At 39.8% G+C, this 72,089-nt stretch overlaps 2 protein-coding genes and 1 pseudogene across 5 annotated transcripts; 1 reads left to right on the top strand and 2 right to left on the bottom strand.

Moving 5' to 3' along the window:
• Positions 1–16,359: 16,359 nt before the first annotated feature.
• LOC122449475 lies at positions 16,360–17,222 on the bottom strand (annotated as a pseudogene).
• Positions 17,223–17,685: 463 nt separating this feature from the next.
• On the bottom strand, positions 17,686–17,977 carry LOC122450246 (60S ribosomal protein L37a-like). Its single transcript, XM_043482477.1, has one exon. It carries the CDS (start codon positions 17,975–17,977, stop codon positions 17,699–17,701), a length of 279 nt encoding a protein of 92 aa, XP_043338412.1. The 3' UTR covers positions 17,686–17,698.
• A 19,965-nt stretch (positions 17,978–37,942) lies between these two features.
• DDX6 (DEAD-box helicase 6) lies at positions 37,943–68,837 on the top strand. 4 transcript variants are annotated; one of them, XM_043481191.1, is made up of 15 exons: positions 37,943–38,121; positions 38,330–38,616; positions 41,574–42,043; positions 44,611–44,674; positions 45,571–45,675; positions 53,280–53,409; positions 54,450–54,596; positions 55,717–55,811; positions 57,177–57,299; positions 57,716–57,844; positions 59,149–59,265; positions 60,500–60,563; positions 62,815–62,916; positions 63,350–63,553; positions 64,524–68,837. In XM_043481191.1, the coding sequence occupies exons 3-14, from the start codon at positions 41,844–41,846 to the stop codon at positions 63,523–63,525; spliced, it is 1,452 nt and encodes a 483-aa protein (XP_043337126.1). In that variant the 5' UTR covers positions 37,943–38,121; positions 38,330–38,616; positions 41,574–41,843; the 3' UTR covers positions 63,526–63,553; positions 64,524–68,837. The 4 variants fall into 4 exon arrangements, with proteins under 4 accessions (XP_043337126.1, XP_043337128.1, XP_043337129.1 ...); XM_043481193.1 differs by lacking the exon at positions 38,330–38,616; XM_043481194.1 differs by lacking the exons at positions 37,943–38,121; positions 38,330–38,616 and adding an exon at positions 38,722–38,844.
• The last annotated feature ends 3,252 nt before the right edge of the window (positions 68,838–72,089 follow it).

Below are 72,089 nucleotides of genomic sequence, written 5' to 3'. Positions count from 1 at the left end.
CAGCCTTCAGGGTTGCCAAGGAGCTGGCATCACCCAGATCCAGAGGGCAGACCAGTGGCTGAGGTGGCCAGCCACGTCAGTCATCTGCAACCCAGAGTGTTTATGTTCCCTGCAGTCCAGCGACGTAAGAATCTGTCAACAGTCCTCATATTTATTCTGCTTTCTTGAGCCTTCAAGAAGTGAAGAGCTGTCATGAACACAAAGCAAAGAAAGCTCTGATGGGGAAAAGGTTCAGGCTGCCTTCTTGAATTACCTTTCCTGCCTTTTTCTGCTAAGTCGTTTTCTTCCCTTCCTCCTGTGTGTCTCCCCTGATTGAAAGCCTTCCTTAACTGTGGCTAAGACCTGCTCACTCAGGTTCCTGTTCATCTCTCCTCTGACCATCAAAAATGAGTTTTCATTCAAGGTAAAGTTACCTCCTAACCAGGGAAGCTGAAAGAGTGTTTAGAGAAAATAAATGGATTTTACTGTTAGCTTAAGTTAACACATATGTCTTCAGTACATAGTAAGCTGGGAAAGACTGAAGGCAAAAGGAGAAGGGTGGGGGGGCAGAGGATGAGATGGTGGGGGGTAGAGGATGAGATGATTGGATTCAATGGACATGAATTTGAGCAAACTCCAGGACATAGTGGAGGACAGAGGAGCCTGGTGTGCTGGAGTCCATGGAGTTGCAAAAAGTATGACATGACTTAGCAACTGAAAAACAACATATAGTAAGCACCAAATGTATTTAATTTAATTGATAATATCATAGGACTTCCCAGGTGGTGCTAGTGGTTAAGAGACTCAGGTTCAATCCCTGGGTCAGGAAGATCCCCTGGAGGAGGGCATAGCAATCCACTCCAGTGTTCTTGCCTGGAAAATCCATGGGCAGAGGAGCCTATAGTCCACAGGGTCCACAGGCAGGCTACAGTCCACAGGCGAGCTACAGTCCATAGGGTCACAAAGAGTCAGACATGACGGAGGTGACTTAGCACACACATGTACTTGAGAGCAAAGGCAATTTTATTTTCATATTATCTATGCACACATCATTATTGAAATCCCGGGACCTTTATTTAGACTGACCTAAGTCTAACTCTAGGCTTTATCACTTAGCCCAGTTGTGTCCTGGGCTTCCGGGTAGCTCAGATGGTAAAGAATCTGCCTACAATGCAGGAGACCTGGGTGTGATCCCTGCATCAGGAAGATTCCCCGGAGAAGGAGATGGCAACCTACTCCAGTATTCTTGCTTGGAGAATTCCACGGACAGAGGATGTGATGTTGGACAATTCATTTCACTTCTCTGAACCGCTTATCACATGAAATGAAGATCCTAATATGATGCCTCATAAGGCTTTTCAGAGGATTATACACAAGAGCCTCTCGTTCACACTTGTGAACAGTTAAGCAACAACTGCATTACTCTGTGTACATGTTATTTCATACCTTCTCTCTGTACACCTATGCTTTGTGACCATGATCTCTATGAGGGTGGTGCCAGGCTCTACCACCTGAGTTGGTGGTTGTCCAGTTGATTGATCCTACATGCATCATGCCAAGAAAGCTGAGATACAGTCTCATGGTACTCAGGGTACCTTCCCAGGTGGCGCTAATGGTAAAAAATCTGTCTGCAATGCAGGAGATGCCAGAGACACAGGTTTGATCCATGGGTCAGGAAGATCCCCTGGAGGAGGAAATGGCAACCCACTCCAGTATTCTTGCCTGGGAAATCCTATGGACAGAGGAGCCTGATGAGCTATAGTCCATGGAGTTGCAAAGAGTTGGACACAACTGAGCACATACACAGTAGAAAGGCCTGGATCATTGATCTTGAGACACAGGATTAATATCTGCATGATGAACCAAGCATGCTACGTCAGGCCATGATACATAGTTATGAAGTTTTAGGAAACTCAGTTGTTTAATTATTTGGTTATTCACCCACAAATTTTTTGAACATCTGTAATGTTGGAAAGCATACAAGTTCTCTTTCCACCTAAGCTTAGAGTTTCATTATTTAACCTAAAGAAATAATGGGGCAATTTAACTAATATTCATTGACAAGCATTTCAACTATGTAAGGGAATATTGTGGTTTATTAAAATAAACCAGAACCTTCGAAGCTTAGCTCTTGAGAGAAAATATCTAGATTGAATAACTGGCTGACCAGGGTCTTGACTCTGTCCCAGGTGACCCCTCCTTCAAGTTTCCTTTGTCTTTTTTCTTTTTTAATTGAACTATAGTTGATTTACAATGTTGTGTTGATTTCTGTGCTATCAGTAGGACTTTGTTGTCTATCAGGTTTCCTGTGTCTTTGCTGTTTCCTCTTTTAACCCTCTGGCCCAAGCATAGATTATAAATCTTTTGCGTATTGATGAAATCAGCCAGAGTACTCAACAAAATACTCTATTAAAAAAAAGTATGGGGGGCTTCCTGATGGCTCAGTGGTTAAGAATCCACCTGCCAATGCAGGAGACACAGGTTTAATCCCTGGTCCGGGAAGAACCCCCGTGCTGTGGAGCAACTGAGTCCATGCACCACAACTATCAAGCCTGTGCTCTAGAGCTGGGGATTTGCAGCGACTGCAGCCTGCTCACCCTAGAGCCCATGCTCCACAACAAGAGAAGCTACCGCAGTGAGAAGCTACTCATTCAAACTAGAGTAGCTCCTGCTTGCCACAACAACAGAAAGCCGGCACGCAGCAATGAAGACCCAGTGTTGCCAAAAAATAAATAAATGGATTGAAAAAAAAAAAAGAACAAAAGGGCATTCTTGAAAGCAATATGAAGCATTGTTATGACTTCAGACAGTTGGTGGTATTTACTAAAGCCGATCACAATCATATACATGCAAAGACTCGGCAGGTTCATTCTAGGAATGTACCCAATGTGCATTTTTTGTGTATATTTGTTTACTAAAACCATGTACTAGGACGATGATAGCAGTATTATGTGTAATAGCCAAATATTGGAAACATCCTAAATGTCCATGTGAAGTAGAATAGATAATCAGGGTATCTTTACACAATGGGATACTATACAGCACAACAAACAGGCTACAACTCCAGGTAAAAAAATGTGTGAATCTCACCAATACAATATTGAGGGTGAAACCAGACACAAAAGAGGATCTGCTGTGTGGTTCTGTTTATCTAAATTTCCCAAACAGAGAAATCTGGGGTGTTTGCAATCAAGTCATTGTCACTGGAACTAGTCACTACAAGGGGCCCAGGGACTTCTGGAGGGTTAGTAATGTTCTCTTTCACTGATTTAGGTTCTGGTTACAGGGGTGGAAATTCATTGAGGTGAATTCATTCATTCACTTATTACTTCTGCACTTTTCTATATATGCAGTATATCTCAATAAAATGATCTTTAGAAAATAGTATAGAAGAGTCAGATTTCCTGATCATTTTCTAGCTAACTCATGAGCTTGGTCTGAATGATCTGTAACCCGCTCAGACTGGGCAAATACCCAAGCACTTTGCATATGTTCCTGTTTCCTCTGTCCCCTGAACACTCACTGGGAGCAGGTGTGCTCTTATTTCCCACCACGCAAGAGCTGATGTCTAGACAGTTGTGTCACCTTGGTGGCTTAGCTTACTACCCCCCTGGGTCTTCTAGTCAGTTTCTGTTTCCCAAATGAGGGATTTTCCCGACCCCAGAAAATTGGTAGGACTACGATGAATGATTCAACAAACGTGTGTGTGTGTTCAGTCGCTCGGCTGTGTCCGACTCTTTGTGACCCTTTGGACTGTAGCCCACCAGGCTTCTCTTCCATGGGATTTCTCAGGCAAGAATACTGGAGTGGTTGCCATTTCCTTCTCCAGGGGATTGTCCCCACCCAGAACCGAACCTGCATCTCCTGTGTCTCCCTCATTGCAGATGGATTCTTTACCCAGGATTCTTTATCAGGGAAGCCTGATTCAGTGAATAGGCTATCTATTGGGTGAGATCCCAGCCCCTGTATCTAAGCATGACTATGCCCCTAATATGGGCTTCCCTAGTGGCTCAGTTGGTAAAGAATCTGCCTGCAATACAGGAGACCCGGGTTCGATCCCTGGGTTGGGAAGATCCCCTGGAGAAGGAAATGGCAACCCACTCCAGTACTCTTGCCTGAAGAATTCTATGGACAGAGGAGCAGGGTAGGGATCGAAAAGAGTCAGAAATAACTTTGTGACTAAACTTTCACTTTTTCATGCCCCTACTATAGACGCAATAATAGAGTAATCCTGTAATAAAATAATTACTGCATTCATGCCATAATTTCTCCCCTTTCTTAGGAAAGAAGCTTTATGAGGGCAGGAATTTTGTTTTATTCACTGCTTTATTTTATTATACTCATGGCTGCTATAGCCCTAGCACACAGAACAGCCCCTGGCACATAATAGGCACTCAATTAAACTGTTTTGGGATTTCCCTGGTGATCCAGTGCCTAAGACTCCCAGTACTGGGGGCCTGGGTTCAATCCTTCCTCAGGGAACTAGATCCCACATGCTGCAACTAAGAGTTTACTTGCTACAACTAAAAAGATCCTGCATGCCACAACTAAGACCTGGTACAGCCAGATAAAATATTTTTTAAGTGTTTTGAATGAAATAATTATTTTCAAAGAAAAGAAACATACCCAGAGGATGAGTGTATGTTCTAGAATTAGACTGCTTAGGTTCAAATCCTAGTTCCACCACTTGCCAGCTATGAGATATTGGACAAATTATTTATTCTATTCATGCTTCATTTTTCTCATCTGTCAAATGGAGGAAGTACTAGTATATCTTCCTCTTAGAGTTACTATGAAGTTTAAAGAACACTTGTAAATATCATGTCTAGAAACAGCTTGGTGACCACTCTGCCAAAAGTGGGCTTGTCCTATCTCTTAAAAATGCAAGAAAATTGAAGTATTCTGATCATCTGTGTGGCATACAATAGAATAAGTAATAAAAAGAAATTTAATAAAAACAAAATAAATGAAGAAAACACTTAAAAATGTTAAAATTCAAGATCCAAACAAGATTTTTTTTTTGTAGGTATAGACAAGTTTAACCTAAAATTTATATGGAGTCCTAGAGCTAAAGATGAAGTTGCTCAGTTGTGTCTGACTCTGCGACTCCATGAACTGTAGCCCGCCAGGCTCCTCTGTCCATGGAATTCCCCAGGCAAGAATACTGGAGTGGGCTGCCATTTCCTTCTCCAGGGAATCTTCCTGACCCAGGGATTGAACCCAGGTCTCCCGCGTTGCAAGCAGATTCTTCATCATCTGAGCCACGGAGGAAGTCAGAGTTAAAGCTAAGAGACTGAAAAAATGCAGACCACCAGGACACTACTTATTCCTCCTGCTCTGATCCGCTCTTGTACCACGTCTAATTAATCCTGTGTCTGACTTCTTCCTGAGGAGGCCAGAGGTCCCATTTGAACAGCCTTCCTACAGCAGTGTCCCAATCCAGGTGGCCAAGCGGAAGTTGGCTAGACGAGACATTGACAGAGTGGCCAAGTTTACTGGTGGTGTGGCTGCCATAATTGGTGCGGCTGGTTCAGGGGCCGGCTTTGGAACAGTGTTTGGCAGCTTGATCATTGGCTATGCCAGAAACCTGTTTCAGAAGCAGCAGTCTTTTGTTATGCCATTCTGGGCTTTGCCCTGACTGAGGTAATGGGGTTTTTCTGTTTGAAAAACCCTCCTCATCCTCTTTGACACGTGAGGCTCCATGGAGATTACCTACCCACCCCTGCTTCTACAACTCCATGCCCGGTGCTGGAGAGAACTAAACTTTAACATTAAATACAATGTTTCTCTAAAACAAATAAATAAATAAAATAAAATTTTTATGAGGAGGCCAAGAAGCTAGAACAGTTCAAACAATTTTGAAAGAGTAAAGTGGGAGGAATCACCATCTTACGTTAAGGCTTATAGACACATAGATAAATGGAACAGACCAGAAGACCCAGGAATAGACCCACAAAACTATGTGCAACTGAATTTTCACAAAGGGACAAAACAATTCAATAGAGAAAGAATACCCTTTTCAATAAGTGGTGCTGGAGAAATTGAGTATCTATAAGCAAAAGAAAGACAAAGAAGAACCTTGACCTAAATCTCATCTCTAATACAAAAGTTAATTCAAAATTGATCATGAATTTAAATGTAAATATGATATCTGGAAAAGAAAAAACCCTAATTAGAAAAGATACATGGGGAAATAAAAATAAAAAAAGAAAAGATACACGGGGACTTCCCTGATGGCCTAACAGCTAAGACTCTGCACTCTCAGTGCAGGGGAGGTGGGATGGATCCCTTGCCAGGGAACTAGATCTCATATACCACAACTAAAAGTTCACATGCTGCAATTAGAGCCAGCGCAGCCAAAAAAGAAAAAAGATAACAAGTACCCCAATGTTCATAGCAGCACAGTTTACAGTAGCCAAGACATACAAGTAACCTAAGTGTCCATCAACAAACAAGTGGATAAAGAAGATGTGAAATATACATGTATGTGCTACTCAGCCATAAAAAAGAATGAAATAATGCCATTTGCAACAGCATGGATGGACCTAGAGATTACGAGGCTAAGTCAGACAAAGACAAGTATATGATATCACTTATGTATGGAATAGAAATGAACTTATTCACAAACAGAAACAGATTCAAAGACTTAGCAAGTGAACTTATATTTACCAAAGGGGAAAGTGGAGGGGAGGAGGGAAAAATTAGGAGTTTGGGATTAACAGATATATATTACCATATCTGGTCTTCCTAGGTGGCTCAGTGGAAAAGAATCTGCCTGTCAATGCAGGAGATGCAGGTTTGACTCCTGAGGCAGGAAGATCCCCTGGAGAAGGAAATGGCAACCTACTCCAATATTCTTGCCTGGGAAATTCCATGGACAGAGGCGCCTAATGGGCTGCATAGGGTCACAAAGAGTCAGACCCGATTCACTGACTGAGCAGAGCACTCCAATGCATAAAATGGACACCAACAAGGACCTACTGTACAGCACAGGGAGTTAGAGGTTATGCTTGTAATAACTTACAATGGAAAATGATTTGAAAAGGAATCCATCTACAGCCATAGGACCCAGCAATACCACTGTTGGGCATACACATTGAGGAAACCAGAATTGAAAGAGGCACATGTGCCCCAATGTTCATTGCAGCACTGTTTACAATAGCTAGGACATGGAAGCCACCTAGATATCCATCAGCAGGCAAATGGATAAGGAAGTTGTGGTACATATACACCATGGAATATTACTCAGCTATAAAAAAAGAACACATTTGAGTCAGTTCTAATGAGGTGGATGAAACTGGAGCCTATTACACAGAGTGAAGTAAGTCAGAAAGAGAAACACTAATACAGTATATTAACATATATATATGGAATTTAGAAAGATGGTGACGACGACCCTATACACACGGCAGCGAAAGAGACACAGATGTAAAGAACAGACTTTTGGACTATGTGGGAGAAGGCGAGGGTGGGATGATTATAGAGAAGAGTATTGAAACATGTATATTACCAAATGTAAAGTAGACAACCAGTGCCAAGTTCGATGCATGAAGCAGGGCACTCAAAGCTGGTGCTCTGGGACAACCCAGAGGGATGATGTGGGGAGGGAGGTGGGAGGGGGTTCAGGAATGGGGACACAATATGCACCTGTGGCTGATTCATGTCGATGTATGGCAAAAACCACCACAATATTGCAAAGTAATTATCCTCCAATTAAAATTTTAAAAATCAATTTTAAAAGTTAAATTAAAAAAAGAAATCTATCTACCCATCTGAATCATTTTGCTGTATACCTGAAACGCACACAGCATCGCAAACCAACTGTATCTCATTAAAAAATTAAAAAACATAAAATATGGAAAAAGTTAATCACTATACGATTCCATTGATAATGACATTCTCGAAATGACAAAACTGTAGAGAACGAGAGATGATTGATGGTTGTTGGGGCAGGGATGGTGTGTGTGTGTTGCTCATAAGCATGAAGTAATAGCGCATCTGTTGTGGTGATAGAACAGTTCTTTATCTTGACTGCGGTGGTGGTTCCATGAATCTACGTGGTTTAAAAATTGCATATAACTACAAACATGTGAAAGAATGCATACTAAAAAATGGCAAAAGCTGAATAAGATCCAGAGTCTAGTTAAAAATACTGTTCCATGTCAATTTCCTGGTTTTCATATTGTGCTACAGTTCTATGAGATATTACCATAGGGGAAGCTGAATGAAGAGCAAAATAGTACTCTATATTCTACTGCTTCAGCTTTCTGTGAGTCTATAATTATTTCAAAATAAAAAGTGTAAAACTTCTCACAGCACATGATACAATAGTAAGTGCTCAGTGAACATTAACCATTATTCTCTTCTTAATTATTGCCATTATTATTATAAAAGGAGAATTATTCGTTCACACTCTTTGGCACAGATTAGGAGATCAATAAATATTTGTTGATTAAATGAATGAATGATAGGTATGGAGGAAAGATGGAAGAATGATATTAATAGATTTTATTTATTTTTTTTAATAGATTTTAAAATTGTGGGCTTCCCTTGTGGTCCAGGGAACCTGCCTGGACCTGCCTGCCAATCCAGGGGACATAGGTTCGATCCCTTCTCTAGGAAGATCTCACATATTTCAGGGCAACTAGATCCGTGGGCCACAACTACTAAAACCGCATGCCCTAGAGCTTGTGCTCCACAAAAGAGAAACCACTGCAATGAGAAGCCCACGCACTGCAACGAAGAGTAGCCCCACCTTGCCACAATTAAAGAAAGCTCACATGCAGCAACAAAGACCCAGTTCAACCAAAAATAAATAAATAAGGATTTATTTAAAAAAAAAAAAGATTGGAAGCAGCCTTCAGGGAACTTCCATGCTAAAGGAAGAAATAGACATGAAAATAACTAAACATTTATTTTTAGTGGTGGTTTAGTTGCTAAGTCATGTCTGACTCTTGTGACCCCATGGACTGCAGCCTGTCAGGCTCCTCTGTCCAAGGGATTCTCCAGGCAAGGATACTGAAGTGGGTTGCCATTTCCTTCTCCAGGGAATCTTCCCAACCCAGGAATCAAACCCGGGTCTCCTGCATTGCAAGAGGATTTTTACTGACTGAGCTACAAGGGAAGCTCCTTCATGGAGGTAGTGGCTTTGAACTGAGACTTGGAAAATAAGTTGATGGAGAAAAGGATGAAGAATATAATCAGAGATGAGAATATCAAGGAGTTTGAGGAGGGTTTCGAATGCATTTAAAGAGTTTGGTCCTATATTCTGCAGGCGAAGGAAGGCCATTAAACAGTATACGTTAGGTAATTTCAGTGTCAGCGTGAAGGACGGATGAGCATGGAAAGAGTGTGGGGAAGTCTCTCAGTCGTGTCCAACTCTTTGCAACCTCATGGACAGTAGCCTGCACCAAGCTCCTCTGTCCATGGGATTTTCTAGGCAAGAATACTGGAGTGGGCTGCCGTTTCCTTCTCCAGGGAATCTTCCCGACCCAGGGATTGATCCCAGGTCTCCTGCATTGTAGACAGACGCTTTACCGTCTGAGCCACCAGGGAAGTCCCTGGAAAGAGTGTCGGCCCCCTGTAAATATATAGTCCCTTAATAGGAGATCGGGCTTCCCAGGTGGCACAGCGGTAAAAAATCCATCTCCTGCCAATGCAGGAGATGCAGGTTCAATCCCTGGGTCAGGAAGATCCCCTGGAGAAGGAAATGGCAACCCACTCCAGCATTCTTGCCTGGAAAATTCCATGGACAGAGGAGCCTGTTGGGCTATACATTCCAGGGGGTTTCAAAGAGTTGGACATGACTGAGCTACTGAGCAGAGCACTAGGAGATTACAGTTTAACTGAGTTGACAAGACATATTTATGTTAACATTCAGCAGTCACATGTCCCTGGCCAACTTTTCTGTGGTCTGGACAGACTTTTTAGAGGACTTTTCCTGACCTGTTACAAGAAGGAAGTTAAAAATATGAAGAAGAGTGTTCCAGTCATCTCCGTTTTGAATAATATCTATTTTCTAAAATTCCAGGATTGAATGGAAATGAAATCAGTATACAGGCCCATTTCTTCAGAGGTAGTTCTTAATTTCCCCCAAACAAGTAGGTATCTTGCAGGAAAAAAATTAAATATGAAATCTAAAAACAAGTGATTTCTATAAAGCTAACACAAAGAAACTCTGCAATCAATTAAAGATGTTGTGATTTGGGGATTTGCACTTCTCTTTATTTCTCCACCTGGCCTATTTCCTGTTTCTAAGGTACTTTGGTTGCCATGGAAACATAAACAAACATAACTATTTTCCCCTAGTTGGACCGCTGAATTCCACCCTGAGCTCTATCCCTCTGCTTTCTCCCTCATGGCCATTTCCCATAGCTCTGCAATTAACCATCACCTTTTTCTGCCAACCCACCTATCCCTCTTCTCTTTACCCCCTTAAATTTCTCTCCTAATCTCCCTCTTCTGGTGTGATAGCACTCTTGAGTGTGTGGATAACTATTTGCCTCCCAAGTTATACATTCTTTGTGGAAACTAACCTCTCACCAATGAGATTGCCTCCTACAAAGACTTGCATTTTTTTTTTTTGTGGCACTAAATAGATTAGAATTATGAATACTTTGGATATTTTTTCTTTTTTTTATTTTTATTTTTTTAATTTTTTTATATATTTTTTTTATTTTTTTATATATATATATTTTTAAAAATTTTTTTTATTAGTTGGAGGCTAAATACTTTGGATATTGACACTTTGCTTTCTATTAAAGCTGTGTAAGTAAATAGTAATCCATTTTTATAAGAAGATGAACAGCACAGAGCTTCAAGAAATTAGTGATATGTATACAAATTGGTGGGCTTCCCAGTGGTAAAGAATCTGCCTGCCAATGCAGGAGATGCTGGTTTGATCCAGGGATCTGGATCTTCTGGTTGGGAAGATCCACTGGAGTAGGAAATGGCAACCCACTCCGTTATTTTTGCCTGGAAACTCCCATAGGCGGAGGAGCCTGGTGGGCTACAGTTCACGGGGTTGCAAAGAGTGGGACACGACTGAGCTACTGAGCGTGGCACAGCACATACAAGTTGGTACAAAATAGTGATCCAAAACAATGAGTGACCTAGGTGAAATTAAGAATTAGAGGAAGTGGGGGTGGGTGAGAGGGATGCATTGGCGGATTGGGATTGACATATATACACTACTATGTATAAAACAGGTAACTAATGAGCACAGACTATACAGCACAGGGAACTCTACTCATTGCTCTGTGTTGACCTAAATGGGAAAGAAATCCAAGGAAGAGGGGATATATGTATACATGTGGCTGATTCACTTTGCTATACAGCAGAAACCAACACAACATTGTAAAGCAACTCTACTCCAATTTTAAAGAAAAAGAATTAGAGGAAATGGATTGAGGGGAGAGATGAAAATCTGGAAAGTTCATAAATGAACTATGTATTAACCATTCTGTCTCCTTCCTTCTCCTCATTCTCCTTCTCCTTCTTCCTAATAAAGTCATAACTTGGGACAAGCTGTGATCACAGACATTACATGATGCATACTGACATTCCTAATGGGTTGAGATATAGATCAGCTGGGGAGGAGATCCGACTGAACAGAAGCTCCTAGAATGTCCTGTAGCAACAGGTGAATCTAATGTCAGAGCTGTGTGTGATACGGGAGAAAGGGTGAAATATGTCGTCTTCTGTGATAATCACTGTCGAAATGAAAATCCAAGAAAAACCTTCTTGGGCTTTGCGCTGTCAGGGGCAGGTCCCACCAACATACACTCTGCTAAAAAGGAAACTGCAAAAGAGAACTCAAAAGATTAAACCCAGCTCTCCAGAGAGAGATGTATTTACACACTATACGTAGGTAAAGCGGGTATATTTTTAGCTCAGCAGATCTGGTCAAGCAAGCTTAACGTGAAAACATGAGTATTGTCCTATTTCAATAGACCCACCCAATTCAATATTCTGTCTTTGAGAGTGGAAGTGAAAACTTCACTTTTGTGTAGAGTTTATTGTATAAAAGACTGATTTAGTTCTCATTCTGCACTGCCATGTAATAAATCTACACAATCTTCCCCATGAGATTAACTTTTCTCTAGGACAGAGTCCCTGTTAAATCACCAACTATCTGGATACTTCGAGAAAAGTCATTGTAGGTAGACAAGTTAAACACATAAGCAAGCACTAATTTTTCAACATACACAAAAGTTTGCTAAATTGATAACAATAGGATAAAGAGTATAAAGCAATTTGTACACCAAATGTCTCAGAATGCTGCATGTCTAAAGTCTTCATGTAGGATTTTAATCGTTCTTCTTATCAGTTTCCCTACTATTGGCTCCCACATCTCTTTGCTCTTAGGGTAGAGGTTATTTATGACAGACTGTCTTCCCTTCTAATACAGTTTCTAATCTACTATCAGCAGATGATAAATGCTACTTACATTTGCACTACACTTTAGCAGTTGCAAAATGCTTACGGGACCTTTGCAATTGACATCATTGTCAACAGTGCTAGGGGCGGCCTGACCAATCAGAATATTCCATCTCCCTCACCAAAGACTGGTTCAAGGATGGACAAATGATCCAAACTGGGTCTATGGAATTTGTCCTAGGATTTTTGTGAGACTGGTCAAGGAAGCAGTACTTCTGAAGATTATCTTAATGCTATAAAACTGGGTAAACCTGGAGCTGCCTGTCTATCTTACTGCCAAGATGCTAACATACAGAAAAATAGCTGGGAGATGGAGGGACATAGACCTGACAACAATATCGTCTGAACATCTGAATCCTAGACTTCTGAGCTTGAATGAGCTCACTCCAACATACATATCCATTTTTCATTTATCTTTGTTGTGTTGTGTTTAAACTGACTTGAGTTGGGCTTCTGAGTTTCTGTCATTTGTAACAAAAAGAGTTCTGACAAATACAAACTTCCCATCAACACTTTGAGATAATGGGAATATTATTATTGGTTTTACAGATTGAGAAACTAATGATTTAGCTTACAAATGAATACACATCATTGTAACTAGAAAGAGAACTTCAACCCAGGTCTCACATTTCTTAATCTAAAGTTCTTCTTTTTTTTTGTTGTTGTTGTATTAAATTCCTGGTAACCAAATGTGTTAAAATTGCATATAAAACAAGGGAAAGTATGCTCTGAGAAAGGGTCTGCAAGTAAGACATCATGGGGTCTAAATATTCAATGCTTCCAGGGACAGATTGGCTGCGACCTGACTCCATCCTCTGCAACTCACAGCTCAGAAACTTCCATCATCCAGTCAGTAGGAGCTCCAGGACTGCCTGGGGGACAGATTTTCTTTTTTTTTTTTGAAATATTTTGGTTTTTTTATTAGGAAGGATTTGGACAGCCACAAATGCTTTTTTTTTTTTTAAGCATTCAGTTTATTTATTTATTTATTTTGACATTTCATTTTATTTTCCCATTTATTTTATTAGTTGGAGGCTAATTACTTTACAATATTGCAGTGGTTTTTGATTTTCAAAAGCAAAGACTCTCAAGGACTTCCCTCAGGGACCTCCCTGGCAGTCCAGCGGTTAAGAATCTGCTCATCAATGCAAGGGACACAGGTTCAACCCCTGGTCTGGGGAGATCCCACATGCTGAGGGGCAATTAAGTCTATGGACCACAACTAGAAAGTAGCCGCCCACCCCTCCCAACTAGAGAAAGGCTGAGAGCAGCAACATAGACCCAGCACAACCAAAAATAAATAAATAAAATTTTTTACAAGCAAAAAAAAAAAAAAAATTAAGACTCAAAACAAATTTTCAATAGTTTCACTTTGAACATTTTCCCCCATGGATAATCTCTTTTTACTTCCTCCCTCCCTTCCTTCCCTTCCCTTTCTTTCTTTCCTTCCTCTTTTTTCTTTCTTTCTTCCTCCTTTCTTTCCTTCTCTCTCTTCTTTTTCCTCCCTCCTTTCCTTCCTTCCTTTTCTTTCTTTCTCCCTCCCTCCTCTTTCCCTCTCTCTGCCCCTTCCTTCCTTCTTTTTTTTCTCCCCAGCCATGCACATTTGTGGGATCTTAGTTCCCCAACAGGGATCAAACCTGGGCCCACAGCAGTGGAAGCACCGAGTCCTAAACACCAGACTGCCAGACAATTCCCTCTTTTTTTTTTCTTCCTATTTTTTGATTTTCTTTCTATGTTTAAAAATTTTGCAAGACTTATTACAAGAAATAAAAATAGCAATCTCTTGCTCCCTCTAACCCATTTTCTTGCCTCACTTCTTACTCTTTTAACTGATTCCTTTGTATTTTCCAGCATATTTTGAATAACATGGTTATACTGCTACTTACTGATTTTTCTGTTTTACATATTTTTTACTGGCTTCCCTGTTATGGAAGATGAAGATTTATCTCTCTTTTACACTTACACACCACCACCACCATTACCACTGGTTTATATGTCCCATTCTTCATTCCCTAATATAATTATATCATAATTTTGGTTATTTAGACTTATTAAGATTATGAAGTCATTGTCATTGCTGTTTAGTTGCTAAGTCGTGCGACCCCATGGACTGTAGCCAGCCAGGCTCCTCTGTCCATGGGATTTTCCAGTCAAGAATACTGAAATGTGTTGCCAAATTTCCTTCTCCAGACGATCTTCCCTACCCAGGGATACAATGCACCTCTCCAGCACTGCAGGCAGATTCTTTACCACTGACCCAGCTGGGAAGCCTTATTTAGTCATTAAGGCTTTGTAAATACTGCTCATCAATGAGTCATATAGTGTCATATTAGTGTTCCTTTCTTGCAAAACTTTTTGCTTCCTGGAAGTTAATTATTATCTTTTCAGCTTATTTGTTTGAATGCTTAGTTTTCTAGGTACTTATTAATTCAGTCCCAAACATCCCCCCAACTATGAAATCCTCGTTCAATACATTAAGTGCTTTGGATGTTCTAGTGCTTTCGTTTTGGCAGCATCTCTCCAGGAGTCACTGGACCCACTCCAATCTGGACTAGTCTCTGTGGCCCCAGGAGCACAGTGTCTGCCCAGGACTTCTTTTCACCGTCATCCTCAGATTCCCTTCACTTTTCTCTGATCTGTGTCTTTTCAGCCCATGTTTTCCTCCTTGGTTTATTTCTTCATTTTGATGAAGTACACCCCTCAATAACTTCTTGAATACAGCCACCATTTCCTGTAGTTGGGAAATTCATTTTTGAAGACTTTGCATGCTTGAAGACTTTGCTTTCCTACATCATGGATAGTTGGGCTATATTGGGGGGTTCTAGGCTGTAAGTAATTTTTCCCCAGAATCTTAAAGATATCTTTTCACTGCCTTCAAGTTCTAATGTGGCTCCTGCTGCTAATAACTTGTCTCAGTTGTGTCTGACTCTTAGCGACCCCATGGACTGCAGCCGACCAGGCTTCTCTGTCCATGGGATTCTCCAGGCAAGAATACTGGAGTGGGGTGCCATTACCTTCTCCGATGTGGCTGCTAATAGGTCTGAAATCATTTGGATTCCTAAGTCTTTCTCTATGTTTAATTAGTTTTGTTTCCTTTCTCAGATGTGTTCTTCTCTTTATCCCAGATTTTCTGATGTACCTTGAAGATGTAATGTTCCTCGTTGTGGGTCTGTTTTCATTCACTGTGCTGGCTGTAGGTGGGACATTTCAGTGTGGAAAGTAACATCTTTCAATTCTGGGGAATCTTCTTTAACCGTTCATTTGATAACTTCCTCCTCTCTGATTTCTCTGTTCTCTTTCTTGAGTACTTATTATTCAGATGTTGTATCCCCTGGTCTAACCCAATTATTATGGGGCTTGTTTTGTTTTTGTTTTTTAACTCCTTTATTATCTATCTTTATAATTTCTTCTGTAAGATTTCCTCAAATTTGTCTTGCAAGCTTTCTGCTGTGTATTTTTTAAAATTTCTGTTATCAAACAGAGAAAGACAAATACTGTATGATTTTACTTATACGTGGAATCTAAAAAGCAAAACAAATGAATAAACATAACAAACTAGAAACAGTCACAGATAGAATAAACAGGTAGTTGCCAGAGTTGAAGAGGGTAGGAGGAGGAAAGAAATAGCTGAGGGAGATTAGAAGGTACAAACTTCCAGTTGTAAAACAAATGAGTCACAGTCATGAAATGTGCAGTGTGGGGAATGTAGTCAATAAATGTGCAATACCTTACCATCGTGACAGTTTGTAAGCACACAAAAAAGTTCTGCTATCATATTTTTTTTTGGTAGGCATAAATTCCCTTTAATAGTTTCTAAATTTCCAATAGGATTTAATTTTGAGGTTTAACGTATCAAGCCAGTATTATGCTTTACAATTTTAATGATTCTGGATTCCAGGTCATTTAAGATGAAAATAGAAATGCAAAGTTTACTTAAGAAATTTAATTTTTGTCTTCTATAGCATCTAAATCTTCATCCTCTTTATCATCATCTTCTATTTGTTGATCCTTTCTTAGTGGACAGGTCAATACCTGTCTGGTTCCAGATACACACTTAGCTGACAATGATCTCTGAAGAGATAATTTTGAATTTGCTCTTACAATATCTAAATGGGATAAATAATCTTGTGGATACAGAGAATGTCAGAAAACCTCTAAATCTTCTTCAACAATCTTTTGTATATTTTGGTAGGCAGCAGTGTAGACCTCTAAAGCTTTTATGTGAAGTAACATTTCAATGGTGTTAAATTCTGAGAATACATCTTTATATCCTTTATTTTCTGCTTTTCAAAATTGTCAGTAATTTCCTCCAGATGACGAGTTATTCAGGTCACATCCATTGTAGCTCTTTGTAATTCAGTTTCTGCCTGCGAAATAACATGTCGATCAGATGGGTTTCTCTGATGTGTTCTTTCTGACTGAGTTAACTGTTTAACTTCTCGATTCCTTGCTGTTAATGTGGCTTTGATATCATCTCACTTCATTTTTACAATGGTTCCATAAGCTTTCAAAGGTTCAATTACTTTGGCTTCAAGTCTTTTAACCTCAGCTTGTCAATAATGCTGAAGTTTGGCAAACTCATCAGCAAAGTTTTTCAGGCCCTGCTCTAAATGCGGGGTCTCAGTAGAGGCATATATGCTGATTTAATTCACCAGGAGGTCCGCTTTATCTCGCAGTCTGGCAGTTTTCTGCACATAAACAGCAAAGATTTGGCACAGCTCTCCAAAATGTTTCTCCACATTTGTGACAGCATCTTGCACTTGTCTGGTTTGAGTGTCCTGGTTTTCCAAGCTGCACCTCAACATGCCGCCTCACTCATGACTAGAGACCCTGGGCTGGGCCCAATAACAGAGTCTCAGTGCCCGGAAATGTGCTGGGGCACCCATATTTTTAATTTGCAAGAGTTCTTTCTTGTTTGAATGTTTCTTTTCATAGTGTCTGTTCTTGTTTCATTAATTTGATAGCAACTCATTTCTCTGAGGATATTAGTGATATATTTTTAATTTAATTTCTCTTTTTATTTTAAGAGAAATCTAAATTTTCAAAAAAAGACAAGAACGGGTTGTTTTGTTTTTGCTTTTTGGTTGTGTCACGCAGCATGTGGAATCTTAGTTCTTCAACCAGGAATCAAACCCATGACCCCTAAGTGGAAGCATGGAGTCCTAACCACTGGACCACCAGGGAAGTCCCCTCAAGAATAGTTTATTTATTTATTTACTTTTTGGTTATATAAATTAACCCATGTATTATAGGCTAGCGACATTATCAAATGGTGGTGCTCCTACTGGTCCTTCAGTTTCTTCAGTCTTCTGATGGCAGACTTTACTGTGACAGCAGAAGTGGTGTTGTAGGTCCAGGCACCACCAGCTACTGTTTTCATGCAGGAACCACAGTGCCAAATGCCCACAGCTCTTCCCTTCATTTTGGTTTTGCCACAGAAGGAGCAGGTATACTTGGCGTGCTGGCTGATTTCAATTTTCTTCACCATTTTCCTGAGGGAGGCACCATAACGGGTCCCGTATTTGCCCAGGATTCCAACCTTCTTGGTGCATTTTGCCATGTTAACGCAACCTAGATCCAAGCCCAAGAGCTCAAGAATAGTTTAAAGAAAATTTTTCTTAAATCATTTGAGAGTAAATTGCCAGCACGACACCCATCATTACCATTACTTGAGAGTATTTCCTCAAACAAGATCTACCTAACAATATCATTAGAATCAACACATTAATACTGATACACGACTGCCATCTAATCCACAGACCCCAGTTAAATTTCTCCAATTGTCGCAACGCTGCCTTTTATAACAAAGGATCCAATTCAGGACCATACACTGCATTTATTGTCATGTCTCTTTAGTTTCTTTCAGTCTAAAACAATTATTCCACTGTTTCTTTGGCTTTCATGATCTCGACAATTTTTTCACAGGTCACTTATTTTGTAGAATGTCCCTCAGCTGGAGTTTCCTCATGATTGACTTCAGGTTATGCTATTTGGGAGCAAGAACATCATGAAGTGATGATGTGTTCTTATCGCCCTCCTGTCAGGTAATACTAGAGGCCTGTAGCTGCACATGCGTGCTCAGTTGTGTCCAACTCTTTGCGACCCCATGGACTGCAGCCTGCCAGGCTCCTCTGTCTGTGGGATTTTCCAGGCTAGGATACTGGAGTGGGTTGCCATTTCCTTCTCCAGGGGATTTTCCTGACCCAGGGATCGAACCCGTGTCTCTTGCATCTTCTGCAGGCGGGTTCTTTACCACTAGCGCCACCAATACTGAACACACACACACACACACACACATCAGTTAATACTCAGGTAATAACTGGTTTCAATGTGTCCCATTATTGAGATTGTTTTGATCACCTGATTAAAGCGATATCTGCTAGGTTTTTCCATGTGACGTTACTCTTTTGTCCCTTGTAATTTAGTAAAAACTTTGTGCAGAGGTACTTTGAGACTGTATATATCCTGTTCTGCTTCAAACTTTTACCCATTAGTTTCTTTGGCTTAATGAATTTTTACCGTGATGGTTGCCAAATGGTGATTTTTCAATTTATTATTCCTTTTAATTTATTAGTTGTCATTCTAAAAGTAAGGAAAGAATTTCTCTTCTACCCATTCACTTACTTATTCATTTTTATATCAGTATGGACATATAGATTCCTATTTTATTCAGTGTATTATAACCTTTGACTGTCATTATTTATTTGATGCTCAGATTTTGTTAATGAGAGTCCCCATCAAGCCCCTTTTATGTTCTTTTGCTTTGTCTGCATTATTCTTTAAGCATCTCTTTATTTCTGACACAGAAAGATGGTCCAGGTTTATCTTGCACTTTCCCTATCTCAACTCTGGAATCAATCATTTCCCCAACAGTCCCAGGTTTCTTTTAGTGGAGGATGGTATTTAGACACCAGGATTTAGGCAGTAGAGGTGTTAATTGCCATTGGAGTATTGTTGTTTCCGGACTTGCCAGGTGGTGCTAGTGGTAAAGAACATGCCTGCCAATGCTGCAGATGTAAGAAACACAGGTTCGATCCCTGGGTCAGGAAGATCCCCTGGAGGAGGGCACAGCAACCCACTCCAGTATTCTTGCCTGGAGAATCCCATAGACAGAGGAGCCTGGTGGGCTATAGTTCATAGGGTTGCCAGCCAAAGAGTCGGAAGTGACTTAGCACACACGCATGCATTGTTGTTTCCAAGCTCTCAGTGGATAAAGCTAGAAAATATGTGTATCCAGTAAGCAGATACTTGCCTTCCCGAGAGGCTAGTCATTCTTATTCTGCTTAGATACCCATAACCTGTCTGGGGCCACTGTCACATCCAGCCCCACCCCATTCAGATGTTATCTTCCCTCCCTTTTGGCTCTAACATATCACACTGGCTATGGACATAACTCCTTATTCTGCTCAAACTCTGATCTCCCAAACTGTATGGCTGCCCCTGCCTCCCCTGGACAAATACTCTCCTTGTCCTGCCCAGGCTCTGACACCAAGCTTGGGGCTGTTGCCTCCTATCCCTCAATGCTTTGGGCTTCCCAAGTGGTACAGTTGGTAAAGAATCTGCCTGCCAGTACAGGAGATGCAAGAGACTTGAGTTTGATCCCTGGGTCGGGAAGATCCCCTGGAAGAGGAAATGGCAACCCACTCTAGTATTCTTCCCTAGGAAATCCCATGGACAGAGGAAGAACCTGGCAGGCTGCAGTCTATGGGGCCTCAAACAGTTGGACATGACTTAGCAGCAGCAGCAGCAGCCTTGATGACAGACAGCTTGATGGCCTGTCTGACTCATCTGGCCTCTAATACCCTGGCAGGCAGCTGCTGCCGCCACTCCCATTCCCTCTACAAATATTCTCTTTACCCGACTTGGGCTCAATACCTATGTGGAATCCTTGTCACTTAGACGTCAACAGCCTATACCTGGCCGCCAGTGTCACCACCACTGTCTCCACCCCACAGAAGTCCTGCTTCACCCTGCTTTAATACCACCTCTCCCAACCTCTCATAGATATCTAGCTGCTCATACCCATGGCTTTGGGACTAAATTAGTGAAGGGGAATAGAAGAGAGGAAGACAGGAGGCAGATTTCTACCTAGTCTATTTTCTGTAGGTAGTTTTTTCCTATTTGTTCTGGTCTCATCTTCATATAAGAGGACATTCTCAGATACCTAGTGATTCTTGGTTGTCTATGTGGGGGTGGGTGGGTGGAGGGGAGTGTTTGCTTACATCTGGGTACTTTATTGATCTTGCAGGTCTATTTCTTTGAGAAACAGCTAAAGGCTGTATCTTTAGGTCTTGTCTCTTTTACCTGCTCCAGAAACTAGACCTCAAGCTTTCTGTTGGAATGAGGGAAGAGAGAGGAGAGGTTGCCCAGCCACTTGCGGTCAGTGAGAGATTCTGGATGTCTAACAGCATTTTAACCAGACTCTCAGTCCATCTCCTGCTCATAGTCCCTCCTCTCCACAACTTCGAGAGGTACCAATATCGTCAGTTCCTGAGCCCTTGCAAGTTGTGTGGTGGAAATCCAAGTTACTTCTTGGCTTTCTCTGTCAGTTTAGGAAGCCGCTTCCCTGGTTCTGCTAACTCAGTCACCGTTACTCTCCTCTCTTGTTCTCTTTGTTCTTAAGCAGTGTTTTGTTTTGTTTTTTTCAGTCTCTTTTCTGTCATTTTAGTAGAGTTTCAAAAGGAAGTGGAATTAAATGTGTGTTTAATCTGGCGTTGCTTACTGGAACTCCAGTTTGAACTTTTAGGCTTTTAATTTGCCTTCATGACTCAGTATCGAGGTCAAAAGCCCAAAGACAATTTTTTAAAATTGCATCTTCTTTTAACCCCTCATCTTTTTAGTTCCTTTGTGTTTCTTTCCATTTGGCTGTTCTTACCATTGACCTATTTGCCATCTCATTCACTGTCCTATAGAATCCTCATTGCATAAATCTATGGTTGATTCATATCAATGTATGACAAAACTCACTGAAATAAATAAATAAATAAATAAAGGAGGAAAAAAAAAAAAAGAATCCTCATTGCAATAGCAACAATAACAGTAATAAACAAATCTTGATTTCTCCCTGTTGATGAATAATTATTTGAGCCAAAGTATAACTTGGGAACAGCCTCTCAGAAAGCGCTGAGAACAGTTCAGCCCATTAAAGGTCAAAACACAGTTATATCAGTTTTTGAGACAGAGGGCTCTATTATATTAAGTGACGTATTATTGGCAGTTTACACAATCCAGATTATGGGTCGTTGTGGTTATAATATTTAAGAAGGAAGGATATCTCCTGAGGAGTTGTGACCCTTGATGAGATCAAGAAAGATGTTATCTCCTAAGGAGATCTAGTTAATGCAGATACATAATACACACCAAAGGGAAAGGAGGAAGCTCAAATGGGCAAAGAAAAATTTTGTTTAAATTTTTCTTGTCACGACATAAAATATAAAATTATAAAATTCACCATCCCTTAGCCACAGATCAAATTTATCCCAAGGTCTGGTGATTCTAGGTTCTCTAGAACCGACCACTTCTCTCCCTCCACACTTGATTCCCACTCAAACCTTCATTTCCCACCTGGACTGCCTTCTGATCTTCCTGCCTCTTGCCTAGCTTCATTCCATGCATCTAATTTCTTTTTCTAAAAGACAGATGCGGGGACTTCCCTGGTGGTCCAGTGGCTAAGACTCCGCCCTCCCAATGCAGGGGGCCCAGATTCTATTCCTGGTCAGGGAACTAGATTTCACATGTCACAACTAAGAGCCCATATATTGCAACTACAGATCCCACATGCCGCAACTAAAACTTGGCACAGCCAAATAAATAATTAAAAAGAAAAAAAGTGTGATTGTGACTCTTGCCCAGCTCACAGTTTTAAAATTCAAAGTTGAGTGCTTTCAGGGGAGTGTGCAGGCTGGCAGTCTTTGTGGGCCCCCTTGCTTCCTCTAGGACATTGATTTAGGCTACCTGCCTTCCCCTAAAAACATTTGAGCTTCTGATTCCCTGCTTAAATGATTTCTGCATCGCCCTCAGGTAAACTACAAACTCTATCTGACCTACAAGCCCTGCATGATCTGGCCCTGCCCACCTCTCTTCAGCCTCATCTTTCCCTATAGCTCTGCTCTCTTGCCAACTGGAACTACTTTTATTTCAAATGTGCCAAACTGCATCTTGCCTCCAGGCTTTGTGTGTGCACTTCTCGTTCTCCCCTCCCCATTCATCTGGCTAATTCTGACTCATACCTCTGTCTCAGTTTAGACTTAATTTCTTTTGGAAAACCCTGCCAGTTATGTGCCCCCTCCTGCTGACTCTTGCAGGGAACTCTGTCTACTTCCTCTATAATAGCACTTATCACACATAATTATAATTACCTGTTTATTGTTTTATTGTTCTATCCCCAGAATGTGTCTCAGTATTTCCACATAGGCTGTTCTGTGCTTAGTCACTCAGTCATGTCCAGCTCTTTGGGATCCCATGGACTGTAGTCTGCCAGGCTCCTCTGCCCTTGGGGATTCTCCAGGCAAGAATACTGGAGTGGACTGCCCTCCTCCAGGGGATCTTCCCAACCCAGGGATCGAACCCAGGTTTCCCACATTTCAGGCAGATTCTTTACCAGCCAAGCTACCAGGCATGTGTGCTCAATTGCTCAGTCGCCTCCGACTCTTCGACCCCTTGGACTGTAGCTCACCAGGCTCCTCTGTCCATGGGGTTTCCCAGCAAGAATATTGGAGTGGGTTGCCAGGATCTTCCCCAGCCAGCGATCGAACCTGGATCTCCTGCATTGCAGGCGGATTCTTTACCACCTGAGCCACCAGAGAAGCCCAAGTTATAAACAGCATTTCTGAAATAAAGTTGATCAATTGAATTTAGACCTCTAGGTTTCTGTCTTAGATGAATGACGATACCATTAACCAAGATATACAATACAAGAAGGCCAGGGAGGTTGCGGGGGTTAGACACAGGATGAAAGGCTAGTGAGGCAGCCAGGATAGATGTATCTAGTCACTAGGTGGGACACAGGCCTGGGGGTTATACAATTGGTGGTTAACAACACACTAAATGCCTGGTGACCTCATGATGGGTGAGATCATCTGCGAAGGAAAAAAAGAGAATCAGGAAAAGTGGAGTCCTTAGGAGTCAGGTGAGGAAGATATGGAGAAACAGTGATTATTCAACAATATGTAACCCTGGAGAGTAACATGTTCCCATGTGTGTTTTATAAATTCCCCCTGGATGTTTGCTGGTAGTCTACTGGGAATGTGAGAGAACAAAGAGAGCTATGGGCAATTGAGTTTGGAAAATCCTGCTCTAAATAAATTTGAACAAATTTGTTCTGTGTAGGATTTTACATTTAATACATTCACATTGTGATTTCCCCCGAGGGCAACATATTCATGCATTCATTCAATTCAACAAACATCTTTTACGTGCTAGCATATAGGACTATTCAGTAAAAATCAGATAAGGGTCCCTGCCCTCAAGAACATGCATTTCTCAGAAAAGTCAGATATTAACTAATTAAACAAATTAACTGCAAGTGAGCTAAATGCTGCAGAGCTGAAGCACAGGATGCTCTAAAGGAGTTTAATAGGAGGAAGAGGAACACACTTTTTCATTAGAGCCACTCAAGGGACCAGGGTTCTGTGGAACCAAATTGAGGAAGTGTGGCTGTAGAAAGGTCAAGTAGGCTGAGAAGTGGAGCATATGTCCGTGGATTTGAAAACAAAGAGGTCATTCATGGTAGTGGTGAGAGCTGTTTCGCAGAGTGGGAGTGGATGAGGTCTAGACAGACAATCCACTCTTTGGTCAAGTAAAGGAAGAAGCAACAGGGCTGCAGCTGCAAGGGGAAGAGAAAGTCAAGGGCAAACCTTTAGCCTTTAGTCTGAGGAGTCTTATACCTATTTGCAAGTTAAAAGAAAAGCTAGACAGTTTGCACTTAAAGTAGTGAGGGCACTCATTCATGTATTCACTTGTACATGTTTGGTATATTCTTTGCTCCAGGGACTGTACTAAGCACTTGGGATACAGTGGGGAATAAAATATACATTGTGTTCCCTGCTCACCTATATTCTAATAGGGAAGACAAACACTAAACAAGTAATCATGGTGGACTTCCCTGGCGGTCCACTGGTTAAGACTTCGTGTTTCCACTGCAGGGGCAAGGGTTTGATCCATGGTCAGGAAACTAAGATCTCACATGCCATGCATCCAGAAACAAACACCTCCCCAAACCAAGTCATCATGAAGAAATATAATAATTAGAACTCTGATAAGAATTATGAAGAAAATAAACAAGATCCTGTGACAGAGGACAGGGTGTATGTGTGTTCGGGAGGGTCTTTGAGGAACGACATTTGCTTGAAGAACAAGAAGCTAGCTGTGTAAGGAGAGAGAAGTGCTTCTGTTAGAGAAGACAGTAGGTCTTGAGGTGGGAAAGAGTTTGCTGATGTTAAGAACTTCCAAGGGCCACTGTGGCTGGAGTAGAATGAGCAACAAGGAAAGTCGCAGGAGCTGAAATAGGAAGGATAGGTAGGACTTGGATAGTATAGGCCCTTGCAGACCAGGGAAGGGAAATGGGAGCAGATTCTCAGCGTGCTGGGAAGCTATTGACAATGCAAGGTGCCGATGCTGTCATTTACATGAAAAATATCACTGAGGCTGTGTGGAGAACAGACTGGGATAAGACAAGAAGGGGAAAGTAGGGAGCCCATTTTAGGACACAACAGCAGGAAACAGGCCAGTGGAAAACAATTCTGTCTGGTTGATATTGGAGGCAATGGGGTAATAAGGAGCAGACAGATTCGGGAAATATTTTAGAGATTGAACCCATAGGACTTGGCGATGCATTGGATATAAGACAACAGGAAAAGATCTAGGACGAGGAAGTAGAAATTGAGATAATATGTAATTCCTTTGGAAGGATTGTTTTTGAAAAGGAGACTAAAGGGAATGTACAGTTTAGTTTGCTCACGAGTCCATTCAGTAAACATTTACTGAGCACCTATCAAATGTCAGGCCCTATGTCAGGTGTTGGACATACAAAGAATGAGGCATAGATAGATCCAGTACTTGTGAACCTACAACCAAGTTATCTCTGATGCCAAGAGATGTGCACAGTAATAGATATTTGCGCAATGGTGGCACCAAAGTGGGAATGCTTCACTCTGCCTGGAGCATTAGAAGGAAGGGATGTCAGGGAAGATGTAAGGCTAGATTCTGTGGAAGATAAGTCTAGAGGTAGAGAAGGGAAACTAAGGACTGAGCTCTGCAACCTTGAGTTTTTGCACAAAGTAGCAAGCAGTCAGGCTGCCCCAATGGCTCAGCAGTAAAGAATCCACCTGCTGGGAAATCCAGAAAATCCAAGTTTGAAACTTGGGTTGGGAAGATTCTCTGGAGAAAGGCATGGCAACCCACTCCAGTATTCTCGCCTGGAGAATCCTATGGACAGAGGAGCCTTGTAGGTTACACTCCATAGGGTCGCAAAGGACAAAACTGAAGCGACCAAGCAGGCACACACACAGGAAGCAGTCATCGGCTGCCAGTCAGTAACAGGTTAGAAGACTTGAAGGAATATTACATATTTTGTTTGTGTTCTCTGTAGGTGAAGTCACTGGTTTTGCACTTTCAGCAACCAGCAACCCAACCTTAGTCACAGGGTATTTTATGTTCATCCAGAGATAATATTGAGAGCATATCTCCAAAAATGTCATCATCTCCTCATGTTACTTATTACTCTATTATTTACTCAACATTTTTTGTTGTCGTTGTTCAGTTGCTCAGTCATGTCCCACTCTTTGTGACCCCATGGACTGCAACATGCCAGGCTTCCCTGTCCTTCATTGTCTCCCAGAGCTAGCTCAAACTCATATCAATTGAGTCAGTGATGCCATCCAACCATCTCATCCTCTGCTGTCCCCTTCTCCTCCTAGTCAGCTCCCTGGTTGCTCAGACAGTAAATCATCTGCCTGCAATGCAGGAGACCTGGGTTCGAGGAAGATCCTCTGGAGAAGGAAATGGCAACCCACTCCAGTACTCTTGCCTGGAAAATTCCATGGATGGAGGAGCCTGGTGGTCTACAGTCCATGGGGTCGCAAAGAGTCGGACACGACTGAGCGACTTAACTTTCACTTTCTCCTCCTACCTTTAATCTTTCCCAGCATCAGAGTCTTTTCTAATGAGTCAGCTCTTCACATCAGGTGGCCAAAATACTGGAGCTTCAGCTTCATCATCAGTCCTCCCAATGAATATTCAGGGTTGATTTCCTTTAAGGATTAACTGGTTTGATCTCCTTGCAGTCCAAGGGACTCTCAAGAGTCTTCACCAGCACCACAGTTCAAAAGCATCAATTCTTCAGCACTCAGCCTTCTTTATGGTTCAACTCTCACATCCAGACATGACTACAGGAAAAACCATAGCTTTGACTATACAGAATTTTGTCAGCAAAGTAATATCTCTGCTTTTTAATGTGCTGTCTAGGTTTGTCATAGCTTTTCTTCCAAGGAGCAAGCGTCTTTTAATTTCAAGGCTGCAGTCACCATCTGCAGTGATTTTGGAGCCCAAGAAAATAAAGACTCTCACTGTTTCCTCTGTTTCCCCTCCTATTTGCCATGAAATGATGGGACCAGATGCCATCTTAGTTTTCTGAATGTTGAGTTTTAAGCCAGCTTTTTCACTCTGCTCTTTCACTTTCATCAAGAGGCTCTTTAGTTCCTCTTTGCTTACTGCCATAAGGGTGGTGTCATCTGTATATCTGAGGTTATTGATATTTCTCCCGGCAATCTTGATTCCAGTTTGTGCTTGATCCAGTCTGAGATTTCACGTGACGTACTCTGCATATAAGTTAAATAAGCAGAGTGACAATATATAGCCTTGACATACTCCTTTCCAAATTTTGAACCAGTTCGTTGTTCAATGTCCAGTTCTAACTGTTGCTCCTTGACCTGCATACAGATTTCTCAAGAAGAAAGTAAGGTGATCTGGTATTCCCATCTCTTTAAGAATTTTCCACAGTTTGTTGGGATCCACACGGTCAAAGGCTTTAGCCTAGTCAATGAAGCAAATGTTTTTCTGGAATTCTTTTTCTATGATCCAACAGATGTTAGCAATTTGATCTCTGCTTCTTCCGCCTTTTTTAAATCCAGCTTGAACATCTGGAAGTTCTCGGTTCATGTACAGCTGAAACCTAGCTTGGAGAATTTTGAGCATGACCTTGCTAAGCATGTTAGATGAGCACAATTGTGTGGTAGTTGGAACATTCTTTGGCATTGCCTTTCTTTGGAATTGAAATGAAATCTGACCTTTCCCAGTCTTCTGGCCACTGCTGAGTTTTCCAAATTTGCTGGCATATAGAGTACAGCACTTTAACAGCATCGTCTTTTAGGATTTGAAACTGCTTTGTTTGTAGTGATGCTTCCTAAGAACCACTTGACTTCATACTGCAGGATGCCTGGCTCTAGGTGAGTGATTACACCATCGTGGTTATCTGGGTCAGTAAGAACTTTTTTGTATAGTTCTGTGTATTCTTGCCATCTCTTCTTAATATCTTCTGTTTCTGTTAGATATGTACCGTTTATGTCCTTTATTGGACATTTCATCTTTGCATGAAATATTCCCTTGGTATCTCTAATTTTCTTGAAGAGATCTCTAGTCTTTCCCATTCTGTTATTTTCCTCTAATTTTTTTTGCATTGCTTGATTAACAAGGCTTTCTCATCTCTCCTTGCTATTCTTTAGAACTCTGTCTGCAGATGGGTTTATCGTTCCTTTTTTCCTTTGTCGTTAGCGTCTCTTCTTTTCTCAGCTATTTGTACGGCAACAAATAAGTCAACATTTTTAATTGTAACTGAATTTTTTTCCTTCCAGCTTTATTTATAATTATTTATAATTGACATCCAGAACTGAATAAGTTTAAGGAATACGGAATAATGATTTGACTTACATACATCATGAAATGTTTAGTGACCATCCATGATTGCATACAGATATAAAATAAAAGAAATAGAAACAAAAATTTTTCTTGTGATGAGAACTCTTAGGATTTTCTCTCTTAACCATTTTGTTATACACTCTACAGCTGTGTTGATTATATTTATCATATTGTACACTACATCCTTAATAATTATTTATGTTATGCATGGAAGTCTATACCTTTTGATTGCCTTCATCCAGTTCTTCCTGCCCCAACTTGCCTCTCTGGTAACCACAAATCTGATCTTTTTTCCTATGGGTTTATTTGTTTGTTTTATATTCAAGTATAGTTGCTTTACACCACTGTGTCAATTTCTGCTGGACAGCAAAGTGAATCAGCTACATGTATACATATATCCCCTCCTTTTTGGAGTTCTTTCCCATTTAGGTCACTACAAAGTACCAAGTAAAGTTGTTTGTGCTACACAAAAGGCTCTCTTAGTTATCTGTTTTATAGATAGTGGTATACATATGTCAATCCTAATTGTCTGTTTTTGAAGTATAATTGATCTATTAGACTATGCTCATTCTACTACACAGCATAGTTATTTGTTATTTCTACACATTTCAAAATGATCACAATAAGTTTAGTTACCATATGTCACCTTACAAAGAACATAGTTATCGATTATATTCCCTACATTGAACGTTTCACACCCACAACTCTTTTATTTTGTAACTGGAAGTTTGTACCTCTTAATCTTCCTCACCTATTTCTTTCTTCCCTTCACCCTTATTCAACAATATTTAATGAACATTTCTTGTGTATCTGGCACAGAATAAACGAATGAACAGTGAATAAATGAACAAAAGAATAAATGGTTGAATGAATAAACAGGTAAAGAATTACAGCTGTCACTGACACTAGAAACAAGATTTAACTAAAAATTCGATACCAATTATATTTTTAGCTACCCCACCTTTAGCATCGAAACCTTTAGCTACCTAGATCACGCACTATAAAAATAGCTATTGTTTACTGAGGCTTGCAATGAGTTAGGCCCTCTGCTAAGCATTTTATGTGTTATTTCTCGTGTACTCTTCTCACAACCACCCCAGAGGCAGAGGTATCAGCCTGATTTTCCAGATGAGAAAACAGGTTTAGGGAGGTTAAATAGCTGAGGAATTCAAGCTCATCTCTTACTCCAAAGTCAGGTCTCAACACTATGCATAGTTTTCATTCTTCCCCTACTTCCAAAAGACAATTATGCTTTTTCGTAACTATTACCTGATCTTTTGAACCCATACTCTGAAAATGTTACTGAAATCCTTACTTTTGTTGGCTGGTAGAACACAAGAGGCATCATCTACAAAGAGGGAAGGTGATCTTCAACCCTGGTGCCTCTGACTGTGGGCACCTAAACTGATACCTCCTACCATAGTCATCATTTCACTCTCTCCTACAAATTACCAGCCAATGAGTGTGGAGAATCTCAGTGATCAACAAGTTTATAAACATGAACTAGTTTTCCTATGTGGAAAAGAGAATTATAAGACAATAATGCTTGCCTTCAAAGAGTTTCCAATCTAGTAGAAGAAATAGGATCACACACACAAAAAAACTCAATAAAAGCAAACTAGCTAGTGTGTACTTGGATACTAAATTATGTGGCACAGCCTAGCAACAAAGAGCTTGGGAGACCTGACATTTGGAGTCAACTGGGGCAAAGGAAATCAACATATATTGATTTTTTTTTTAACTTAACATACTTAGAATGTGTTAGATATTTTGCTAGACTCTTCACATATGTGATATTTTAATGTATCAGCCAGTCTTATTTAACAAACACTTCCTGAGTTTTCTACTATATTTATACAAAATACTTTACTATGTGTTATTGATGAAAGACATAGGAACATGACTTGCTTCCTGTCCTCAGTGAGCTTAGAAATAAGACATATGTACAAATGGCTATGAAGGCTTTCCCCATGGCTCAGCTGTAAAGAATCCACCTGCAATGCAGGAGCTACAGGTTCTATTCCTGGGTCGGGAAGATCCCCTGGAAGGCATGGCAACCTACTCCAATATTCTAGCCTGGAGAATCCCATGGACAGAGGAGCCTGGTGGGCTACAGTCCATAGCATCACAAACAGTCAGACACAACTGGAGTGACAGCACACAGGCACAAATGGCTATGAAACAAGGCTATAAATAACAGTGGTTGTGTAATTTATTACCCAAATTGGAATATTTTTGAGAACAGAAACACTATTAATAATTACTGTGGAGCAATCCAGGCATTAAACCCAGTCTACTCTGAACAATCCAGGTTGTATCATCTCAGCAGGGAAAGAACTTGAAGTGGTGGCCAGCACAAAAGAGCAATTGGGATGAATCAGTGAAATCAGAAATGGGCTGAGTTGGGCTTGCTGCTTGGGAGGGCACAGGCAATAAACATGCAAACAAAGGCACAGGCAATAAACAGGCAAACAAGATAATATTAGGCAGCTCAATGTGGTAAAGAGTGAGGGGGGAAGTTGTTGTTTAGTCACTGAGTCGAGATCGACTCTTTTGTGACCCCATGGACTGTAGCCCACCAAGCTCCTCTGTCCTTGGGATTTCCCAGGCAAGAATCCTGGAATGGGTTGCCATTTCCTTCTCCAGGGCATCTTCTTGGCCCAGGGTTCGAACCCGTGTGTGTTGCATTGGCAGGTGGATTCTTTACCACTGAGCCACTAGGAAAGCCAGGGTGAGGAAGCAGACTACTTTAAAAGGCATGGTCAGTGGAATTCTCTGTTGTTCCAGTGATTATGGCTCTGTGCTTACATTGCCAAGGGCCTGGGTTCTAACCCTGGTTGGGAAACTAAGACCCTCGAAGCCTCATGGCACAGACAAAGAAAAAAGGTCATGTTCAGTGGGAACACATCTCAGAGGCAATAACATTTAAGCTGAAACTTGAATGATGAAAAGAACCGAGAAATTGAAAGACAAAAAAAAAAAAAAAAATCTCAAGTAGAGTCTAACCTCAGCATAATCTGAAGGTCCGTAGGACCAGGCTCACATCCATGGGGTTTAGAGTGAGGAGGTTCTAGAGGCTCCCAACTTAGTGTGAAAAGAAAGGAGGGGATTTAAATTTTATTCTGTAGGTAATAGAGAATCATTAAAGAGACTTAAACAGAACAGTGATGTGACTGGAAAAATTACCCTGGTGCTAGTGTATAAGGTGGGTTAGCAAGGGAAAGAGGTTAAAGCAAGAAATCCAGGTAGCTATTGAAATAATCCAAGCAAGAGAAAAAACTCCTGGATTGGGACAGTGGCAATAATAATGGAAGAGGAGAGATGAAAGTGATACCCCAGAGCAAGAACAGGTAGGATTTCATAACTGGATGATGTCACCTAGCACAGTGACAGTCCTGAGGTAAATGCTAGCTCCTCCCTCCTCTCACTCAGGTAATGGAAGTGAGGAAGACTATTTTTGTTTGTTGTTTATAATCAAGAAAAACCTGGACAGGACACAGGTTCAAGTTAAGAGGAAGAACCATGGTCCAGTGCTTAAGATTGAGCTCCCAAAGCAGGGGGCCTGGGTTTGATCCCTGATCAGGGAACTAGATCCCACATGCTGCAGCTAAGACCCAGTGCAGCCAAATAAATAAGTTTATTTTTAAAAATGAAGGTGGTTACCATTGGTATATTTTATTTTTAAAGGGATAGATGTGAAGGGGGGTTTCCCTGGTGGCTTAGTGGTAAGGAATTCACCTAACAATGCAAGAGAGGCAGGTTCAATTTCTGGATCGGGAAGATTCCCTAGAGAAGGAAATGGCAACCCACTCCAGTATTCTTGCCTGGGGAATCCCATGGACAGAGGAGCCTGGTGGGCTACAGTCCCTGGGGTCACAAGAAAGTAGGATGCAACTGAGCAACTAAATAGCAAAAACAACAAAGATGTGAAAGTTAAGAGAGTCTAGAGATAGGAAAATGTGATACTTTATCCTCCAAGACGGAATCAACAGAAGTCTGTTGTGGGAGGTGGAAAGTTAATGAAGCTTCTATGGAACATCTTTGATTTTAAGATGGGTTTATGAATAGAAGAAAAAGTTTAGAATGCCGCTGCTTTGGGAAAAAGTTTGCCCAACAGTGATTCTCACCCTTGACTGTATATTATATTCTTCCTGGGAACTTTCAAGCAAAAAATTATACTGGACCCCCTGCCCCAAGGGTTCTGATTTAACTCCTCTGGATGGGACTCGGGCACCCATGTTTTCAAAAGTGCTTGTGTTGACACTAATGATTAGCTCTGATTGCAAACTACCAGAGAGAGTTTCTAGGGCCTCAGAAAGGGCTCAGCTAAGGTGTGGAAGCAAGAATTTGTTGTTGAGTCAATTAGCTTGGTTTCAGGGCTCTCTCTAGCACCAACATTCCCTGAGCAGAAGCTGTAAATCAGAGCATGGCTCTTGTTTACTGAGGTTGGTAAGGCACTAAGCTGAAGGAGAATAGAGGCGGGGAAAAGAACTGATTGGTCCACCACAGATTGCCTAATCTGACAGAAAAAGCTGAGGTTCAGATGAAAGTCGATAAACCAATAATAGCAACACCGCATGATTGGTTTTTGAGTGCTATCTACCCACTACAAAAATAAAGCAACTTATACAAATTCTTTGGAAAAGGAAATGGCAATCCACTCCAGCGTGCTTGCCTGGAAAATCCCACGGACAGAGGAGCCTGGTGGACTACAGTCCATGGGGTCGCAAAGCGTGGGACACAACTCAGCACAGCACAGCACATGCAAATTCTCATTTAGTCTCACAGAGCTCTAGGTCCTAGGACTTCCCAGTCGGCTCAGTGGTAAAGAATCCACCTGCAAAAGCAGGAGATGCAAGAGACGTGGTTTCAGTCCCTGGGTCGGGAAGATCCTCTGGAGTAGAAAATGGCAACCCATTCCATTATTCTTGCCTGGGAAATCCCATGGACTGAGGAGCCTTGTAGGCTACAGTCCCTGGGGTCACAAAGAGCCAGACACAACTGAGCACTCACCACAGCTCTAAGTCCTATTTTCCCCATTTTATAATTGGGGGAAGTGAAGCTCTGATGTTAAAAAAGTTTCCCAAGTTTATGCAGTTAACAACTGGCAGAATCGGAATTTGAACCCAGATCTGACTGACTCTAGAACCTGAACTCTGATTGGGCAGGAAGTAGAAAGGAGGGAAGATAGGAGCCTGTGGGAATCTACTGGTTTGAATGGGTTTGAGACTGGCCCCGAGGAAAGGGGATGAGAGGGTTTCTGAGGGAAACAACGGAAGGTGAGGGAATGGGTCCTGAGGAGACCAGAGCAACAGAGGCATTGGAGGGACAGTGGGAAATCAGACTGGAGAGGCACACTGACAGGCCTAATCTTTCAAGAGAATGTAGACGCCATGTGGTGAAAAGGTACTGGGAGATAGTAAGGGATTATTCACCAGGCTTCCCCGGCAGCTCAGTGACAAAGAATCCACCTGCAATACAGGAGTCGCAGGTTTGATCCCTGGGTCAGGAAGATCCCCTGGAAGAGGGCATGGCAACCTACTCCAGTATTCTTGCCTGGAGAGCCCCATGGACAGAGAAGCCTGGCGGGCTACAGCCTATAGGGTCGCAAAGAGTCAGACACTACCGAAGTGACTGGGCACACACACATGCATGCAAGGGGTTATTCAGGAGGTGGTTGACATGATAAAGAAAAACTTTAAAATTCATCAAGCAGGTAAAGAACTAGGAAGTTCACTGAGGAAATCTCTGCACAGAAATACTTTTTATTCCTTTGTTCCCCATCTTGTCCTGGAAGCCACAGATGTTATTTCACCCACACGTGGTATTCAGGGCTGCAGACTGCCCAGCCCTCAGCTCTAAGCTATCTTCCCAGGACACATACCTAAGATCATAGTTCTATTTTCAACGATCAATAGAAGGCTCTGTAAATTGACATTGGCAGGAAATCAGGCCCAGGCACTTTGTCATGATTGTTACTACTGCGGCAGAGAAGGTTACTCAGAAATATAATGTTGTTACAAGGTCCTGGGTACAAAGGAGGCACCTGCACATAGCAACAATTCCATAGGATTGCCAGGGTCCCCATCAACATCACCGGTTAGCAACTGCCCCAAGCTAACTCAGAAAGTACCGGAGAACACCAAGGCATCATAGATTGGGACAATGTTAGTTCTTTCTCGATCTGAGTAAACCAAATTAAATTTATACCTAAAGAATCAGTTTCCAGATTTCAGCATTTTTCCAGTCACACATTATTTTCAAATTAATGAAAGTTAAAATTGCTGATGTCTAAGTAAAGAAAACTGAAGAGGCAAAATTTACAGCTAGAGTTCTCTGAGTGATGACCAGAACATAAATAATCCTGGGACCTGAGGAGGTCTGAAGACACCTCAGATGAGTTGAGCTAGCTGGTTGTGGTACCCAGGGAAGGGGGAGATATTATGTGTCAAAAGGAATAAAATTCTGCAGACCAAACATAGTTTAGGGGAAATGTGTTTAAGGCACTCACTTTCCTCCTTGTTTGTAATACTGCTTTCCTACTTTTCAACTTGGGTTTACTCTGGAAGTGGAACATTTATTCCAACAAAATGTGTCCAGTGCTCTCTCAGTGATTAAAGATGTTTGCTTTATATGCATTAACTTCAGTGTAGTACTTGTACCAGGGCTTACCTGGTGGCTCAGTAGTAAAGAATCCGCCTGCCAAAGGAGACATGGTTCAATCCTTAGACTGGGAAGATCTCCTGGAGGAGGAAATGGCAATCCACTCCAACGTTCTTGCCTGGAAAGTCCCATGGACTGAGGAGCCTGGCTGGCTATAGTCCATGGGGCTGCAAACACTCAGACATGAATAAGTACCCATGGCACACAATACTTGCACTTCTCTGAGGCTATCTTTGCTAAGCTCTCTGCAGGCTGACGCTACTTCATTTTCTTCTGGTGTAGAAATTAAAGAGGCAAATTTTACCAGTTCTAAAGTCCAAAGAAAATGGTACTTGACTCTTTGGGTTCATTAGCCTTGGTTCATTAGTCTTGGTTAGTAATTATTAGATGTTTCTCAAGCAAATTTGGAAAAGAACTTTGTTGAACTTTCTTTTGGAAAATCAGAACATTTTAATGCAAATCATGAAGGAGGGAAAATGCTGTACTAGAAAGCTTAGCCAGGTGTGATATAGTTATTTTCTTGAGGCTGTGGTGTGGGTGAACCCTTTTTCTTCTAGATAATGAATACATTTGCTTATAGTTTTGAGTTTTTAAAAAAACCATCATGCTTCCTTAAAAAAATCTTACAGAAAGCAAAAGTATGAAATCCATTTTAGCCTGTTGAAAGCATTTGGGTTTTTAAGATAGTATCACAGATGTGTATACTCCAGGTTTACTTAGAATTCTAGGTTCTAAATATTATAAATTGCAGTTGAAATTTTTTGTCTAGTTATTTTTCAGTAAATAGCCAAGGATAGGATGCGAAGCTGGCAAACAGTATTTGCTGGGAGGGCCCATTACTATGATTGAATTTCAGGTAGTATTTTTCAGTTGCATCTCATTCTTATACACATACACAAAAATCCTGTTGTTTTAAACGGAGATACTGAAAACCTCAATTCTATTTGTGAATCTTTTTCTTTTTTAAGATATCTTTCCTACAGACAGATTTTCTAGGAGCCAGCCAACAATCCAGGCCTAACACTTCAGCTTACAGCTTCATAGTTGAAAAAAAGTAGGGGGAAGTGAGAGTGACTAAAAACAAAATAAAAATGACCAATACATTTTGGAAAACACTTTATTAGGTGACCTCACTGGGGATAGCACACCCTCCGTAAACCATATTTACCACAGGTCCCCCATTATACTCAATAAGGCCAAAGGGTTGGATTTATGTAATATTTTTAAATATAAATTTTATAATGTGTGTGAGGTGTCATATTTTCTATCATTCTTGTTAATCTGTTTGAACTAGGGAGAAAAAAGATATTGAGCTAGTTGAATTGGATCCATCAATCAGTAAAAGAGAAAAGATCTAAGGTTTCACAATTTAATTCTATACCATCCATACTTCTCATAGAGAACTGAAAAGGGCTGACATAAATAACTCAGATGGAAGGAGATCTTATAAAAACATCATGCAGAATCTTTAAAGGTGTTAGCCCTGGCAGGATTCCTAGGTGAGAACAGGCAGCTATTTCATGTTCTACTCTTGGTTGCCTTCTCACTTTTGGTTTTTGTCATGACCTCAGCCAGGCCCCCTTTGAAGATAAGAAATTTATTTGTGAACACAAACCTCTTTCCTCTGGCTGGTCTCATTTTTTGAGAGGTCTAGGGAAAGAGACCCGAGTAGGCTGTGGCCTGTTTTAAATCCCTAGGTTCCTCTCCCTCCTACTCAACTTCTTGTCCTCCTCCACTTCACATTCCTGCTACATGGCAAGACAGTGGGGCCTCAGACCTCAACATTTTATTAAACAACCACTTAGCCATTCTCTCTCCGGTGTGGACACAAGATGCTGGTTATTTCCTTTAGATGAGTGGGTTTTTTAAAAGCTGGGTGGGCGACCACATGCTACAAATTTAGAATTTAAAAAAAAACAACAAAAAACTGTTAAAGGACCCTTAAAAAAAAAAATTTCAAGAACAGCCTTTTCACATTTCTCTAACACCTCTTTGGCTGTGTGGAAATAAAAAAGACCACCAAATGAGAACAGGTTATTTACTCAAAGCTTGCTACACTAACAGAGCCAGCCACCTTCCCTTAGCTGGGGACTCACACTCCGACAGTTAAAAATAAGGGGGCGGGTGGGGGTGGGTGAGGAAGCTTCAGGGTTTGCTCTGATTGGAAGTTAACTCGGGGAAGCTGGAGGCGGGCTAACTAGAAGCGGGGAGTCTAACGTGATTGGTTTAGGGGAACTTATTTGGCTTTCTCTGATTGGTCCAGAGTTGGAAACACGGGCAAAAATTAGGCAAGCTGGCAGTCAATGACCGAGTCTGGCTCATTCTGAGCTGATCACTGCAGAGGTTGCGGTTTGGCTTCGCGTGGTTGCAGCAGAGGTTGTGGGTCGGAGTTCTGTTGTCAACCTATGGTCTGGTCATTCCCCGGTATATTGTCTCTCAGTTGAGTGAGACCCAGGTTTTTATTTTCCTTTGACCTAGCTAACTTGCTAGCTTCCGATTTTTGTTTTACCTGGAACAAGACTGCATTCCTGTTATTTCTGTTAAGGATAAACAGAGACATTACAATATGAAAAGTAATTATGGGAACAAATACAAATACACCTTTCTGATGAGGATCAGGCTGGGGAAAGAATCCCGCTTGGTCTTCTAGTTCATTTCCGTACAGAACTCCTATTCCCATCCTAACTTGACTCTAGCAGCGTTTCCTTCCTTCTGGGGAGGCTCGGCCTCCCTGGTTCCCTCTCTTTGAGGATTGCCCTTTAGGGCCGAGAAAGCGGGGATCGCTGCTCTAGTCTCCCACTTCCCTCTCCGAGGCTCGCTTTCTGGGTTCCTGCCCAGGTCGCACCCCAGCTACCCAGCACCCCACCCCCGCCCAACTCTCCCTACAGCCTTCTCCGCCCCCGCCCGCCCGCGCACAGCGCCCCCTGGCCCCCGCCCCGCGCTCTCCCCGGGGTTCTCCCTGCTGCACCCGTCCCGGCCGGTCCCCTTTCCTGTCCCCACACCCGGGTTCGTGCCGGCGCCTCCGGACCACTGGTTCCGCGCGTTCCTGGATGGAGGCGCGCCCCGGAGGGGCTCGGACGCGGCCCCCTTGGACCTGCAGCAGCCTCCCTGGCCCGCGGGAGATGGCAGGTCAGCTCTCTCGTCCCCGAATCGCTACCGGGTCCTTAGTCAGGAATAAGCAGATCCTCCTCGGGTCCCAAGCCCTCGACTTCCACTTTGGGGGGGAACTCTTCCCACCCACCATTCCCAGATCATTTCTCCTTAGCTGTGAAAAAGGCAGTCCTCCTTTCTCTTTGAAGGGACCCATATTTCCCTTTCAACTTCCCCTCCATTTCAGCCCCCGCAGGCTCCCCGTCGGTGGAAAAACACTGCCCTCCATTTTCTCCTGAGGAAGGCTCCTCGGCCCGGATTTCTCCTGACGCGAAGCAACGGAGGCCGAGGAGCCGCGACGGGTGCAGCGGCGGCAGCTGGGCGCTCGCCATCTTGCGCGGAGGAGGAGCCGCGGCGGCCGCCATGCGGAGAACGGGTGGGGGGGACGGTCGGCGACGGAGGGGGCGGGGGAGCCGAGTTAGCTCAGCCCGGGCGGCGGCTTCGGCGGCGCCTTGAGAGCGGGCAGCGGCGGAGGTAGGGCTGGGCGGCCGGGGAAGCGAGCGGGCGGGCGAAGGCAGGCCGGCCTGAGCGGCCCCCAGAGCGGGAGCGGGAGCGGGGGCGGGGCGGGGGCGGGAGGAGGCCGAAGCGAGGGGCCGGGTGGGGGCGGGCGGAGGTTTCCGAGGAGGAAGGAGCCGCCGCCATTTTGGGAGCTTCGAGTCAACAATAAAGGACCGAGGGCGCCGAGCGGGAGTGGCCTCGGTGGTAGGACTCGGGCCTGAGCCGCGGGGAGTGGGGTGAGGTGGGGGGGGGGGTGGCGGTCGGCCGTGTCGCGGGGGCTACAGGAAGCCCCCAGGCTGGCGTGGGGGGCGCTCTGAGGCGGAGGCCTGAGGCCTGGCCGGGCCTTGGGGAGGAAGGCGAGTGGCGGGCGCCAGCTGTCGGGTGGGGGCGCCGGGAGGAGTAGCGTAGAGCAGTGTTGTGCCCGGAGGGGTCCGGAGGAAGAGCGGGAGAATTTCTCAGAGGAGCTTTGTGGGTGACATGGGAGGGTGGGACCGTAGGGGGCGGCAAGGACTTAAGGAGATGGTGGAGGTTATAGGGTACGAGGCGGCCCTATAGGGGGCGGCAGGGATATGCTGTAGCGGAGGGCTCGGTTTGGAAGAGGACCGGCTGCTTGAAGGAGTAAGGCCTTGCAGGTCGATAACGGGGTGATTATGGAGCCCCCGAATCTCGGAGGAAAGAAGGGGCTGTCTGACTTAAATGTTTCTCTTTTGGGGGAGTCCCTATTGTTTCCTAGCTGTGGAGCCGGTTCTCCGCTCTTGTTGCGCAGATACGGTTACAGGGCCTCAACCCTTTTGTGTTTATGGGCCCAGGGAGCTGACTTTAAGTGTGTAGGGGATTTGGAGGGGGGTTTGAAGGGGAGGGGAACAAGAAATTATTTGCTTGCAAATCAAAATCATTGGCTTCTTTCCTTTATTACTCACTCCCCTTTCTCTTCCTCAGTCCCCTTGCTCCTTCAAAATAGAACAGTCACTCCAACTTGCAGACCGAGCTTAGAAAAACTGCGCTGCATTTGCAAACAAAAGGTCTTTTTGGAGATGACGAGACTGTTTTGGGTGTGAAACTGTCAATCGCTGACTACAGTCTGGGAAGTGCTGTAATTAACTCAGCTAGGGTTCCCTCCTAACTAGTCTCTGTTTCGTTCGTATTTTTGAAAATGTAGAAATACAACATGGAAATCTAAATTGGGAAGGGGTAGGAGGAATATTTCTTTCCTTGAGACGTAAAGCTGCAGTGCAGGTTTTAGCTTAATGAAGAGGGGAGCAGTTCTCACATAGTCACATTTTGGCTCCAGGGAGATAACGAGGTCTTATGTGCATGATGGACAGTAATGATACCATTTAATCTTTATATAAGTTGCCCTCTTCATCCTCTTAGTGCTTTGCAAATAAGTAATGTTCGGGTATGAAATAGGTGATATCGCTCATCATAATATAAACCTGTCAATACAGGAAACCACCTACTACCTTGAACTGAAATTAGGTGGCTGTTAACTACCCTACTTAAGAGGTCAGTCAGTTTCTGGATAACTTCAAAATATACACAGTTTTTGAGCAACTTTATTTTCAATTTAAAAAAAGACATCAAAGAGAATTTAAAGTTTTTATTGTTTGAGAAGCTTTGGTGTATTTCAGAAGGAACAGTAATTAATTAGCTGCTGTATTTTGGTAAGAAATGTAAAGGTGTTAACACACCAGAGTAGGCCTTTATTTCCTCCCACCCGCGGTTGTGAAATTTAGGTCTTCCTTTTAAAAAAAATAATTTTATTTGTGGAATAATTTTTAAAATAACATAATCAGTACTCTGGGTGTCCTAGAAAGTTTGATTAAAGTTAGTAATGTCTTTATTCTTTCACAGATTTGTGGTTGTTTTTTTTTTTTAAAAGTACAGGTAATTTCTTCATTGGAAAAGACCTTAGTGCTGGGAAAGGTTGAGGGCAGGAGAAGGGGGCAACAGAGGGTGAGATGGTTGGATAGCATCACCATTTTAATGGACATGAGTTTGAACAAACTCGGAGATAGTGAAGGACAGGGAAGCCTGGCATGCTGCAGTCCATGGGGTCCGTGGGTCGCAGAGAGTTGAGTGAGACTTTATGACTGAATAACAATTTCCTTTTTGTGGGTTGGTTTTTTTTTTTTAATTAAAAAATGCTACTTCAAGTTGGGACATACTTTTGAAAAGTGTTATATTTTAAAATGTAACAGTTCTGTAGTAGACTTAATTAAGGTAGCTAAAGGTTTTCTTGGCTGTTTTTTGAACAGAAGATTTTGACAAGTAGATGTATGTATGTCCCTTGACTGCTTTAGTTATCGTTTTAGAGGGCAAAAACTTAGGGGGGAAAAGAAAATGTAGTTTTCTTCAAGTTTAACTTCTTTGGTTGAAATTCATAAGGGCGTACATGATGCTAAGCACAGAGTGAAATCAAAAGCTCAACTCTTCAAGGATTCTCAGTTGTCAGAAATAGGAAAAAAAAGAATGAATTGTTTTGCCTTGTTCCTTTGTAGATTTACATTAATTAAGTTGTGCCATTCTTCTTTGAGTTGTAATGCAATTGAATGTAATGAATCATTGACTTTTAGAGGTGGCAGGGACTGTAGAGAATTCCTCTGGGAGGAAACTGAAGGGAAGAGATTATCATCTGACAGCTAATGTTAATTTAATCACAGTATTGTTCTACCTGATATTTTCTGGGTTGCTTTGAACTGACAATTTAAAATGAGATCTGTCTCAGTGCAGGTTTGGTTTTTGAAGCAGTTCATTTTTTCCCCCCTCTTTCCTATCCTGGGTAGTGATTTGATCTACATGCAGCTGTATTCTTAATTCTTTAAAAGAAGAGAGTGCTTCTAAAGGAGTTCTTCAAATGGAAACAACAAAGGGGTTTTTTTTCCTTCAAAATTGACTGTGTTTGCTGATTTAACTTTTTTTCTTTGTTTCAGATTGAAGTGAGATTCAGATACATAACTCAACCTTGTTAGAGGGCTTTTTAAAAAATAAAGAATTGATTCCTGCATGAGAGCAAGTTACTGCTGCTTACCGTTCAGAGACTTACAGGTGCTTGCCTGCATTGCAATAAAGGACTCATATATTGAGCAAGACTTATATTTATCTCTTCGTTTTGGAGAGCCTAATAAACTGTTATTACAGTTTCTCTACTGACTTTCAAAAGTTTTGAAGTTTGAAAGAGACATCTTTAAAGTGAATACAGCATGAGCACGGCCAGAACAGAGAACCCTGTTATAATGGGTCTGTCCAGTCAGAATGGTCAGCTGAGGGGCCCTGTGAAGCCCAGTGGTGGCCCCGGAGGAGGGGGCGCACAGACTCAGCAACAGATGAACCAGCTGAAGAACACCAACACAATCAATAATGGCACTCAGCAGCAAGCACAGAGTATGACCACCACTATTAAGTAAGTGTTAGAGTAAATAATAAACACACTTGGGGGACCAAGGAGGTATATTTTGCTAATTTGTTGTTGACTACTTTATGTATACCATTTTAGTTTAACCATTTTGATTGTGAATAGAGGACAGATGACTGTTTATGGTCAATAGGTATTTGTGATAGAAAAATGTATCTCTGTCGTAATTAATTCAGGTTTGTTAAGTAACAAACATAGGCACAGATAATATATATTACTTTTGCATAGAGTATTTTTTGAAACTTTTCTGGCTTTCATAATGAGCTCAGATTGATCTTGTTTTTGCCAGTATGGCTTTTTTCCTAGTGTGATAACTTGAGTTTATCCTAGTTTGAATGGCAGTTAAAGCCAATCTTAAAGACTTGTCCAGCTTTCTGAACTTAAAAAGTACTCAGAAAATTTATCCATAACATTTTTTTTTTAGTCTATGACACTTTGCTTTTCTGTCCTGTTTTATTTATTTTTAAAATATGCTTTCTCCTTTTACACACACACAAAATAACAAGCAGTTTATATCATAGGGAACTCAGGACTTTGAGCTCTTTGGAACACATCTCTGAATAGTCCCAAACCTCTGAAGACTTCTAAAAACTAAGAGTCTTATTTTACTATGGAATATTTTTCTTTTAAATTTGAAAGCGTGTAGGCTGTCGTCTTGAAGTGTACACTTTAAAGTATGTGAATGGTAACTATGATTCCAAAGAAGCAGTTTAATAGAAAATTAAGAATCTTGACCCATTTGATATTTGTCTTTGTTAAGAATCTAGCTGTAAGTTGATTTAACCTCTAGAAATATGATGAAACTCAAAAAGTGTGTGTTTTATTATAATCTAAGTCTTTTCCATGCTTAAAAGAAGCATTTACTAAAGAAAAATAGCCCAAATTTTCAACAGAATTCATTTGGTCAGTGGGAGAATTGGCATTAACGCATATTATTTTTGAGGTGAATAATTAGTATAGAAATCAAAAATTTTTCTAAATTGCAGTTTGTCTTGACAAAATATGAGTAGACTAGCAACATTTAGTCTACTTTTAATTGGAAACATAAAGCTGCATTATTCCATTTTGAGAGCATTTTATACTTAAACTCTGATTTGAGACTGTAGTGAATTTTGCCTTTTTTTTTTTTTTTTTTTGCTTTTCCTAGATAAATCAGTTTTTTTCAGTTCTGTGACTCTTTAAATTTCAGTTGAAATAACTCTCTCTTCTGTGAAGACTCCTAGATCCCATGTCTCAGAGATAGTTAATACCTGTCTCTGTTAGTTAATCTCATTAAACAAATTTTTTTAAACTTTCTAAGATGATAAATTTTTTTGTGGGCAGATTTTCTGTTGTATCGTCTGCATCTTTATCCACTGTTTAGTGAATTTGACAATGTGACAAGCTGGCCTACTAGGATGTTCAGCTGACAATGCTCAGAAACTGTGATGTGGTGTTATAGACAGGGGTGAAAGGCTTTAAGAACTCTCGGATTTGGTGGCAAATAGTTTCCTGTGATAGGGTATCTTGGATTGTGTGGGATGAAGCTTTAAGTAAAATACATCCTTATCTTCCTGAATAAATGCTCAGAGATGTTGGGGGGGCTCTAATTATGAGTTGTTATCTTTAAATCAGTGAAAACTTAAAAGACAGTTGAAAGCATTGTCTGCTTTATTGACAGTCTTTTTTTCTGTTAGATGCTTTGGATATTATATTACTTGAAGTTTTTACATGACCAAAAAGAAAATTTTTTGTTTTCTTTGTTATTTTCTTTCATGGTTTCAAGCATCCCCATTAAAAAAGATTGAGAGATTTTTTTTATTAACAGCTAATTTTTCCAGGCACTGTGCTGAGTGCTTTATAGAAGCTATTTTATATAATTTTTATCTCATTTTATATATGAGAGAATAGAGATTTAGAAAAGTAACTGTTGGAGGGTCACAGAACTGATATGTAGAAGAGTCAAGACTTGAACTGAAGTCTGAAACTTTATAGATTCTTTGGTTTTAACTAGCCACCAGGAGCTACAAAATCAGATGCCTATAGGGGACTGCCAGATGAGAGGGGACTTGACCTATTTAAAGGCATCAGGTGCTTGATTTTAAACTCCAGTTACTAAGGCCTATCAAACTGTTGCTATGCAGAAATTTGGAACCCGTGTTGCTGCTAAAGCCCCCCCCCCCCCCCAAGAAAATCCAGAATCAACTTTATACAAAATCTCCTAGCTTTTTAATGTTGGCAACTTTAAATTAAATAGCACTATTTAGGTCAGACAAAGCACACGGGTTACCAGTTTTGAAAACAGTTGAACTGTATACAACATGCTTCTCTTAAAGAGGATGGACATCTTTTTCCCTTATAGTCTTGATTTTTTAAATTCTCCCTGGATTGTTGTGCTTTGTAAGAAAGAGTATTTTTTCTGGAGTTGCTTATCTCTGTTGTTAACCTGTATTCTTAAGTAAGTGCAATATATTTAGTGTGCTTTTTAGAAATTATTATCAAGATGAATTACCTTTGTATTTTAGAGTAGTAATGCTGTGAACTCTGATACTTCAATTTTACTGTATTCTCTCTAGACCTGGTGATGACTGGAAAAAGACTTTAAAACTCCCTCCAAAGGATCTAAGAATCAAAACTTCGGTAAGTTGGTTGTAAAATTCAAGTGGAAGACAAAATGATGTGGAAACTCTTAAAAGTGAAGTAGTTACTTGATGATGACAGTAGGCACTGTATGTTTACTCTTAAGTAAGATTAAGTGGTTGAAATTGTATAGCTTATATATGATGAATTGCCAAAAATTCCCACTATTTGGAGGAATTGGTAATAATGTGTATCCATATTAAATATTGTGTTTATACATATGTGTATCTTATCTCACTTGTGGAACACTTATAGTTTTCATGGCATTTTCTCAAAATTCTCTTTTGTTTCTAGAAGCACAGTAAGATTCAGGTTAGGTTTTATCCACATTTTATGGATGGAAAAACTGAAGTTGAGAGGTTAGTTCTCTTAGCCCAGCAGTGTCAACCAAGGGTGATTTTTGTTCCCCTCAGAAGCATTTAGCAATAAGTTATCACAGCTGAGGGTGTGCTACAGGACAGCCCCCTTAGAGCAAAGAATTTTCTGGCCCAAATGTCAGTGGTGCTGGGCTTGAAAAACTCTGGTTTAGATTAGGATGTTTGTAGGCAGTGCATGGTAGAACTAGGTTTTGACTTTACATCTTGTGGTTTGCAGTTCACAGCATGGTACTTAACATAGAAATAACAGTATTCCATCACTTCTTAGAAGAAAATGACCACAGGATGGCTGGTCTTTCCCCAAAAAATAGCTTTTAAATGGCTTATTTGTGTTAGAGTGGCTGTTTTTCAAAAATAGTTGAACTGTAGATTAGGATAGAGAACTAATGTGCATATATTTATACTTTAAATGGGATAAAGAATTAGTCTCTCAGACACTTTCTTAAACATGGTAATTACTAAAGGAACACAGTTGTACTTCATTCTTTTGATGTTGTCCGTTTGTTTTTGTTTGACCAGGATGTGACCTCCACAAAAGGAAATGAGTTTGAAGATTACTGTTTGAAACGGGAGTTGCTGATGGGAATTTTTGAAATGGGCTGGGAAAAGCCATCTCCTATTCAGGTATATTTCCCCTTTTTACCTCCTATGTAATGTTATGAGTTAAGTGTTGCATACTTTTTGATGGTTTAGTGAACCAGTATTGCTTTCCAGTGTGTGTGCACATGTATGTATACTTGTACATGAACACACACTTTCTGAACCTTAAAAGGGTAAGTTACAAAATCATGGCACTTTGTCTCTAAATGTTTCATTGTATGTTTCCTAAGAACAGGGATATTCTCTTGAATAAGCATAGTACAGTTATGTTCAGTCAGTTTAATGCAGTTATTTCTAACTCATCTGTCATTTGTAGTCTGATTTTTAATTGGGCCCCAAATTTTGTCTTAAAGCATTTTTTTTCTTCTGTGCAGGACCCATCCTAGGATCAGATATTACATGTAATTGTTATATCTCTTTTAGTAGTGAGTTTTTCCCTACTCTTGGTTTTTTTTTTTTTTTTCTTTTATGACATTGACATGTTAAAAATAGAGCTCCCTTCCTTTTTTTATTCCAGTAGAACATTTTTCATTTTCAGTTTGTCTCCTGTTTCCATGTGATTTGATTCAAGTTATACATTCTTAGCCAGAATACTGCAGAAGTCATTTTCGGAGTTACAGTGTTCATTTATTCCAAGGGTGATTTTAATTTTGATTACCCTTTCAAAATGGTATCTTGATTTTTATACTACATAATTCCTGCTCTACCCCCTCCCCTTGAAACTAACTAACAGTCTATGGGGAGCATTTAAGGCAATGCCAATATACTATTCATCAGAATTTCCCCCTAATTCCTCCTTGATGTATCTGTATATTATCAGTGTAACTTATAAATTCCTTTTTTACTAAATGGTATTTTTGTGCTTGAATTGTCCCATATTTGGCCAGTGTGAGCTCCTTCAAGCCAGTTCCTTTGTTTTTGTAGTGTGCCTCTTTCATTTTTTTCCTCTGATAAACTATTTTGTAAAGCAGTTTTAAGTTTATAGCAATTGAGCATAAGAGATTTTTCATAAATCCCTGCCAAAATTCATGCATAGGTTCCCTGATTATCCGCATTACCCACAAGAGCAGTTTTTGTTAAAACTGATGAACCTGTGTTGACATATTGTCACCTAAAGTCCGTAGTTTACAATAGGGTTCATTCTTGTTATTGTGCATTCTGTGGGTTTGAATAAATGTATAATGACATGTATCCACCATTATAGTATCGTACAGAGTAGTGTCACTGAACTCTGTGCTCTATCTTTTTACCTTTCCCTCCCCCTTCATTTTTCTTGAGCACTTCCTTTTTGGTGGTATATCATGATGCCAAGCTTATCGGGACAGCTACGCTTCCCCAGCCTCAGAATCAGCTGTTTCTCCAAAGAACTTGGATTCCAGTTAGTTGGCAATAGTATTAGAGACCAAGATCTAAACACTAGGTACACTCTTTCAGCGGAAAGAGCAAGGAAATATATATATTACACACACACACGTATGCAGACCTATATACAAATTTTTGCCTTCACATAAGTTGAAGCTGTCAAATCCAAGCTGTACTCGGGACAAACTCTGTGACATCATTGAGCACTTTTTCATTGAACAAGCATGTATCAAGTGACCTAGAAAGTGTTAGACCCTGAGGGTGTTATGATGAACAAGTTAAATAGGGTTCCTGCACTCAGAGTCTGATGGAAAGGACTGCTAATTATACAGGTAATTTCCATGTAATATAATGGGCACATACATGTAGACATTAGGAGAAAATGGAACAACTTGGAAGAAATGATCCATGTTCCAAGTGGAGAACTAGAATAGTGATTGCCTAGGAATGAGAGTGCCTTTGTGGACAAGCTGGAAGAATTTTGTTGTGGTTGGAGAAAGTGTGAAGATAAAGTTATACCTCATCAGGCAGTCTGAGTGCAGAGACCAAAAATATTTAGGAATTTACTTTTTTATAATGTAGTTCATGTTAGTCTGTTTTATCTATAGGAATGAAGAGTTTTATGGGTGCTTTTCTACTGAATCATTCCACTTTGTAACTCTATACTTAGCAAGGTGTGTGGCAGGAAATATCCCCTCAGTTGTATTGTTTTGATGAAATTATGATTAACAGATGTCTGTAGGTGAACTTGGTCTAGAGAACTGTTTGAGTACTAGCTTTACATTCAGATTGCCCAGGTTGAATCCAGCTCTGCTCCTTTCCAAGTTGATTATTTGAGATGTCTCTAAGCCTCAACTTTCTGGCCTATAAAGTTGATACAGCAGTGTATACCATAGAGATGTTGTAAAGATTAAGTGAGGTAACTCATGTTAGTATACTTAGTACAGTGGCTATTAAGTGATAAATGCTCAATAAATATTATGGGCTTTTAATTTATGTAGTAGTTTCATCAAAAAATATGGTTCATTTAGCAGACTTAATTCTTAATGGGCCCTTAATGTCTCATGTTTCACACCTTTGTATTAAAATTTTAAATTCACTTTGTTATTTGCATCCTCAGTTTGGTATAGCACATAGGCAAGTAACTCTCCAGCCACTTAGCCAGTCTACCATATGGCTTTTTCTGTAAAGTAGAAATGATCTCCCTCACAGAGTTTTTTTTTTGTGAGGATCAAATACAATGTACAGACATACCTCGTTTTACTGTGGTTTACTTTATTGTATTTTGCAGATACTGCATTTGTCTTTTTGTTTGCTTTTTAAACAAATTGAAGGTTTGTGGCAACCCTGTGTTGTCAGATAATGGCTAGTATTTTTAAAGTATTTTTAGATTAAGGTATGTATGTTGTTTTTTTACACGGTGCTACTGCACACTGAATAGACTGTAGTATAAATGTAATTTTTGTATGCACTGGGAAACAAAAATATTTGTGTGACTCACTTGATTGCAATGATAGAAATGAATCTGTAGTGCTTCAAAGTGTATTTTGAAATAGCAAGCACAGTGTGAATGTAAGGTATTACATATACCTGAGACTGCCGTTCACATTGGCTTTTCCTGTAGTATTGCTTTGTCTGAAAATCCATGGAAAATATAAGATAACATGTTTCTTAACTCGGTGTAACAAACCATAAATATTAGCACTTCAAAAATAAATTAGGTTCTCTAGTGAAATCCAGCCTCATGACTGGCATTCTTCTACTATTTTTATCTACCTTTTCTCCTTACTTATTTTCTTTTTTTTTTCTTACTTATTTTCTTGTCATTGTTTTCTTTTTTCTTCCCCCCGCCCCCCCAAATGTGTCTGTTGTCTTGTATAGTACTTAGTTTTACCGTGTTATCCGGCATTTTTTTCCCCTCCAAATATAAAAGCATCTTGATGAGTGTCACCTCCATTAGAGATGAAACTTGGTTGCACTTTGGCTATGGTATAAGATGGTGGGAAAATTAGGCACTTAAAATTTTCTTTTGAGAGGATTTAATTTTACACTGACAAACTGGAACCAGATACACTACAGATTGGTTCCACACATCTTTCTTTGGTACAGCCATCTGTGACTCTAGTTCTAGGTCTGAATGCTATGCACAGTAACATAACCATGCCATTCTAAAGGCATAGCTCTACAGTAACAGAGGCTTTTTTGGAGTACCTAAGAGTCTACTGTTTTATTCTGCTTAACATTGCAAAACCTTATATTAACTTGGAGATGATTGAAAGATGACAACTCTTGCTGTTTCCAGACTTTAAACACAACTTTTGAGGACTTTATAGATAAGAAGGTGATGGAATTATTGTTAATTATTGAGAGAAAAATGAAAGTTAACTTCTGTTGGCAACCAAATTTCATATCAAGTTGGGAATATGAAGTTATTTTGAGGAATTATTTCATTAACCAAGTCTAATTAGTCATTGGTCAAATTTATAGTTAAGAATGAGAACATTCTTAATTCTTTTGTAATTCATTCCTCCTGCTAACACGAATTTACTATGGCTAAAAGAATTGTTTTCCTAAATTCTCAAAAAGGCTTTAAATGCATGTCTTCATTGGATACTATGGTAAAACTGGAGTGTGTTCCTTAGACTGGAGATACTATTTTTGAAATTACTGTCTTCCATCTCCTTTTTTTTCTAGGGAGCAGTAGATACCTTAATCATAACTGCCTCCACAGTATCCATTTTGTTCTCCCTGAAATTAAGATTTAAGTTCAACTGACCCTAGGAATTAAAAAGCAGTTGCTGTCTTCATTTAGCTGCGGAAGTTGGCTAGATTATCCATCAGGGGCTGGAGAGAATATAATTCCTCAGAAAAAAGTTTAGGATGCTACTAAGAAAGGGAAGTGTTAATCTTTCAGTCGTGTGAGACCCCATGGACTGTAACCTGCCAGGTTCCTCTGTCCATGGAATTCTCTAGGCAAGAACACTGGAGTGGGTAGCCATTCCCTTTTCCAGGGGATCTTTCCAACCCAGGGATCGAAGCCTGTTTTCTAGCGCTGCAGGGAGATTCTTTACCATCTGAGCCGCCAGAGAAGCCCTGAATGCTGAAGCTGAAGCTCCAGTACTTTGATCATCTGATGCGAACTGCCGACTCGTTGGAAAAGGCCCTAATGCTGGGAAGGCTTGAAGGCAGAAAGAGAAAGGGGTGTCAAGAGGATGAGATGGCCGGATGGCATCACTGATACAGTGGACATGAGCTCTGGCAAGCTTAGGGAGATGGTGAGGGGCAGGGAGGCCTGGTGTGCCGCTCCCAGTGGGGTCACAGAGAGTCGAACAGGACTCGTGGCTGAACAACAGCAAAGAAAGGGAAATGGATACTAGGGTTATTAAAACACAATAAATACATATTGGCTCAGTCCCCAGACCTTACAGTGGAACTGGAACATGGACTTTGGAGAGCTAAAGTGGCAGAATCAGACATACCTTTAAGTTCGTGGGATTGTTTTTGAGTGTTTGGTTTTTGTGTTCTGGTGGTGTTTTGTTTGCTTGTTTTTTGCCTTAGGGTGTAGTTTACACATTTTAAGTAATGCAATTCAGTGGGGTTTTTTTTAATATATTCACAGTTGTGCAGCCAATTACTACAATCAGTTTTAGAACATTTTCACCAAAAAGAAACTTACTTAGTAGTTACCCTTCTTCCCCTAGCTCTAACCACTAATCTACTTTGTGTCTGTATGGATTGACCTATTCTAGACAATTTGATGTAAATGGGATCATAAAATATATGCTCTTTGTGACATAGCTGTGGCTTTTTGAATTAGCATATTTTTAGGATTCATCCATATTGTAGCATGTGTCAGTACTTTATTCCTTTCTATTGCTGAATAATATTCCACTGTATAGCTGTACCACATTTGGTTTATCCATTCCTCAGTTGGTAGGGTAGTTTCCACTGTTAGCTATTATGAATAATGCTTTTTTGAACACTGATGTATATAGAATTTTTTGTGGGGGTATTATCATATCTCTTGGGTATATACCTAGGAGTAGAATTGCTGGTTCATATGGTAATTTTTTATCTTTTTGAGGAACTGCCAGACTATTTTCCAAAATGGGCTGTATATTCTACTTAGTAGTGTATGAGGTTCAAGTTTCTCTTATTTGCAGACTTAAGTTCAAATCCTGATTCTAGCATTTCTTGCTTAGTCACCTTGTGCAAAACAATTTTGAGGATCCATTTTGCCATTTGTAAGACAAAAAGTGACCTAACTTGAAAGGATATAATTAACATTAAGTATCTAAGTGTAGTACCCATCACAGTAAGTTTTTAAAATTTTTAGCTTCCTTCCTCCTTTCTCTTCTCCCTGGCAGTTCCCCATGACTTCTCTTGAGTTTCAAAGCTTTCTGAATCTGACTTGAATTTTCTCACTTCATATTGCTTAATCTTCCTAGCAAACAGTGGTAAGAGACAGTGTGAATATACTGAATTCTCTGACTGCTAATCATAATAGCCACCATATGAGACAAAGTACAGTGCATCCTAACTTACAAGCTAGCTAGCTTACTTTGTTAAAGCCCTATCCTTAAATAGTTTCTGTTTCTGTACAACATAAGTCCTGTCAAAGAGCAGAGAAATAGAAGTCAGTGGCCTTTAATCTAAGTCACAGTGTAGACCCCAAAAGGGAATTAGGATAGCCCCAATCTAATTCTATTCTGTCTCACTTCATTGAGATATCTTATCCTTTTAAAGGATCTGACTCAGGAAGTCACTGAGAGACTAAAGTCTTTTTCTGCTGTCAAACGGAGTGGTATACTGGTAACCTGTTTAAAAACCATAATAGAGAATGAACCCATGTGATAATTGGCCTTCGGGACAACTGAAAATTAATAGAGTTGACTCAGAGTTATGGCTCAAAGGATAAAGAATCTCCCTGCAAAGCAGGAGCTGTAGGAGACATGGATCCCTGGGTCAGGGTACCCTGGAGAAGGAAATGGCACCCCCACTCCAGTATTCTTTTGTGAAAAATCCTGTGGACATGGGAGCCTGGCGGGCTACAGTCTACAGTGTCATAAAGAGTCATACACGACTGAGTAACTACACACATGGGTTCAAGCAAGGAAGGATTTAAGACCAGAGGGTCAAACCAAGGTTTTCTTTGTCCTACTTCACCCTACGTAATAAGCAGACTGTTTAATGCTGGCCATTGGAGTAAGATAACAGTGTTGTCACTGAACTATTTTCACAGTTGTTCTGGCAGCAACGTTAGTTATTCTGATTATATGGAACCCGTCTGACCCCTGTGATTGGGTTTCTAAAATAAATGTCATGGTAGGAAATGAAAGTCATGATGCTGATGACTTCGGTATTTCTCCAGTAACAGTTTTAAATTGCTAGAGATATTTGTTTTGGTCATTAGCTCAAGCATAGAAAAAACTAATTATAGTGATTGTGAGTATTTTTCCTAATTTATTTTTCTAATTTTCTAGTTGTAGAAATTAAAATTTTTAGTTTTAGAAATAGAAGTGTTCTACTTCCTCTGTTCATACCTGTTTTACCTTTTTAAATTTCTCTCTGTATATATGTATTTAATATTTAGTAATTGTTGAAAATCCTTTGCTATTGTCTGGGAAATTTGCCCTAATAAGAAATAATATCTTATGCAAAACACTCATGTGTGAAGCACACATGAGTAAGCCAAATTTGAAAACGAGAAGTCAGGTCACATCTCAGGACAGAAGTTGGCTGCGAGACAGACATTGGTCAATTATGTAATACAATTAAAAAAAAAGATAGGACCCAAGACTAAACTTTTCCAGCTGAGTCCTATTTGTGTAGGAATAAAATTGTCCAACCTATAATTTTTTATGGTGGTCAAGTTGGTTTACTAGTCTCAGAATATCATATAGTCCTTCTTTGGAATATTGTTTGTGCTGTTTTTTCTTCCAGTTTTCAATTGTGAAATGTCCTTTGCTTTTTTTCCTCTGTGTTTATTGTGTCAGCCCAAGTTCCTCCTCTTTCTCTGTTGATGCTCACACATACAAACTCAAAGGTTTTTATTACTAAATTTAGAATGTACTTTATGAATAGTTCTGATAAATGTCAGTTGATACTAATGGTGATGTTGAGGTCCTGCTAATTTATTTGGTCTTTACTTTTGTAAAATACTTCAATACCAAGGAACTTTGTATACTTTAAGTGTGTTTTAGAGAAGAACTTGCCTATGTACTGTATTTATTCACAAGTAATATGCATTGTTTGATCTCTTCTAGGAGGAGAGCATTCCCATTGCTTTATCTGGTAGGGATATTTTAGCTAGAGCAAAAAACGGAACAGGCAAGAGCGGTGCCTACCTCATTCCCTTACTTGAACGGCTAGACCTGAAGAAGGACAATATACAAGGTTGGTTGTTCAAACTATAAATGGTGATTTAAATCTTGGATATGTATAGAAGATATTATCATCTTTTCTCAGTTGGAACTTAAGTCATCTGAAATTAGTATTTACCCTTTTCACAGCTTTTGGCCTGGTTGTCTTGTAAAAATGATTCCTAACTTTTTAAAAAGAGATTTCTAGTTTTTAAGATTCTTTTGCATATTATACAGTTACGACAACATTCCAGTGGGATAGGCAAAATAAGAATTATTGTCCTATAGATAGGGAAATTAAATTATCTGAAATAGATACTTAAAACTACAGAACCAGAACGTTTCTTGTGACAGCTGTGTCTGCAGAGATCCTTGTCAAAGCAGGAACTTTTTCCCTCTGAAGCCTTGGGGCTTAGGGATTTTAACATCTAAAGCAGTAGGGAAGAAACACATTTCCATAGCTGTACCCAAAGCTAATAGATCTATATTTTCACCTTTAAAGCTTTTTCTAAAATTTTCAGTTTTTTTCTTCCCATGCTTTCTTGATCTATAATAATTATTTCTGCCATCTTCCTATTATGTTCATATGATATAAATAGAACTGGGCAGCAGGAGTTTCCTATTTGGGCATTTTAACTAGTGATCTCTTACTAAAATATTAATAAATTTTGAGCTAATAATTGCCAACTCAAAGGACCCTGTAAGGCTTTGTTAACCAGGAAGAGTAGAAGAATAGTACAGCATTGTTACTGAGGAAAAGTCTAAATCTGGTACACTACTTTTCTGGGTGCCTGATGTCCTCTGCCAGCGTTCAGAAGTTGTCTTGTGGAGTTTGCTCAGCGTTCAAATGTTCTTTCGATGAATTTGTGGGAGAGAAAGTGGTCTCCCCGTCCTATTCCTCCGCCATCTTAGCTCCTCCTCTTTCTGGTACACCATGTTAGGTTCTTTTTTTGAAATATATTCGTTTGAGTGTCTTGATTACAAGGGACAATATTTCTGTAGCTTCTTAAACTCTTAATATATGGCTTTTTTTTTTTCCTCCCCTCCTCTTTTCTGTTTGTTGATATTTTCCAGCAATGGTGATTGTTCCCACTAGAGAACTTGCTCTACAGGTCAGTCAAATTTGCATCCAGGTCAGCAAACACATGGGAGGGGCCAAAGTGATGGCAACCACAGGAGGAACCAATTTACGGGATGACATAATGAGGCTTGATGATACAGGTAGGAAAATGATTGGATATAAGCTGGCTTGCTCTCTGTAATTTGACACACAAGTGTTTCCTTTCAGTAGTTTATTAAAATTGTTCTTAAAATAGGGAACAAACATTGCAGTAGAAAAATAAGGAAATGACCATTTCAGTCAAGAAGAAAAAAATTATTTTAGTCATTGAAAGGATATTTAACCTTACTAGTAATTTTTTAAATTGCATATAAAAACAGTAAAGTGATATTGTACCTATCTGATTGACAAAATTAATTAAGATTGGAAAGGCTAATTAGTAACCAGTAATATGCATTTGTGAAGAAATTTGTTGTCTTGCAACATGGGGGTATAGATTGATACAGTCTCTATGGTGGGAAATTTGGCGTTGCGTTTCAAAATTATAAATGTATGTTTTTAACAGTCTTTTTGAATAAATAATTGGACAAATGCAAAGTTGTTTACTACAGTGTGGTTTGTAGTACTGAAAAACTGTACAACCTAAATATCAGGGAAATTTGGCTAAATATATTGGGATATAGACTGAATGGAATGCCACACAGCCATTAAAGAGTGCAGCTGGTCTGTATTCATTTTCATGAAGAGTTCTCCATGATACATTACTTAGTGAAAAAAGAAAACAGCAAGAGTTGAAATCCACTTACATAACGTTATACATTGACTTTTAGTCAGGATTTTATATATGATTGATACTTGATTAGTTTAATTACTGTATTCTTTGTACTGCCTTGTTAATTTAAAATAATCGTCTTACTTGATCCTGTTACAGTCTTGGCAGACCATTGATCTTTTAATAGATTAGAGGCAAGCTGCTGTATCAGAAGTTTGGCACACTTTTTGTTTTTCCCTGGGGGTTTCCCTCAGACAAAGAACTATGTTCCTTACTTGGAACAGGTGAATTGGAAAGCTGTAGCCCACCACCTGCAAAGGTGAAACTAACTGGTATCCTCTAGCCAACTGAAGACAAAATGGAAATCCGTATTCTAAAACACATCTTTGCCTCTTTGTATTTTTCCTGCAGCAGTGTTTCTGATAAAATATATGTGTGATAAACCTTTACTGTATCTTTCTTGCCCTAACTAAAATTAATGAAAATACATGTTTTCTAATCTTGTGTAGTGCATGTGGTGATAGCTACCCCTGGAAGAATCCTGGATCTTATCAAGAAAGGAGTAGCAAAAGTTGATCATGTCCAGATGATAGTATTGGATGAGGTAATGTTTTTTTCATTTTTAAACATACTATTCTGTTCTGATTTGGCTTTGTTTATAACTGCCAGTGAATGAAGCATAACCTCTTTCTGTTTAAGACCTTCTAGTAAATTCATGACTCTTGTTGGTTTGTTCAAACTAACTTGGTTCTAAAACATGTTTTGCCTTTTAAAAGCAATAGATGATAGATGTTTATAGGAATAATTCAGCTTTGTGTCTTTTTCTTAGGGAAGTCAGATAGTTTATTTTTATTTTGCAGTGAGAAATCATTGAATAACCTCAAAGCCAAGGCCATTCTACATCTCTCTTCATTCTGTGATTCATCTTAAAAAGCATGTTTAAAAAAAAAGGCATCTTAAAAACCCCTCATTTAACATATCCAACTTGGTATTGTTTGGTTTTTTTGTCTCTGTTATATGTGTTACCTCACCAGACCAAAAGTGCCTTTTGAGAACTTACTCAGCTCTGCATTCTTGGGACCTAGCAAGCAAGTGTTTTATATGTATATGAAATCAGTGTTGATGTTTTGTTTTTTTTATTTTTAATTGAAAGATATTAGCTTTACAGTGTTGTGTTGTTTTTGCTGTACATCAGGCTCCAAGTATGTGTATATTCTCTCCTTGAGCACCCCCACACTCCCCAGTTTTGATGTCTTGAAATGAAGTTATTTTCCTGTTTGGTCTGTTTTAAGATAACTGGATCCGTTTCCTCTTGGTCTAATTTGAAACAGGTTTTTATCCTTGAATAATGAGAGATCACATTTATTAGTCACTGTGTTAGCACTAAGTGCTTTATGTGTTTTTTCATTGAATTTTTACAACATTCCTATAAGGTAGTTAGTTATCCTATAAAGTAATTCCTACAGTAAGAAGACACCTTGATTTTTAAATTGTGGAAACTGAAATAGTAGTTAAGAAACCTCCCAACATAGATAATAGCGAAGGAGGCAAGTTTTCTGTTTGTGTGTGTGAGGGGGTGAAGTAGAAAAGGATAGCTTTTATTATTTGCCAGGCAAAGGGAAACACACCCTGCTTCTGCCTCAAAAAACTACCCCTGACAGGTTTTAAACACAGGTAGTTTAATGCTGTAGCCTGTACTTCTATTATACCATAGTGTCTCTTTAATGGAAATCACATTAAAATTTTTTATGAGAATAAGGATTATGTCTGTCTAGGATTTTTTTTCCCTTAGAAGATCAGTATTACAGACTTCCTCCTTCTTTGTATCACTGAATGTGTCTTGGTGCCTTTGGACTATATAGTGTTTACAGCCAGGAACATTCTGTGAACTCTGCTGGAATGATTCCTTATTAACCAAAAACCTTAGACATGATTTCATTGAGTTTAAGATCATCTTTTTGTACTGCAGGCGGATAAGTTGCTGTCACAGGATTTTGTGCAGATAATGGAGGATATTATTCTCACGCTACCTAAAAACAGACAGATTTTATTATATTCTGCTACTTTCCCTCTTAGTGTACAGAAGTTCATGGTGAGTATAAACCTGTACTTACAAGCAGTACCTTCCTATTGCCCATGAGTGTACCTTTGTCCATAATTACATTATGTTACTAGTCTATATTTTATGCTGGTTTCAAGTTTTAAGGTACAAAAGTATTTTGATTTTTATTTGTTCATGAAGCTGGTATCTGACATAGCCATTGATGCTAGATAAATTGATTACAGCATAATCTATATTTAAAGTACAAAATAATAATAACTTAGCTGTATATCTGAATGTTAGATCTCCCATTTATGGTAATGACAGATTATATATTTTAAAGAGAGCTGCATCCCTTCAGTTAAGAGTTTTATCAGACAGACATGTATGAGGATATATTTTGAGTTAAAGTTTATTTAAAGAGATAAACTCTGCTTTAACTATAAGACTTTTTTTTTTTCCTTCAGAATTCCCATTTGCAGAAACCCTATGAGATTAACCTGATGGAGGAACTAACTTTGAAGGGAGTAACCCAGTACTACGCGTATGTAACTGAGCGCCAAAAAGTACACTGCCTCAACACACTTTTCTCCAGGGTGAGCCAGTTAGACTTCAGCTGCTGAATTGTTACCCATTTCTTAACCTCGATAAAACAGTTGTATCAGTTTTCTCATCATTTTCAATGTAGGAAAAAGTCCTTAGTTTTTCTTAAAAGGTAGTTTCAGTTGTTGATCTGAAGCTAATACTATATGATTGACAGGTCATAGGCACTTTTAATTTGATTCTAAAATAATTTGACCTTAATTACAGGTAATCCCATTATTCTGAGTAATTATAATTGTTCTGTTGTAAGTAGATCTGTTTTTGCAAGTTCGCCTACTTGCCAGAATTTCCTTGTCACCCTGATCAGTACTCAGATGCCCTTTGAAGACGCACATGAAAAATTTGAGACTTTATGCTGTTTATCCCTGCCCTCTTGTTTGAGCTCAGAAATGAACACCCTTTTCACAGTCTATTTAATGCCACATTCCCCACTTTTTTGTGCTTTTTTCTTGATTCCACTGTTGTAAATGGCCCCTAGACATAGTGCTGACATGTTGTCCAGTGCTACTAAGAAGACACATGCATCTTGCAGAGATGTTGTATTAGATAAACTTCATAAAGGCCTGAGTTATAGGTGCTGTTGGCCATGAGTAAATAAGGTGTCTTTAAAACAGTAACACATGGGGCGAGTTCCCTGGTGGTCGGGTGGCTAAGACTCCACACTCTCAATGCAGGGGCTAGATCCTGGTCAGGGAACTAGGATCCTGCAAGCCATGTGGTGCAGCCAGAAAAAACTCAGTAATATGCATAAAACCAGATTATCTGTTGACCCATTGATGAAAAAGTTACGAGTTAGGTCCTCACAGGGACCTAACCCTCTATTTCCCCTGGAAGGAGTGGTCCTATATTAACTGTGCTTAACTGCAACTACTATTAAATGCTGCTGCTGCTAAGTCGCTTCAGTTGTGTCCGACTCTGTGCGACCCCATAGACGGCAGTCCACCAGGCTCCCCCGTACCTGGGATTCTCCAGGCAAGAACACTGGAGTGGGTTGCCATTTCCTTCTCCAACACATGAAAGTGAAAAGTGAAAGTGAAGTCGCTCAGTCGTGTCCGACTCTTAGCAGCCCCATGGACTGCAGCCCACCAGGCTCCTCCGTCCATGGGATTTTCCAGGCAAGAGTACTGGAGTGGGATGCCATTACCTTCTCCAACTATTAAATGAAGAGTACTTAAAATTTTTATAGTTTTGCATCTCCCGTGTCATGAGATTATAAGTCTTAGTGTTTTCAACATTTATTTGCTTGTCAATATTTTATTTTCTTATGTGTTTTTTTTTCCCCCCCTCTGGTGCTCAGCTTCAGATAAACCAGTCGATTATTTTCTGTAACTCCTCTCAGAGAGTTGAATTGCTAGCCAAGAAGATTTCTCAACTGGGTTATTCTTGCTTCTATATCCATGCTAAAATGAGGCAGGTGAGTGTAAAACTTGTACTTGCATAGGTTTTTTAAAAAGCTTTTCTGAATATTTCGTGAATTTTGTTTTAATGCTCTTCCAAGTGCCCTGAGTTTAAGAATAAATTACTATTTAGTAGGCAAAGGACCCTTCATTTTAACTTCTCTGGGGTAAGATTTTCTAACTATAAACAGGGGTAATAGTATGTACCCTTACTTCACAAGGGTTTAGGAAGATTGAGATTGTGTATGAATGAATAGTTTGTCAGTTTCCAAGCACAATAGAAATGTGAGATTTTATTCCCTTCCCTCCCCATAATCTTAGATTTGGGCTAGTGTTTAGTATAGTAACCACTAGCAACAGTAAACTATTTAAAATACAGTCTTCAGTCATACCACATTTCAGATGCCACATTATATGTGACTATCAGCCACAGTTTTGGAAGGTTTGTAGAAGGTTCTAGTTTATCTGTGTACCTTCTCAGGTTCATCTTTTTCTCTTTATTGTTTGCCTTTAGAAAAAGGATGGGATCTGTTTCAGAACTTGATTTAACAGAAAATAAATTCAAAACTGTCAACATATTGTGTTTATGTGTGCTAACATTGTGAAATTTCATGATAGGAAAGCAGTTTCTGTGGTCTGACAGGTTAAGAACTTAATCAGCTCACATATGGTTTTCAAAGAAGCTTATTGTCATGGATCAGATACCGTCATGCAGGCACCTAATATTAAAATTACCACCGGAAATGAAGTATAAAATGGAAGAGAATATTTCAGAGTGGAAGAACATTGTGTTGAAAAGAAAGACCAGTTTGCCAGATGCTAGATTTATTGATTTTGCTTGAGATAGTGTGTTTTCATTTTTTAACTGAAAAGTTTTTTTTAGCTTTTGTATATAATAACTGAAAAGTAGTAGATGTTTCAGTTAAGCTAAACTTTTGGCAGCGTTTATTTGAAACATTTTAGAAGTAAATATGGTGAAAATTGTCACTTAAAACCAACTCCAGCAAAAAAAAAAAATACCTTTAAGAATTGAGATAATATGAATACGTGTATATTTGTTGCTTATTAATTCCCATGGGAGACTTATTTTTTTTTCACCTTTTGTTTTTAATGTATATTGAATGTGGTTCCTTTCTCATTCATGTAAACAAGTTTGGGTATAAAAAAACTGCTTGGGTAGGAAAAAAAAATGATGGAAATTTGGAGGCTTGTGTGAGTTGTAATCAAATAAATGCATTGCTTTATTCCTAGGAACATCGAAATCGTGTGTTTCATGATTTCCGAAATGGCTTATGCCGCAATCTTGTTTGCACTGGTAGGTATTTTCTATTCCTTTACCCATTGTTTTTCTTCCTAGTTTTGTTCTTTCTCTGTCCTATCCTGCAGTGAAGCTCCTGACATAGTCAGCTCCCTCTCCTACCATTTCTAGAATTTCTGAAGTTGAGAATGATCTGTAGGTAACTTTTTTTTTTTTGTAGTTAACTTTTGAAATTAGATTCCATACCTGAAACTGCAGAACACTTATTTTGGCACTCCTGCTTCATCTCTGCCTATTAAACCAGTTTTGGAGTTTGTGTATTTTCTGAATAGTTTTAGCATATAGGAATGAGTTCTATTTAGCATATGCAAAATGAATTATGTTAAGAAACTGTGTTTTGGAGGTTTATTATGGCCTTTCTTTCTTTTACCAGAATAAGACTAGTTTGTGTTCTGGTGTATTTCACTACATAAAAGCAGACTGGGGGTGCATGTGGACAGTTAGATTGAGTAGCCTCCTGTCTGTACACTGGGAATATAGTCTTAGTATTGATACTAGGTTTATAATCTAAACTAGGTTTCTGGATAGAGGGAAGAACCTAGCTTTTTGTTTTTTTGCTTTTAATTTTTGAGCTATACACAGAGATAAATACAGAAATGTATGGGTTCTGAGGGCCGGCTATAAAGTTATATGCAGATTTTCAACTTTATATGCAGATTTTCAACTGAGACCCTAACCCCTGATTTGTTCAAGGGTCAACTGTACAGACAAGGAGAAAGGTGCCATTTGCCATTAACCATTTCCTTATTTGAGAATGAAAAATACTTTTTTTTTCCCCTAGAAAGAGTTCATAGTACTTATAGAACTCACACATTGTTATGAATTACTGCTGTGGTTACATGGTTTCATTTTTAAGCGTTAACTTGCTGAGGCTGCCCTCAGATAAGTTTTTGAAGTGCCGGTGCTTTCTTCTCGTTTTTCAGAACAGTGGGCAAATACATGATCAAATAAGTACTGAACATTTATGTGTAACATGTATAAATACATACAGAGTACCACCCCTCTCAAGGAGTAGTTGTTTAATCAGAGATAAAAAGATGACAAAAGAACCTCAGACTGGGCCTGCAAACTTTTTCTGTAAAGTCCATGTAGTAAATACCTTAGACTTGGCACACTATGTGTTCTCTGTTACACGTGACTTGACTCTGCTGTTCTACCTCAGTGGCAGTATATTTAACAAATGGCCATGGCTGTGGCAGTAAAATTTGACAAAAACAGGCATTGGGCTAGATCTCCAAGGGAGTAAAGGTAATTTGCAAGTGTAAGGTATATACAGTTAAATAACCCTAAATTTTCATAGGAGAGGGAAATAACTAGCTGAGGTGATCTGAGAAGATATGAAATTGTAATTTATAGGCTATAGATGAGTTTTAGACTTGGATAAGAAGGAATATTTTGTTAGGGGCCTGGCATAAAAAGTAGTCTAGAGATCACTAAGAAGATAGTGTAAAGAAGTATAGTGGGTGAGGTTGGTATAGTGGAAGTTTTGAGATGTGTTACAACGAGAGTATAGAGCAGAGGACTTTGAATGGCAATTTTAAATTTTATCTGCAGACAGTTGAAAATAACATGTTACAAATTCAAACCAGTATATTAGAAATATTTGTCTGACCATCATGGATTATTTTGACGTGTGGAGCTGAGAAGTGCAGGGAAACCTAGTTATTAGCTTATTGAGCTTATTGGAGTAGTTTCTACGTGTATTTGTCAAAGCCTAAATTAGTATAATAATTGTGGGACTGGAAAAAAGTAGAAGGGATAGTCTTGCATATTAGCTTATCTCAGACCTGTTATAAATCATTCAGCAGAATGGGATGAATCATTCAGCAGAATTCTGAACAAAGTATAAATTACTACTGGTAGATTGCCTCTTTTTTAAAGTATTCTCCATTATGCAGTGAACTTTAAAAATAATTTATTAACCTTGGATTAAGTACTTAAAAATAGAGTGAAGAAAATTATACTTGTGAGCTCATTTTTGAGTGTATAAGCTTTTTCAGTCATCCTTGATTTGCACTGTGTTACCTCAGACCATTTTTTTAAAACTTTGATAAAGCACTGGTAAAAGGTAACTTGTGAACAGAAAGCTGCTTATGGTTAATGTGCATGAGAAATAATGCCAATAATTTATGAATGCTTTTGAATTACTGCATGAATTGAGTGATGTTTAGGTTCCTTTAGAAATAAATGTTAAAGAGTGTTATGACACCAAATTGAAGGATATAATGGAGTTTTTTTTGTTTTAAAGATTTGTTTACCCGAGGTATTGATATACAAGCTGTGAATGTGGTAATAAACTTTGACTTCCCAAAGCTGGCAGAGACCTATCTCCATCGTATTGGAAGATCAGGTGAGGAAAAGGAAGAAGATGTTCTTTGTGGAAGTTTTTTGAGAAGTTTAATCACTAAATTTTATTCCTTTTGTGAAGTAGAGTGTGGTAGCAATTAAAATAGTGAATTAAAACTGATTTAGTTTTTTGATACATCAATTTCTAATTCTTCCAGGACATTTATTTTTTTTTAAGTTAAAATAACCTGATGCCTAATTTAAGACTTACAAATTAGAACCTCACTTTTGTAACTGTACTGTTTGTATTTTATACTGTGTATTTTGGCAACTTTTGACACTGTTACTTTAGGCTATGAATAATGTGTATATGGATTCATATACTCAGTGGCACTAAATAAAAACATTAATCCTATATGGATTTGCCACTTAGAGACTAATGCTTGCACGTTGACTGTCATATTTAATTCTTATTAATTAGAATTGTTTTTTGTTAGGTCGCTTTGGTCATCTTGGCTTAGCCATCAACTTGATCACATATGATGATCGCTTCAACCTGAAAAGTATTGAGGAGCAGCTGGGAACAGAAATCAAACCTATCCCGAGCAACATTGACAAGAGCCTGTATGTGGCAGAATACCACAGCGAGCCTGTAGAAGATGAGAAACCTTAACACGGCGTGCGCCTGACAGAATAGCCAAGTGAGCGTGATGTTTAAAGGAGGGAGGTCAAGGGCCTCTTTCCCCCAGGGGAGCTTGATGTCCTACCATATACAGTTAGCAATAAAAGATGAAATACCTCTTGGCATAAACGGCAGTAAACAGGAAGTTTGTCAGTTGGAGTGATCTTATTGGTGAATCCATAAATTCAGTTCTTGAATGCCATCTTCCTATGGTAGTGTATGTGAACAGTACTTAAGACAAATTCAGACTTCTAAAATATTGGAAGCAAAAAAGAATTAGCAGTTTTGAATGTTAAACTATTTTTGCTCTTTTCCTTTATCACTCAGTCATCTGTTAGTATTCACTCTTAATTTCTAATGGGTACCCTAATAAATTAGGTTAAATTATCTGTAAAACCTTATTGCTAAAGGAATAATCAGGTTATGAGTCTCACGTGCACCCACCTTTTCATCTTTTGTTGACTGTAGGACTCTGGAAGAAATGCTTAAAACAAGGCTTAATTAACATAGGAAAAAACCCTCCAAAACAGCCAATATTCCTGTAAGGAAAATCTGATTTCAGAGATGATAGTTTCCAAATTAGCAGTGAACATTTCACCCATTATTTTTAGGTTCTACAAATTACTCTTTTCACTTTAACATTTTTATCCTAATTTACTTGTCAAACACAAAACTCTTAGACAAATATAAAACTAGCCCATGTATGCTAGTATACTGACAGGTTGTTGAGTTCACATAGGATTTAAAAAAACTTAAAAATTGTCACAGATTACTACTGCCTGCTACCAGAACTTTTAGGATTTCATTCTGTCTCTGGGATGTCTAGTGGAAATTTCTTAATCCTGAGTGGATTCTATAGTGTGTAAAGAGGCTCAGTAGAAGCTATTATGGAGAGCATTTGGGATGGAATTGTGAATGCCTACTTCACGTGTGTGTATCCTAGTTTATATTGCTTACCAGCGATAATTTTAGGTTTCTTTTTTCTTTAGGCTTTGACAAACTATGGAAGGCTCGTTTGGATCTGTGACACATCGATTTTGTGGGGAATGCTCTTCTCTTTGTGGGTTTTTCATCTTCTTTTATTTTGGAACTATGAAGACTTAAGAGCTCAGACATTTCTTCTTTTTTTAAACTGGTGAAGAGAAAAGCTGAAAAGGAATTTACCTTTTTTGTTCCACTTGTTTGCACTGTGTGCTGACTGAACATTAGTTGCACTAACTGCTGGTTTTTTAAAAATTTTTCTGGGGAAGGGGGGACAAAGAAGGAAGAGAAAGAAGGGGAGAAACCCTAAAAAGAGAAGAACCTTGATGAACACAAGCTTGTCTACGATTTCAGAATTCTCCAACAGCTGACTCTTGAGTGCATTTCAACTTCTCCCTGGTTACTCATCCGTTTTTAAGCCTGAAGAGCTTATTACTTATTTGTGCGAAGTGCCTTATGCTATGAGACCATTCAGAATATCATCTTTTAGACACAGCCCAAGGAATCAACAATAGTATTTTTTTTTTTTCTTTTTTCTTTCTTTTAAAAATTTTTGTCTTTTCATTTTGGTTTCAAGTTGAAGTCTCTCTCTTCCCTTTCTACCCGATACTCAAGCCCAGGGCTGGAAGATGAAACATATTAGTAATGTTAAACACCATTTTCTTTTTCTTTATGTGGAGGAGTTGATATGCAACTGCAGTTCATCCGCACTGTAAATACATGTATTTAACAAAAAAAAAAACAATCCCAAGTAAAAATTTCTTCTGGGCTGAGTAGATACAACATCATCGCTCCCAAAGGAAAGAGCAGTCTATCATCGCAGGAGCCATATGACAAGCCTTTTGTGCTCTATAGCAGAACACTAAAGACTGGTTTACATACGCCTCCATTAGCAGTTATGGCACTTGATGTGTAGACATGTCAGAGCCTTTGACCCTCTTTCCTCTGTGGCAGAGCGTGTCCCATAGAAAATTGGGTGTGTATACTTGTATAAACTTTGTAAATAGGTTTTTTTTCTGGGTTCATATATATATATATACATATATATATATTTTTTTTTTTGGATGAAGGTTGCTGGGATTAAGGGGATTAGAGTGATTATGGGAGCAGCTAAAGATGAGAGGGGCTCAGTTTTCCGCAACACTAAATCTAAAAAGTATTTTGGCTTCTTCCTGTAGAGAACAGACCTCTACAGGAATCCTACATTGGAAAAGAGGCCCAGGAGCCTGGGGTTCACTGCTGCCACACTGCCTCATATAGAACCTTGGAGTAGGCCTGACAGAGAGCACGGAAGCTTCACAAACCTCTAATTCAAGATGTTATTTTTTTGAGACGTTCTCTCTGATACTGTTCCCCGCCAGCCTTTTTTAAAAGTTTGAGAAACTTTTCAAGCTCTGCAAAAGGGGACAAAGAATTTGCCTTGCAGTGTGGGGATGTGATTGCGCGGCAGTGTCTTTGAGCAGTATATATATAAAGCATGGGTTTGCATTTCAGAATATTAGCCAGTACCAGCTTTGGTAATTTCAGCAGTTCTGGGGCTTACTTTCTGTGGATCACCTCCTGTACTTTGTGTTGCCCTCTGCCCACCTTGATGAATAAACTTGCAGGAACGGGCAACCCCTGAGAGCTGTTAACTTTCATGCTACAGAAAGCTGCTTGCCATCTTCTTGCTTTGTGACAAGAATTATCTGTCATTTTGCATTGTAAATTGCTGGCAAATGCTTTACAGTCAATAGTGTTGCTTTAAATTGTGCCCCTCCCAACATGCTTGATGTTTGGCCTGATCTCCAGGCAAAAGGAGTGAGATGAATCAATACCAGTGAACTTTTTTTTTAATGTTTTTAATTCCCTTTTAACCCAGTATACTAGGTCAATCAGGAGGCATCTAGGATTTAAAAAAAAGAAAAAAAAGAAAAAAAATTAAAAAAAAAAATCGGTTTCCATTTGTCATTGTCTTTTAAAAAACCCTAAAATATTCCAGGATATGTCTTACATAAACTTTCATGCTTAACTCATCTGGATAAAGAAGTCAGTTACTCAAAGTTGCTTTTTTGACTCTGCCTCGTTCTAAGCAAAATTATTTGTGATTCCAAAATTCCTTGAGGATCAAAATCCTGCAGATGCCTCCTGACCAGACATAGCCCTAACTCCTTAAAAACTGTAGCAAGAGCTGCACAGTACAAACCCAAAAAAGAATAACTCATTTATCTGGTATCCAAGCCACACTGTGTGTCTCCAGCCAATGTTGGTTACTAAATGCAAGGCCTAATTTAAAAAGTAACCTTTTTCCAGGGAGGGGTGGGGGGAGGGAACTTCAAAGGCATCAACTTTTGACCAAAAAATCTTGCCCTTGTACTGATGCAGCTCTCTGTTTCCCCCCCATCTCTGGCGAGGTAAGAGGGATCATTCATTATAGAAGAAAAAGAAGGAAAGTTCATAAATGCAATTTTGTGTCTCGCTAGAGTGTGTGGGTGACTAAACAAACACGCAGTCTCTTGCCATCCTCCGACTGCTCTGCCTGGTGCCACGTGCCTGTGGGTCCCTCTAAAAGCACAGACTTTAAACTGAAAGTATTCCTGAAGTACAGCCTCTGATGAGGAGTGGCACTTAAAACGATCTGGGACACCACGATTGGACACCGTCTTACACAGACAGCTGTCCAGTTCTGGTGCTTGACTCTTGAGTAGGAATTGTTAAATGGAAAGATGCTCTACCAACTAGGTCAAAGCCTAGTCTTTTTTTTTTTTCTTCAATTCCCCTTAAAATAAGGAGCATTGTTATTATTAGTTGTTTTTCTGTTCCTTCCAGTATTGGGTGTTTAAGTAATGGTACTATTTTTCCAGTGGTTCATTTGGATAAAAAATACTCCCCTTATTTTTAATATTTAAATTACAATCAGCTCCTGGTTTAACCAGTGGTTATATAGTCGTGTAATGAGTTATGGACCGTTACACAGCTTGCTGTCTCTCTCTTCCTTACATTCTGATGGAGAAACCTTGCCTTTTCCCTTAGGAATGGAATGGAATAAATTTATTCTAAAATGATCTTCCATGGGAAGAAGTAAGGGGGAGAGAAACCTAAATATAATCTCTAAATTATTTTCAAGTTGGTCCCAGCATCATAATACAGGTTGGCCCCGAGGGATGGGGGGAGGGGGGAGGCAATTGGTTATCAATATTTGTTTTCAGAATGAGATGGGAGCATCTTTCCTTTGCCATGTGCTTTGTGTTTGATACCATCATGCTTGGATTAGAACCAGACAGCACAAAGCCTTGAGTGTACATTGTTGGAATCAAAACATCTCATTCTGATCACTTGGTTTAATTTTTTTCTTTTTTTCTTTTTTAATAGGGGTGGGAGGGAGGTTATTTTGCCCCAAAAGGGAGGGTATCTGCACTAAGGATTTAGAAACACTTTGGAAGCTCATGACCTCATCAGAAACTGCCTTTAGTCACACTCCTGACCTTATTATAGATGAGTAACAAAAAGATGAAATAAATTCTTGGGAATTAAGCCATGTTGTTTTTATTTGCAACTTTTTTTCAGCGTTCTGTGTATCTTAAGCTGTTGTGGAATCATTTTTCTGGCAAAATAACTTTGTCAAGCCAAAAATTTTTGGCCTCATGGGAGCTGATGTAGTCAACTTGGTGAACTTTAGTGGACCTTTTGAGCCTGTAGTTGTACTTCATACCTTTAGTTTTTTGGTTTTTGTTTTTTAACTTCCAAAGAAAATCCACTCCTTTCTGATCTAAAAACTCATCTTTGGGGTAAAGAGTTAAGTGTCCAAAGGTTCATGAGGTCAGAGGGAGCTAGCCTGGCACCTGGACTGTGCCCCTCCATAGCTGACAGATTCCAACAGAAGTGTATTTAAATTCTCCAGTAGAAAGTACTGGGCAGGGCAAGGGAGGGGGTAGGGTTGGGCTATTAAGATACAGGCTACTGTATTTTAACCAGTGGTTGTGGGGGAGGGGTGCTTGGAGAAAACAAAGTCACTATTCCCTTTTTTGAAACAAAATTAAAACGAAAAAAATAATTTTTTGTTTAGTAAAAACAGGATAGAATTCCAGTGTCCCTAGCCACAAGGGACCAGTTCCACTGAGAAGTGAACAGTGGGGACTCAATTTTGAAAACATCTGGGAAATGGGAAAATTGGCTTTCTGTTAATTGGCAAATGTTCCAGTGGGGCTGTGTTTTTGTTGGAACGTCTTACGTTGTATGTACACATATGTTGACCAGAGTCTCTGCTGAATTTGAAAGAAAAGATGGTGGATAAAATCTTGATTTGTTAATTTATCTCAATAAAAGCCCACTGGAACTCCAAATATGTGTGTGGTGTGTCTTTAGCAGCAGCTGTTCAATCTTGCAAGTCATTTTTAGTTAAATGACTCACTTTCTGAAAAGCAAGAAGACTCAGCACTCAGCCCAGTTAAATAAAATCTGAGAGCACCTTTGTCCAGCCCTAAGGCTGTCTCACCATTTGCATTTCACTGTTTTCATACCCTTAACAGAACAGGAAAGGAGAAAGGACAGAGATGTTGGTCCACAGTATGTTGGAGAACTGCCAGTAATTACCCCTAAGAATTGTTCAGACCCTCCCCCCCAAAAGAGAATTAGTGAATGGAATTTGTATTCTGAGAACTAGAAATTCTGATGAAAGAAATCAAAAGACCTAAATAATTGGAGAAAATCAGACAAAGCTGGACCCGACATCCTCACCTGTACACCCAAAAAACTTCGGTGTAACAAGGTATGTGCAAGACTTGCATGCTGAAAACTGCAAGATACACTGATGAGAGAAAGCAGGCTTGATGATACAGTCTTCCATTCCATGAACATGACACTTCTCTTGTCCGTTCCCCAGCTTCATCTATAGGTGGTTCACTGTATTTCCTTCCAGTCAACTGCAGCAAGCTTTATGCCAAAAGCTGATTGTAAAATGCATGTGGAAAGGCAAACTGCCATAACAGCTTTAGAAAAGAACAAAGAGGACTCTACCTAATTTCAGTTCAGTCACAGTCGTGTCCAACTCTGCGACCCCATGGACTGCAGCATGCCAGGCTTCCCTTGTCCATCACCAATTCCTAGAGTTTACTCAAACTCATGTCCATCAAGTTGGTGATGCCATCCAACCATCCCTCCTCTGTTGTCCCCTTCTCCTCCTTCCTTCAATCTTTCCCAGCATCAGGGTCTTTTCAAATGAGTCAGTTCTTTGCATCAGGTATTGGAGTTTCAGCTTCAGCATCAGTCCTTCCAATGAATATTCAGGACTGATTTCCTTTATAATTGACTAGTTGGATTTCCTTGCAGACCAGACCTAATTTCAAGGAAGCTGTAAATTCAGTTCTTTCACTACACTACACTGTGAAGAAATGGGAGAAAAGCCACCAAACTTTCCAAAGAATGGGTATGTACAGTCTAGCCTAAGATGAACCACGTAAATATTTCCCCTGATTGCTGGCTTGCCTTTGGGTTTACTTACCAGAGACTCCCATAGGAAATTAGATGAAAGAGGGAGTTTGTCCTTAGTTGCTCAGTAGTGTCTGACTCTGCGACCCGGTGGACTTATAGCCTACTATGTCCATAGGGATTCTCCAGGCCAGAATACTGGAGTGGGTTGCCATGCCCTCCTCCAGGGGATCTTCCAACGCAGGGATTGAAACCAGGTCTCTCACATTGCAGGCGGATTCTTTATGTCTGAAGCCCAAAGAGGGAGTTTGTATTCCTTTAATTCCTTCCCTGTAAGATGCCTCAGGGCTTCCCTGGAGGTAAGGAACCTGCTTGCCAGTGTAAGAGACAGAAAAGAACAATTCAATCCCTGGGTCTGGAAGATTCCCTGGAGGAGGGCATGGCAACCCACTGCCATGGACAGAGGAGCCTCGTGGGCTACAGTCCTTAGGATCAAAAAGAAGTGGACACAACTGAAGTGACTTAGCATGCAGGCATGTACAAGATGCCTCTAGCCGCTTTGTTCCTCACCTGGAGATCTCTGCAGCTAAGTGTCACTCTGCCTCCATTTTCTGGTCCCCTCCCCTTGGTAGATTTTCCCTACACCCACGGCTTTGTAAATAGGCATGATGAAAATAAATTCTTCTCAAATTTTCCTACTCTAAGTGTGCCATCTGTTTCTTGTTGGGACCTAGACAGAATAATTGGTACCAGAAATGGTCCCAGAAAACAGACTTTTAAAATGAGATTCTGGGATTGGGTTATTTATATTTGATGAGCTCAACGATAACCTCCTTAGCAGGGTTGGTGGATAGGCTAGAACATGAGTAATTCATGGACGTGGTGGCATCACAGTTCGGATTTTCGTTGGTAGTACCATGGGATTAAGTGCAGGTAAAGGATGAGACAGGAAAATCAAGGGTCTGTGATAATCAGTAATAATACAACCTGCAGACTGGGAGAAAATACTTGCAAATGATGTGACAAGGGATTAATTTCTACAATATACAAATAGCTCATACAACTCAACAACAGAAAAACAAACCCAATTGAAAAATGGGCAGATGATCTAAGACATTTCTCCAAAGAAAACATACTGATGACCAAAAAGCACATGAAAAAAAAAGCTCAATATTGCTAATTGGAGAAATGCAAATAAAAACTACAATGAGGGTCACCTCTCTCCAGTCAGAATGGCCATCATCAAAAAGTTTACCAACACTAAATGCTGAAGAAGGTGTGGAGAAAAAGGAACCTTCCTAACACTGTTGATGGGAATCTAAATTGGTGCAGTACAGAGGTTCCTTAAAAAACTAAAAATAGAGTTACCATAGGATCCTGCAATGCTGATCCAGGACACATAACCAGAGAAAACTAATTAGAAAAGATATATGCACCCCAATGTTCGTAGAAACACTATTTACAATAGCCAAGACATGGAAGCAAACTAAATATCCATAAACAGAGGAATGGATCAAGAATATGTAGTATGAATGTGTGTGTGTGTGTGTATATATATATATATATATATATATATATATATATTATAATGGAATATTACTCAGCTATAAAAAATGAAATAATGCCATTTGCAACAACATGGATGGACCTACCACTTATCATACTGAGTGAAGTAAGGCAAAGACATATCATATGATATCACTTCCATGTGGAATCTGAAAAAAAAAAGGTACAAATGAACTTATTTGTAAAACAGAAATAGATCCACAGATCTAAAAAACAAATTTATGGTTACCAAAGGGGTAAGAGTGGGGAGGGATAAATTAGGAGGATGGGATTAACATATACACACTACTATATATAAAATAGATTACCAACCAGAGGTCTTAATTCCCAAGAGAGAAATGCTTCCTCCAGAGAACTCATCAAAAGTTCCATTAAACTGGAAATTGAGCCTGCCACACTGGACACACTGGACTTCTGCCTACTTTGGGCTTCTCCTGTTACCCAACCAACAGGCTGCTTTGTGACCCTAATTTGAAAGGGAGAAATTGGGTTGTGATTACACAAAGACAGTAAGGAAGACTTTGTCTGGAATGTAATAGATCTCCTGGGGCTACTTTTAATATACCATATAATGTGATAAAAGTTAATGGAAAACTACAACA

This window comes from Cervus canadensis, chromosome 11 (genome assembly GCF_019320065.1).
Source record: "Cervus canadensis isolate Bull #8, Minnesota chromosome 11, ASM1932006v1, whole genome shotgun sequence".
Lineage (NCBI taxonomy): Eukaryota > Metazoa > Chordata > Mammalia > Artiodactyla > Cervidae > Cervus > Cervus canadensis.
Note: the sequence above shows the minus strand (reverse complement) of the source record. Positions and strands in the feature narration are given on the sequence as shown.

Excerpts from the sequence above, each read along its gene's own strand:
- LOC122450246 (XM_043482477.1), bottom strand. The coding sequence starts at position 17,977 with ATGGCAAAATGCACCAAGAAGGTTGGAATCCTGGGCAAATACGGGACC.
- DDX6 (XM_043481193.1), top strand. The coding sequence starts at position 41,844 with ATGAGCACGGCCAGAACAGAGAACCCTGTTATAATGGGTCTGTCCAGT. Across the intron at positions 55,812-57,176 it reads AGATGATAGTATTGGATGAG|GCGGATAAGTTGCTGTCACA; the intron begins GTAATGTTTTTT and ends TTTGTACTGCAG. Across the intron at positions 57,300-57,715 it reads TTAGTGTACAGAAGTTCATG|AATTCCCATTTGCAGAAACC; the intron begins GTGAGTATAAAC and ends TTTTTCCTTCAG.